The sequence below is a fragment of the Pseudochaenichthys georgianus genome, chromosome 5 (assembly GCF_902827115.2).
Source record: "Pseudochaenichthys georgianus chromosome 5, fPseGeo1.2, whole genome shotgun sequence".
In the NCBI taxonomy this organism is placed as follows: domain Eukaryota; kingdom Metazoa; phylum Chordata; class Actinopteri; order Perciformes; family Channichthyidae; genus Pseudochaenichthys; species Pseudochaenichthys georgianus.
The window spans coordinates 4,204,554-4,276,642 of NC_047507.1; the positions used below are offsets into that span (position 1 = coordinate 4,204,554).

General features: G+C 40.3%; 1 protein-coding gene across 2 annotated transcripts; it reads right to left on the minus strand.

The window, feature by feature from the left end:
* Positions 1 to 5,838: 5,838 nt before the first annotated feature.
* Positions 5,839 to 60,485, minus strand: LOC117447021 (contactin-4). 2 transcript variants are annotated; one of them, XM_034083589.1, is made up of 22 exons: positions 60,425 to 60,485; positions 53,578 to 53,701; positions 53,172 to 53,347; positions 50,595 to 50,690; positions 46,495 to 46,698; positions 45,905 to 46,004; positions 45,032 to 45,216; positions 43,396 to 43,538; positions 42,380 to 42,509; positions 41,930 to 42,080; positions 34,933 to 35,060; positions 34,201 to 34,373; positions 31,898 to 32,015; positions 27,177 to 27,335; positions 24,624 to 24,773; positions 24,046 to 24,116; positions 23,381 to 23,615; positions 23,186 to 23,301; positions 10,970 to 11,150; positions 9,456 to 9,568; positions 7,899 to 8,067; positions 5,839 to 6,006 (listed from the first exon to the last, which is right to left on the minus strand). In XM_034083589.1, the coding sequence occupies exons 1-22, from the start codon at positions 60,483 to 60,485 to the stop codon at positions 5,918 to 5,920; spliced, it is 3,072 nt and encodes a 1,023-aa protein (XP_033939480.1). In that variant the 3' UTR covers positions 5,839 to 5,917. The 2 variants fall into 2 exon arrangements, with proteins under 2 accessions (XP_033939480.1, XP_033939481.1); XM_034083590.1 differs by lacking the exon at positions 5,839 to 6,006 and having other exon boundaries at positions 7,888 to 8,067; positions 60,413 to 60,479.
* Between the last annotated feature and the right edge of the window lie 11,604 nt (positions 60,486 to 72,089).

Here is a 72,089-nt window from a genome sequence, read left to right on the forward strand (position 1 = left end):
ACAGATTTTTTTCAGATTTGTGAACAATATTTGAGAGAAATGGTTATTTGTGTATATAGAAAATGTTTTAGATCTTTGAGTTCATCTCATGAAAAATGGGACCAAAAACAAAAGTGTTGCGTTTATATTTTTTGTTCAGTGTAGAAACGAGTTGAAGGCAAGTATTGATGTATGTTGTTCGTGGAGTTCTTGACGTTTATCACAGTTAATCATGGACCCTGACCTTGTAAATGTGCAAGTGAAAATGTTTAGTTGTAGACTTAAAGAAAGCCAAATATATCCCACCATGTTGTGTGTTCACAGTAAATGAATTTCTTTATGGTACAGAGATGTTGAGCCAAGATCAGGAAGCTTCCGGTGAGCGCCATGGAGAGTCATATCGCTGCTGATTTTATCTCCCAAGACTAATGCCAGGGATAAACTGCCTAATCCATCATACATTTAATTGCCTCAGCTATGATCTCTGCTACTGATATCAACTTTACGAGCGAATGTACATAACGTTGATTAAATACCCTATCCCTCGAAATGCCAGGTGATAATATGAGAATGGAATTCTGAAATAAAGTCGTTAGAAAAAAACAGTTTGATAAGATGATGGTTTTCTTGGAGTTATAAATGTTTTCCATATTACTGGCTGTATAAATAAAGACTATTGGTGCTATTAAAAATGCTCCAACTACTGTCTCTCACGGTGTTTTAACATCTGAATGTCAGAACCATTGTCTGAACAAAGGGTCATGTTTATTTTAACATTTTGTACGTTTGATCCTGTGTGTTTTGGTTCCACATTGCAATGATGTGAGAGCAATAAAGAACTCTACACAATATATCCACGTGATGTTGTCATTACCTACGTCTGTTTGCTATTGGTTGGCTTTGAAACTGGCTTTTCCAAACTCACATATGCACTTATCCATGCGATTACTATTGTATATTAATTGACACAGGAATTTAAATTGGATCTTAAGGAGCTGCAGTGTTAATTCAAGGACAAACTGAAACACAACACTGTTTCTATAGTAACATGTAACAGTAAATTACTCTTTTTCTCCAATCAACACAACTAAAAGTCCAAACCATTCCAACAATGCTTTCATACTTGAGAGCTATGTTCAGTTTCATCAGCACCAAGACTGCCGCTTTTCCTCTGAGTTTTTTTTGGCTGGTAGGTTTCATAGCTTTTTCTGCGTTTGGATAAAACAGCAAAGTCACAAAGCTTGGACAAAACAATGTAGGTGTAAAGAGTTCCAGGTCCTGTCTGAATGAACTTTAAATATCCAATCCAACTTTATTTATATAGCACTTTAAAAACCTTCAGACCAAAGTGCTGTACAGAGAGATAAGCTCACACAACATAATATAAATACAAGATACAAACACAAAACAAACCAGAATAAACGTAATAATTAAAAAATAAATAACAGCCATATAATAAAAACAATAGACCACTGAAAGCAAATAAAAGCAACAATCTACTTGTTTCTGAATGCCAAGGAGAAGAGGTGGGTTTTAAGACGGGATTTAAAAGCAAAATATAAACAATAATAAATTAATAAATTAATAAACAAATATATCAGTGAATTAATTGTAAGGGATAGGTTTAGGGGTGTGACATCTCTAGGCGGTCGACCAACACAATAGAGACCGCAAATCAATCAATCAGAGCAGACTGGGCTCTGGTTTCAGACAGAGGGTGACAAGATGCGCTGCAGCACAGGCAGTATGAGAGAAATATAGCTTTTTGAACATTAAAGCATGGAGACATGTCACAGGAGAGACACTACATACATATATGAACCTGACAAAGTGAATATGTCCTATTTTTAATAAGCTAAAGCAACAAGTGCTGACATATTCCTCTTCTTCTTACAGTTTTACTGTACGTGTGATTGCATTTGTTTGTGACTCATGGACAAGCTTCTGAATCTGTGCATATTCCGTTCTTTTGTCTTCTGTCCTGAGGGAAAACCCCTCCTCTTTTTCTCTCACTCATATAGCCTGTTGCAGTCCCGCAGGACGAAGACCCCTCAGCATACTTACTCACCACATTTGCTGTGATTCCCCACTCCGCTGCACAGCAGTCTCCAGAGACCAATCCCACAAAGAAACCGTCTGCTCGCTCCCAGCAAGGTGTATGGATCACACAAGATAAAACACATCCAGTGATTAAAGAGTTTCAATGTGAAGAATTTATTCAGTCTTTTTGCCATCTCACAGAGATATCTTATTATATTAATACAATGGTATTACATTACTTAAGTAACACATCGCAGTTTATGTTGAAGAAGCAGATTAATAAGAAATGAAAGACAGCATACACACATTTGAGACATCATATTTAGATATTCAGTCAAAATAGAGACACTTTAAATGCTAAAGTTAAACAAAAAAATTGAATATTGATGATAATGAAACAACACAAAGTCAATCCTACAAAGCAACAACATTTCATGAAGATGTGAGGTCGGATGTAGGATCTTCTGAACCATAAAACACACATAAATATAAATGAAATAATTATTATTTATATCGCACATTTGAATATATACTCGTACATTTGCCAATTCAAATCCTATGTTTCCTCTTTGGGACAAAAACTATTATTAATGACATTTTTTGTGATTATCATACTGTTAAAAAAGAAATGCCCAACAACGTCACATCTGATTTGTTTGAAACAGACAAACCTTTGAACATGATACAAACACAACAAAGAAAATTGCACAGAGCAAACAAGTATGAAATAATGAAGTCTTTACATATCTCACAAACAACAGGAAAGACACCTTGTCTATTTCAATTGTAATACATCAGAAATGTAACTGATAACTTGTCTCCCACAAAGTTTGCTCATTAAAACGATGTTGCATCCAGGCAATTAGCCTTTCTTGAATGTAATAATATTGAAATGCAGATTATGTTCATCACATTAGATATTGCTGAATGCCTTCCCTATAAATTATTCAGCGATAAGAAGTGTTATCCTGTTAAGTTATGTTAAATAGCACGACTAAAAGCCTGTTTGTATTTAAAATAATTTGTTCAGAGACAAATGTTGTCTTAGATTAAATTATAGACTGTATCAGCAAAGATGTAAAACTCGATTTTTACTGGGTTATAGTGGATGCTAATAGGCGCGTTCACACCGGAGTACTTTCCCCCGTACTTTCCCCGTTTAGTTCTGTTAGTGCCTGGAATTTTGTGTTCACACCAAAAAGAGAACTTAGTTCAGAGAACTTTTACCCCCATTGTCAGTGCCTGCTGGAGAGGTGGGACTATCCTGGGGAGAAAAAAGTATCAATTCCTATTGGCTGGGCGGATTGCAAACCACGCCCCGTAAAACTCTGAAAGTTTTGTGAAGCCGCCATTGTATTTGCTGGCATTAGCATCATTGGCATTAGCATTAGCATTAGCCCCGCGCACCAACGGAAAGAGAATAATTTATGGCAACACAAAAGAAAACATGGGAGCGGTGGAGATGAGGAGGTGTCGGCGTTCTGGAGATTTACTCGGAAGGCCAGTCCCCAACTCCGGGGACTTCGGGGGGCAGTATACGCCGTGAATTGGTTTGCGGCCTGCCAGTAAACCCAAAGCAGAAGAAGACGAAGTGACGTCAGTGGCTTCATTTGCGTAATCTTCCCTCAGGGAAGTTATTCCGGTGTGAACGCGATCTACTCTTTATTTCCATGGGGGAACTAAGTGCTGGGCACTAAGTACAGCAAAGTACTTGGTGTGAAAGCGGCTATTAATGTTAGCGTTTTATGGTAAGGTCAATGCATAAAGCAATCCTTAAAAAAGGAGGTAGGATACACTCCTAGTTTCTTTTTAGATTTGGGGTTATACTATATAAATAAATACAATGTTTGCCAATATATCACCCAAAATAAAATGTTACAAATAAAGCAATGAAGTAAATAACATATTTCACGTTTGATAAGCTTGCACTTAAGGACACATAATTACAATTTGTATATCTTAAAGAGTGGTAGACAACTTTTTTTTTTTTTTAAATACACTTGATAAGGCAAAACAGCTTTTTTAAACATTTCAAGAATTCACATACATTTGCATCTGCCACCTATTTAAGTATTTAAAACGCTTCCTTGCATAAAATCAACAACACATTCACAGCTGTCTTTAACTCTCAGGATGACGAAGGCATGTATTGAAGTGTTGATTGAGATTGTCTGTTCTAATGGAATCAGTGACACACGGTAATTGGGGTTGAAATCAGAAGAAACTAGAGCACTGAATATATACTGCGCTATAACCCCGAATAAACCAGCAAGTACAGAAATGTTAACTAACAGAAAGCAACACTATGGGATGTTTCAATCCAAGAAGAGACACCCTTCATATTATGTAATACATCTTTTGAGGAAGGATGACGCTGCTTAATCAATATTTGCCAATGTGCATTAATTCAATGTTTTAATGAACATGTCAGGTCATTGTTAACATGTATGTTCCATCCAAAAATAACCTTGCTAGTGTTTTTAGTTTGTTTTCTGTTTTATAAAGAAGTGCTGCTGTGCTGAAAGTAGAATTTGCGATTTTTCGACATTCAACGTTGTTATAAATTGGCATTAATGATTTCACTTGAGTCAGTGTGTGGTGGGGCTGAAGACAGATTAATAAAATACAAATAAAAAAACGAAAATATGGGGTTGGCAAACTTCTGTAGCCTTTTCTAAATCCGCTAAGGCTAGCAGCTTGAAGCTAAAGCAGATGCTACTAGCATACTAGCAGGGTTGGGTTGTAACTTGTAATGGAATACATGTAATGTCGTTACGTAATCAGAATACAAAAATCAAGTAACTGTTTTCAGCTCAATTTAAAAGATAATTTTGCAAGTCAAAACAATTATAATGTGTCGTAAAACTGTGAAGTAACACTTTTTTGTGTGAAACCGCTCAATGAACTACATCTCCTGTCTCGCACCAACACCAAGATGGCCGTCACGTTGAAACATTTCACTAAGTATTAAAAGAGGTGAAAATCACTCCAAGTCTGGGCATGTTGAGAGCTGTACATACACACAAGGGGAGTTAGTCGGTTCCGTGAGAGCCAGCATGCGGGACCGGCTTTACGAGGTGTCAGTGAGTAACACAAGTGTAATGTGTATTGTTAATGACATCACTTACGCGACTCTGGGATTTGTAGTCTTTCTAGTTGCGTATTTTTCATAGTCTTATATTTCAACAGTTTTACGACAAACTGACTTTTTTGACATGGAAATGATTTTTTTAAGATTGACAAACATCATGTGTAATTCGTGGCACAATTTTTCCGAAATAAGGTCCCATGGGGCGGAAGTCGAAGGGCGGGACTTTGCCTCTGTGTATATAGTTTAACTCATTTTCATCTGCATTACTTGCACATTATTCTGCAACATAATCTGCACTGTTCTATTCTACTCTTTTCATCTTGCACTATTTTTATTTTGTAATCAGTTTTATTGTTTTAAGTCTTATATAACTTTTGAGAAATATGCTTAAGCCAATTTGCTCGATTGTACCTTTTGGTCGGTAACATTCAGAGGTCACAGCTAGCCAAGACATAACTTGGGAGTTGAGGCGAAATACGTGGAAACAGACAGTGAGGGGGGGAAACGGAAATAGATAAGAAACTCATATCCCCACGTTTATCAAACCCATACATCCTGAAGGGTTGCAGTGGTCCTGAAAACAGGCAGATGAAATGTTTTGGAACTGTGCTCTTGCCTGTGAGTAACAGTCCAGGAACATTTTGTGGGCATTTGACAACCAAACACACACATCGTCCAGTTTTTATTTACAAACCAGAGGTTGAAAAACTGTCAAGTTACCTTCTTATTCCATACATCTGACGTGTAGAAGAGAACTATACACTATATTCATTCTAGTGCCCAGAGCTGGATATAGAGGCATCGAAGCTACATGATGAACATTACAAATACAGGAAACATCATACAGCTGCAAATCTTCATCGGAACTTGACACACGGACCCTTTTGAGTTCAGACCTATAGGAAGAGAAAAATAAACATTAACGGTAAACCGTCCTTTTTGATTAACACTTAGATTTGCAATCTAAATGTGTATCATACAGATTACAATGTGTGAATGTGTTCTTCCTTTAGAGATGCATTGTACAAGACAGACCAGAGACCACTGAGTAATCCAAGTACTTTGTTAAATTGCTGTAATCAAATATCTGCAACATGTTGGCCTCACCCAGCGACTCAAAGTCATCTAGATTGTGTTGCAATCTTCACTTAATAAGACTTCTGCTTTAATGTTGAAGAGGCCTCGTCTACTTCAGCATGGAACTACAAAAACAATGTCTATTGAGTATTTGATGACATTTGCATTACAGTATACTGTACGGGGTAGAAAACGTTAATTTGTTTAGATGGAAATAGACGTGGGTGTGTTTGTATAGAAATGAGTTAAAATCAAGAAAATCCGGAAAGGAAGTTATCGCCAATTACATGATTAAAATATCATAATGATTTTTAAAAAGTTTAAAGGTCACCTATTATGCAAAATCCACTTTTTCATGTCTCTTCTACATCAACATGTGTCCCCTCTTCTTCATGTCTCCTCTACTCTCTACATCAACATGTGTCCCCTCTTCTTCATGTCTCTTCTACATCAACATGTGTCCCCTCTTCTTCATGTCTCTTCTACATCAACATGTGTCCCCTCTTCTTCATGTCTCTTCTACATCAACATGTGTCCCCTCTTCTTCATGTCTCCTCTACATCAACATGTGTCCCCTCTTCTTCATGTCTCTTCTACATCAACATGTGTCCCCTCTTCTTCATGTCTCTTCTACATCAACATGTGTCCCCTCTTCTTCATGTCTCTTCTACATCAACATGTGTCCCCTCTTCTTCATGTCTCTTCTACATCAACATGTGTCCCCTCTTCTTCATGTCTCTTCTACATCAACATGTGTCCCCTCTTCTTCATGTCTCCTCTACATCAACATGTGTCCCCTCTTCTTCATGTCTCTTCTACATCAACATGTGTCCCCTCTTCTTCATGTCTCTTCTACATCAACATGTGTCCCCTATTCTTCACGTCTCTTCTACATCAACATGTGTCCCCTCTTCTCCATGTCTCTTCTACATCAACATGTGTCCCCTCTGTGGAAAGAGTCTCTGAAAGTTTCAGGAACAAAGATTCTCTCTCTTTTTGATCCATTTCTATAAAAACCTGTCTGAAAATGAGCTGATCAGATTTTGGCCACTTTATGATGTCATGATTTTCTGTCTTGTGTAGCCATTAGCCAATCAGCAACCAAGGTAACCCCCCCCCCCCCCCCCCCCCCCCCCCCCCCCCTTATCACCTGAATCTCCTCTAGAGCACCATTGTGTTCTTTGTAACCAAATGTCTCTCAGAGGGGCGTGGGGAGGGGCTCCTTATTTTCATCTCAAGTAACAGACAGAGAATCAGCACTTTGGAAACAGGGCTGAAACAGAGGGGATTATGGGTAATGCTGCAACGATCTGTTTGGTGTTTGGAGCCAAAACACTTCAGAGACATGTCTGTATATATCTGAGAGTTATAATGTATTGATGACAAACAGTATACAGTAATAGGGGACCTTTAAAAAAACATACTTTTGTTACAATACCTAATTTAGCCTTAATTGATAATAAAAGCTGATTCTGTTTTGACAAAATGTGATTTTATTGTGTGCTCTGGGACAACAAATTGAAAACCTGTCGTGAATGGAGCAGTCTTATTTTCTACGTGTGTATTCTGAAGGTCTTGTTCAAGCTACGCTGAAGCTGATAACAGCATCAGTCACACGGGGGATTAGTTACGCCCAGTGCACCCATCCCTCTGCTTCTCTGCTCAATTCCAACTCCAATCATCTGCATGCTGCCGAGCCTTTACAACTTACTGGACATCTTTGGTATGCGGATGGGCCCGCTGCTGGTGCCATCGCCCCCTTCAGTCAGAGCTTTGATCTCGATGAGGTAGTCCTCTCCGGAGGGGATGTGGAGCTCCACACTGGTCTTATTGGTTTCCAGTACAGAAATCCTGCCGTGCCAGTTCTGACGATACACCACCTGGAGGGGAGTCGGAGCCTTTCAATTAACATTTCATCTTTGATTTCAGTTGGAAAATACAACTTGATGACCCCATCAAGGCCATAAGACTGTTAACACACCTGCACTTTTGAAAGAACTTACACATCCAGCACAAGATGCTTTGTACACTGCTGTGGACAATCTGCAATACATGCACATTTTATGGACAATCTTGCACCAAAGATATTGATATTGAAGTGACTGTTATTTTGTATATATTGATTGTTGTGTTTTTTATCTGACTTTGTGCATATGTGTACATGTGTCTGTTGATTGTGTATTTAGGATATACTGTACATACTTTATACATATTATTATACATATCTGTATACTGTATACTTGTACATTCGGGATGGTTGGAAACGTCATTTCGGTCTCTGTCTGTAAACACAGACAACTCACATATATCATATCAATATTACAATTACTGTATATAGACTATTCTGCACAGTTTCTGTCATATTCTGTTAGTATTATATTCTATGTTATTGTATTTACTTGTACTATTTTATCTGATGTATTGTGTTGCACTGTTGGAGGAGCCTGTGACCTAAGAATGTCATTGCCATAACTACACTGTAGCTATGCACACATGACAATAAAAGCCCTGAACCTTGAACCATAGCAACTGCATGAAGGACTTCATTCGACAGTCCAAATATGAGTGTGGGAAATTAATTAATTTGAAATCAAAAGCAGGAAAAGTGCGTGGGGGAATCTGAGGTGACACAGTCCCTCTCTACAGGAGGTATTTGATTTAAAATGCCTTGTGAGGTGCAGGTTTGATTCAAAGTGCACGAACATATTTCCATAACACAATGTGAGGCATCCTTTCTACACATTTTACTTCATCAAAATCCAGCATGTTTTAATTCATACTTGATGAGAAACACGAGGCAAAACTGTCCATAGATTTTTAAAAACATGAAGAACATGTGATGTATTGTATTACCTTTGACTCACTGCAGTTCCTTTGCACAAGTATGAATCTATTCCTGTCAACAGGCAATACTTATCATTAAATAAGCATGGCTTCATATCTCTAGAGAAATTATACATGTGTATGGAAAGCATTATCAATGCCGTGTCTTTCCTGCACCAAAGTAGGCAAAGGGATGATTCATGATTCATTGTTGTGCGAGTTGGAAGAAGCTCACGCTGTCTGTGGCATGACGCCTTTGGGTTTATCACCTGGAACAGATCTTTTAATTTTGAAAGGCCAGACAGGGCCAATCCATAATGCACACTGGAGTGCTGAGGTCTATCTTTCCACTGCGATGAGAAAACCATTTATTGGCATGACAGCTGCTGACGCTCTATTTGTTTCTCCAGTTCTGGAGTTTCTGCTTTTATTCTGACAAACTCACCTTGTATCCCGTCACCTCAGACTCATTCTCCATCGCTTTGACATGTTCCCAATTCAGAAAGATCTTAGAGTTGCTCAGGTTCCACTCAATATTCCCCGGAGGCTGACTTGGAGCTGCAAGATGTGTAATTAAATAGACACACGGTTCACAAATGAATGCACAAAGCACAGTTGTAATCATCTGGTGGTGGTGCAGCAGCAGAATACACTTCAAACTAAATACTCGTTAACCTCCTGGAGCTCACCTGGGAGAAACAGAGGTCAAGACGAGTAGGAATATGCATGCTCTTATTTATGTGTGCGAAAACACAGCTAATTAGGATCAAATTAATCGTTCAGCCTGAAGCAGCAAAAGTCTTACGGCCCGTCTACACTACAGGCATCAACAAATCATGAAGCTGGGCGTGTCTGAGGCTTGGCGATTTCTTGAGCCCAAGGCGACCAACAACCAATCAGGAATCTCCCGCCCGCCCCCGACATACAAAGCAATGTTAAAACAAAGTAAACTGGATATAAACTCCCCAAACAGGCGAAAACCTACCAGTTTCACCCACTGCCTCTGCCACCTCCCTCCATGCCTCGCTCCTCCGGTTTGTATCCCGGTAAATAGTTCTGGTCGTAAAGAACCGGGTGATTTGCTACCGTAATTTCTCGTTTGGAATATGAGGAAATGAACTGCGGTCTGGCTCTCCCAGCTTGCACGCGGTTTGATTGGCTAGCGCTTCTACTGGCGGGATTTGCATAAACGGGATTTGATTGGCTGATGCCAGCTTCGAAAGCATCGGGAGCATCAAAAGTTGAACATTGCTCAACTTTTGATGCTCACGATGCTTGCAAAGCCATGCCATGCTCCCCACAATGCAGTTCAGCGAATATTCAAAATCTTCTACGTCACCCCATTCAAATGAATGGGTGAAGCGTTGAAAGCATTTTTCGATGCCTGTAATGTAGACGGGGCGTTACTGCGTCATAATCTTAGGAGTTAGAAGCGATCCTGATTTAAGTAGTATTACTGCGGTTATGTTTTCAGTGGAAAAAAGTCAGATAAACAACATCAAAAAGTCACAGAGAACATAGAATGTAGCTTAGAATAAATTGACACTTAAATATTTTACATGTCTAATTTAAAATTATGAATCTACGTAATATGTTTTTCACTGTAATGTTTATACTGTATTAAAAGGGAGGAGCCCCAGTATGTTGGCCAGCAGCCCGAGAAAGAGAGCTATATGGCGCCTAATATTTCTGTACTTCCTATTATAGTACAATTATTTTCACATACCTAAATTGTGAAACAGAAATACTGGAGACGACATTGTTGACAAAGGCAATTGTATCTACCATCTTCTCTATGCCCCAGTATAGACGGAAGTATTGAGTCTAGCAACCAATGAGTCCAAACATCCAGTATGGCATTGGAGTAAATGTATTTAAAAATACCTCTTACTGCGGAAAGGGATTCGACTAAAAGGCTAAGCAAGAATAAAGAAATAAAGCGTTTGTGGTTGGCCTCACGTGGTTTCTTGGTGGTGATGTTGAGAGCGCGGCTGCAGGGTCCGAGGCCGGCGCTGTTCTGGGCTCTGACTGCGATCTGATAGGCTGAGCTGCCCTTCAAGCCGGAGAGCAGAGCCTTGGTGTCGATAACCCTCGCTGTCTCCGCTTCACTCTGCTCAGACCCTTCCTCCCAGAAGAGTACCTTGACCAAAGATAGAAAGGTTACCAACGGACCTTCAGCATCTTTCACCTTTTTCCATTTTCCATTTATAAAACACAAGCCGGGACAAAATGGTTGCATCCGTGTCAAATCTAACCTTATTTATTTAGCCAATCTCCTATTATGAGACACACTATGTGCTTATAATGACAATATTGTAGAATAGAGTATTATTTATAGGTCGTCACAAATCTCGTAATCTATTGGCTGTCAATGATATGTTTTTGGGGGCAATATTTGTGGGGTTCTGGAGTACACTCAGGCCAAGATTCGGCCAATTTGTTTTCAGTCAAATCAGAACAGAGTTGCGATACGACGTCTACAATTGGATTGTTTCACAAGCAGCCGTTTTACAAGCAATTCTTTGGGCGTGAAATCATTGTCTGACGATATAACATTGTTTTCAAGATTGTTCTTCAGACAATGTGTTCCTTCTGAATGTGATTGGTCATTACTGCTCTGACTACAAATGGGAAACTACCGCTACCAACTGACTGTTACATATAGAAGCAGACATTGTTCATAAAGGTGAGATTAGGCTCAGAAACTGTTTTAAGGAATATGACAAGAAGACATTCTCTGCAAAGCTTATACAAGACTAATTTATTCAAACCAAAGACTTCTGGGGTTGTCTCAATTAAGTCTTTTAATATGCTTAGCCAGCGTTTCAAGGACCAACAAACTTCCTTACTATCAGTTCCTCTACTGTAATTCCTGAGGCAGTCAAACCTGCATGTTGAATGATACTGTATCTAACAATACCAAAAGCATGCACTGGGAGCAAGACATGATAAGGAGGCCTTTCAGAATCTGTATTCATAGGGAAATTATGTATGACCCTGACACGAGACTGGAAACCCAGACAGGAAAATGTCAAACAGATGGTCGGAGAGTAGGTACTTATTCAATTGGCTGCACACAGATTTTCAGCGATCTTGCTCGGGAAAGCAGATTAGCGACAGGGCCTGGAGTTGCTGATAACAGATGCATCTCGGGGATTTTTTCTAAAGCCAGCAGTTTAATTAAAGCAGTTACACCATCGCTTGGGAGAATACCTGAGCAGAAGGAGTTTAGTCAACTTTGCTACGAATCTAAAAACACCGATAGAAGGATGAAAGAGAAGGATCTAAGGAGACTTAAGCTGCATCTTAAAGTCTTATAGAGACTGTGGCAGGAAAGTGCAAACGGTACCTCCAGTGTTTCAACAATACCAATGTTTGTGTGTATAGTAGAGATATTTAATTGTTATGTTCTTATACCAAGCTTGAATTTATATACACAATCCAGTGGAGATCATTTAGAGATCGGGTGACTTTGCCTACGGTACAGTGTCAAGTGTACACTTCCAATGTTTTCAGTTGATGGCCTCTTATTATATTTCTCTGCATAGTAGAAAACATCTGAGATGAAGACAACAGAATGTGTTTCGTCTAAAGATTGCTCCCAACTGAACCTCAAATGATCGATAGCAGCTGAAGCTAACAAAGATCATGCATAAAAATCCACCCAATAATTTGGGAATTTCTTCCAGAAAGTAGTCCGATGTATGAAAGCTGTTAGAAATTGGCGTACCTGGCCAACAAATACATCACAGTAGAAACCTAGTGGTACTTTTAACATTACATTACATTACATTGTATTTAGCTGATGCTTTTATCCAAAGCGACTTACAATAAGTACATTCGACCAGGAAGACACAACCTTGAAGAAAACAGAATCATATAAGTACATCAGGTTTCATAGGGCCAAGTATTTCAAGTGCTACTCCTATAATAAGCACCTCATTTGTTAAATAACTACATGTTGTGGTTTAGAGTCATGTAAGCGACTCGCCCTGCTCTGTGGCATCCATTGATATAGGGAAGGTTACTGACTTGTGTATAACATGACACACTTTTAAAGAGTAAGTTGGATAAGTCAAAATGTAATACATCTCTTTTCATTTTAGCCCAAAGTGGTTTGTTGGCTTAGAATCAGTAGTCTACTTTTCTTTTACAGATACAAACGATGACCCTTGGTGTAAAAAGCACCATCCATTAGGAGTAGTAATGAGGAAAGTTGGACATAACTGAGGTTTCAGGGCTTAGTGAAATGTAGGAAGTCATGCCGGGCTGTGCAGTAACATTAAAACCATTACTGTTGCATTTTCAAACAGAGGCAATGCTGGTGGGCAACTTACCAGGGACCCTTTTAGCCTGGCAGGTGGAAATTAGCCAGCTACCTAACATTGGCATGTGTACAGAAATAGTGATAAATGTGTGTTGTCCTTTATGAAAATAAATGACAATTCATGACCAAATGTCATCCAATTAGTCTGGTACCTCTCCAAGGGGCATTACCAACAGTGTGAAATCAAGTACCGTAATTTTCGGACTATAAGCTGGATTTGTACAGCTAACGGCCACTAGGGGACCTCCTAAATCTATGGATTTTACAGGTTACAGTCCACCACCTTTAACGCTATGGGCTCTATGGCCGGTCCGCGCCCCCCACCTTTAAGCGACGGGGCTCCAGCAGGAAAAGCTGGATGCCGGAAAAGAGTGAGACAGGTAGCGCGCCAAAGTAAAAGTGGAACCGAGAGACAGAACGAGAGCAAGGCAGACGGACATTACGAGAGCGAGACAGTTTGTGCAAAGGAAGTTTTCATGCACACAAACCCTTCGTTCCGTGGGAGGCGTGGATGAATAGCGGCGATAAATCATTCACCAAAACTGGTCGCATGCGAAAAGCAACTTTCGCTCAAGTTTGCAAGTGGATCCTGACGGCGTGGAGGAGTGTCAAAACATCCACGATCGCCAACGGGTTCCGAAAGGCTGGACTGCTTACACATGGTAATTAAACATTAAAACACCTGCGGCTTATAGTCCAGTACACACATATGTACACATCATTCAATTTAGCTGCTGCGGCTTATATTCAGGTGCCCCTTATAGTCCGAAAATTACGGTACATTTCAAATGATATAGCACAAGAACGTAACAGAAATAAATTAAAGTCAATTTTCATTACGGGAATAATTACATTGTTGTTTTTGCAGAGATGCAGTGTGAAAGTGTTGCATTAATATGTCCGTCAATGCAAACAAAATAAATTGTTTAATACTGCTATCAATAGAAATGTACACATCAGCTTGGTTGAAAATGTCATCCTTCAAACACGCCGAATAAAAGACAAACTTTTCTAATTAGCTCTTTCAATTGGAACTTGCTTGAAATCTCTCCAAATAGGAGGAGAACAACTCAAACATGACCTTTTGAGTTTATCTGCCAAAAATAATAGGTCGTTTTTTTTAGTTTGATAAATAGTGTTTAGGCAAGGCAAGTTTATTTATATAGCACCTTTCAACACAAGGCAATTCAAGATGCTTTACAAAAATGAAAGACATTCAGACAAAGGCATTTACAATTAAAAAGAAAAGATAATAAAATAAACATTAAAAGAAAAAATACATTAATAAAAAGTACATGAATAAAAAGTTACAGTGCAGTTTAAGATATGAATAGTTCACACAGAAGTTCAATTGTACTGATGCCTTTCTTTAAGGTTTCTCCGAACATGAGCTGTGTACGCTTGTATGGCACATACGACCCGAGCAGCATACACAGAGAAATCAGCCAGGACGAAGTCCCCAGACAGACACTGGTTCCCTGGGGTTACTAGCCCCAAATGTTCATCAACCAAAAACGAAACACAACCTCTCAGTTTCAATTATAAGCAGCAGCAAAAAGAAAAGTCTTCAGCCTAGATTTAAAAGTAGTCAGAGTTACTCTACAGTCCAATTAGTACACAACTTAGTCAAATACTTAATTCTTATTGTTCAATTTGGACATTCCAGAGGTTTTGACCGACTACAGACCGTTGAGAAGGAGGATCAAGGGACTATGTGCAATCATATCAATCCCCAGGAAGAAGTCCGGTCAATTCGACGTCAGATGTGGACAACAAATATGTGTCTTCTCCGTCAGAAACACCATGGAATACTTTTTGTGGGGAGCAGGAAACGGTGGATTCATGATGGCTAATCTCTCCCCGTAAAGAAAAGAAAAAGAGAGCAATTGAAGGAAAGCGGCTAAAAGACAGAGCGATGGACGTCAGAGAAATCTACAGAAGAAGACAGGAAGTCAACAATAACAGGAAAACAGTATGGGCTCTGTCAGTGTTTAAAGCAGTGGTTCTCAAACTTTTTCTGTCATTCCCCACTTTGAACAGGTGGGCCTTTTCAAGCCCCACCTGTTCCTCATCGCTCCAATAAAATGGTAGGCCAAGCTTAAAATTGTCAAATGTATCGTTCTATAACAGGGGTCTCCAACTTTTTTTAGGATGAGGGTTACTTTCAAAAAATAAAACAAGTCGTGAGCTACTTTTACTCCTCTTTTTTGTTTTTTTTCCGTTTTCAGTGTTTACTAACATAAAATGTATGCAATTTAATTATTTTAACCTGCTTTATTTGGTGGTGGACGTCACCTCCTCTAGGGGGGTCCGGGGGCATGCACCCCCAGGAAGATTTTTTTTTTTAAATGTTGAAGTTAAATGCATCAATCTGGTGCACTTTGAGCTAGGGCTGCTCAATTAAATCGTATTTTAATCGCAATTACGATTTTGGCTTGCAACGATTATGAAAACAACATAATCGAAATCAAACAATTTTATTTATTTTTTAAATAGGTTTTTCAGTTGAATTATACTTAAAGTTCAGGGTAATCAACTGTTAAAAACATACTTTTCAAATTATTTTCTTCAATAAATTGATGTTTTTCAAAGTAAATGGTTAATCGTTTTTAATAATCGTGATATCAATTATTGACCCAAATAATCGAGATTATGATTTTTGCCATAATCGAGCAGCCCTACTTTGAGCCCAACATGAATTTATGGAAACAGCTCTCAACACTCAGATGAAAGGGAGCTGTATACTTTTCAATAATCCAAACATCTTTAGAATATGATCACAACCAATCATTTAAACTTGTTTATTCTTATCTTATGTTACCTAGTTAGCATTCTTTCTTTTTATTTATGCATATTTTACTAATCACTCCCCTTTTAAACTTTTTACTGTCCTATAGTACACATTGGAATGATTTCTTACTTTATTTTGTACAACTTTATTAAATAGATAAAGGTGTGCTCTCTCTCTCGCTCTCTCTCTCGCGCTCCACATTGCTTTTCCTCCCGACTGCAACGCTGTTGTGTGTGTCTGTGAGAGCGTTTCACACGTGTGTATGAGAGATGTTTACCAGTGGCGAGGGCCTAAGATATTCCTAAGATATGCCTAAGATATTCTACAAAATAATATTTAAAAACATTAAAACAAATTATATTTTTCTTTATATATTTTTTTTAAATATGTTTTTAGTAATATTTGTCAATAGTTTTACCAAAAATAACTTGATTAAATTGTATTTAAAATAACATTTCCAAAGAAATAAATCCTTTGAATCTGCCTATTCAGTTTCTGTTTGAATGTGAAGGGTTAAATGAAAGAAGCTCGTCTCTGCGAGTCTGTGAAGGGAGGAGCTGATTGGACGTCCAGCTATGAATTCACAGAGGGTCGCTATAGTAACTGAACGAGAGAGTAATGTCAAATGACAGTACAATTGACCAATCATATCTTCCCTCTAAATGGGTGGGCTTTATTATCGCGGACTTTATGACAAGTTCCGCCCGCTGTGAAACGTTTCTTGTTTCCATAGCAACAACAACTGTCAACAGCGTAAACTTGCCTTCAAAATAAAAGCATGCCAAATTACACTTGAGACATACAACTGCAACGAAAGTAACAAACACAATGCAATATCCTTTTCAATTTCAAAGAACACAAATTGGGTTATCTACAGGTGTTTTGTGTGGTAGAGGGTCGCTTTTCATTGATACGTTTTGCACCCCGGGCGGGCCGTTGTTTTGATATTCCACCAGTGTATAAATAATAAATAAATGTGAAAAAAAAATGTAAAAAAAAAAATTGGATTTTTTTTTTTTTTTAAATAATTTTTTTTTTTTCGCGACCCACCTATCACATCTCTGCGCCCCACCAGTGGGGCGCGCCCCACACTTTGAGAAACGCTGGTTTAAAGTCTGGTTAATGGAAATGAAAATGTGAAAAGACTTGGACAGTGCTGCAGTCACTTCTGGTTACGTTGCTATCGTACCAACTTGGAACTTGGACTATTTTTTTTTCTTAGTGGAAGCAATACGATGATTTTTAAATCAATACAAAAATTATGTTTTTTTGTTCTGAGAAAAAAGTCAGAAAACGTTTTTTTTTCAAACCTCCCAAAAAAAAAAAATCATGTGGCCCTAATCCTCTTCCGTAAATTGGTATTCAAAATCAGGTCAATAGTTTATTTGGTAAGTTGCCGAACAAGAGGCGGGATAATTAATGAAATGTTCACGACTTTTGTAGTGGTGTTTAGTTCTCGATGCAAAAGGCCTCAATCACGCGTGCTTCAACGTGTTGAGAGGTTGAGTTTCCTGGAGTATGTTATACTTTCTCAGTCTGTTGGAGCTGCACTTAGGTTCAAAGCGTTCAGTGAGTGAAGGGGTACTCTAAGCCAGGGGTTCCCAACCCCCGGTCCGCGGCCCGGCAGTAACACCGGGCAAATTAGCTGTGAGTTTATCATAATATTTGCAGAATTATAAATATATAAAAATATGTTATCATAATATTTTTCGCACCTATACCAGTCACATTATTTAATCCAGTAGCCTACTGTAGTTAATCTTTCACTAGACAACCGTTGAAAATGAGTTTTATAATGTTCCGAGGGATTCGGCGGCTCAGCCAAAGGTCTCAGCCTCTTGAGCGCACGAGAAAGTTACCGGTGCGCCAAGCAGGAAGAGGAGCGTTTGATTGCAGACTGTTATGTTTATGTGGGGAAATGGCAGTGCACATTATTTGAGATATATTTCAAACTCGGACTTCATTTTAAGGACATGTCGGCCAGGGGTGTAGAGCTATTTGTTTAAGCACCGGATTGGCAAAACAGGAGAGTAAACCAGTCTGCCTTGATCTATGAGTTCATGTCCGGGACTCTCACGGTATCTGCTGCCCGCAGCTGTTTGAAGGAAAACCTCCTTCACTTCATGAAATGGCTGCAGGCAGCATCAGGAGGCAGCGGGACGTGTAACTCCGCCTCTGAGAAGTGCAGCACCAGCGCGCCGAGAGCTGTGCCTTTTTACGCACCGCCTTCACTGTGTTTACCTTCTTCAGAACAGCGAGTGACTGCAGGCTGCTACGTGTTAACCACACACACACCTCTACACACACCTCTACACACATCGAACTGCCCGATTACTGCCCCTTCTATTAGTTTTATGAAGGAGATGTCCAGTCACCAAGGCGCATGATGTGTGTGTGTGTGTGTGTGTGTGTGTGTGTGTGTGTGTGTGTGTGTGTGTGTCCACACGTGACTGTGTAAACAGATTTAGGTCCCCACAAGTATAGTAATGCTAGGCCACACACACACACACACACACACACACACACACACACACACACACACACACACACACACACACACACACACACACACACACACACACACACACACACACACACACACACACACACACACACACACACACACACACACGACCGGACATCTCCCTCATAATGCGCCTTCTCCTCGTTTTCCCAGCATTCACTGGTTTATCTGTAAATCATACAAACAAAACCAAAACATTGATTTATCTGTTTTCCCGTTTTGGTTTAAAAACTGAGGCTGCGGCCCCACGAGGACGAAAACGGCTAAACGCATAGGATTAACGCAAACGCAATCGCAAACGGCTTCCGTCCACACGCAATAATTATCCGGATAGTGTCTGCCCACACGAGACCGCTCCGTTTAGCTCCAACCGCTGGAGAAGCTGCAGTACATATGCAGGAGCCTGTAGGTGGCGCTGTAACTTCCTCCACAAAAGCAGCGAAGAAGAAGGTTGTCATGGTTGCCCTTCTGTTTATTCTCCGCGGTGGGGGCCGAGGGAACCGGGCAGAGTTTTTCGCCAGTCAGCTGTATTAAAGTTGAAATCTTCCGGACAAAATTATAAAAGTGCCGGTCAAAGGTCTTCTTTGTTATTTATTGAGCTTTAAAACAAATGAATAACGACTCTATATAATATAATGATAAAATACACGGAGCCTCTCTTTTTCCTCCCTCTCTTCGGACAGCGTCAGTGTCTGTCTCATGCAGCAGCTCATCCAGTAATCAGTGACCCGGCCGACTATAAAAATAAACATATTTATAACTAGTTTAGGGAGTTTGAGAGGTAATTAAAATAGCTAAGGGTGATGATCTGACTTGAAGTGTGTGTTTTGCTGCAGCGGGAGGAGCTGCAGGTGAGCAGAGCTGCGTGTCTCCGTCCTGTCAGATTAGACTTCACTCGCGAGAGAAAGATAAATAATCTGAATTCAGGGTGCAGTTTACTTTGACGTGGGGGTGAGCAGCAGAGGTGGGGAGAGGCGGGGCTATTGCCTCATCATTATTGCTGTAGATGTTGCACAAACAACTGTAGCATGGTCAATAGCGTCCGGAGCACGATAGCAACTCTGCGATCCGCCATTGTTGTTGTTGTTGGTGGCGAAACACTTCAGCACTGGCGCGGGGTAAGCGGAGGTGAGCAGAAGAGGTGGGGAGAGGCGGGGCTATTGCGCAATCACTATCAGTGATCTGAAAATGTCCGTATAGGGCGCACACACGGAGCTGTTTGACCCCCCAGAGAGTGGCGTATGCATTTCTATCCACCTTGGGACCCGTTGTCGTTTCCTCAGTTGTTTAGTGCCATATTCGGTCGTTCTCGTGTGGCCGAACGGTCTATATGACACTAAACAGTAACGCAAACGACCGAATTCGTCCTCGTGGGGCCGCAGCCTGAATAACATTGTTTTTTTGGTTTTCCGTTTTCCCGAAAAACCAAAAAACGACACCGGTTATTCTTTAAACGTTGTTAATATGTTTTTGATGCATATTGTTCTAGTATTTGTTCAGGCTGTTACATACAATTAGCATCTTGTTACCTGCTGGTGAGTAAATATTAAAATCAGTTAAAATTGGCAAAAGTGTAGTGTGTGGTGTTGAGTCATCATCCTCTCATGCAGTGGAGATGCATCTCTCATAACTTTCAAACAGATGTTCCAATCAAAGCTGTATGTGACGACAATGCCACTGAGGAAATGCTTTACATGCCACTCCGTATACTTGTCTTCAGCAATAGTCAGGTTTGACATCAGGTGGAGTGTTTAATGACTCTTCTCTAATTTCAAAAGGCAATGCAATTATTTGTTTGCCATTATGCATGGAGAGCCCTTTGGGGCTGATGTATCCTGCTGGGACCGGAGTATTCTCCAGGCGCTCGGCTCCACAGGAGAGGATTTTATCAGCTCAGACTGCAGTTCTTATTCTTTTTGTTTAGCTGATTCTTTCTTTGTTGGAAATAAATGCATACAGGTTTTATACAAATATATGACTTAAAAGCTTTTGTTCTGACAAGGACCAAACATTTTGATAAAACGCACAAACACAATAAAACATATTCGCTGTTAGAGATCATGGTTAGGGTTAGCATACAGAGAATCAGTAGTGTTTGCTATATCATTCTCAATAAATAAATCACTTGTACGTGGTTCTAAAAAGAAATCACATCTTTGTTTCCATAACTACAGCTCTCTGACGAAATGTATTTTTGGCGAAGTACTGTGTTCTGGCAGACCATCCAGACAGGACATTATGAATGAGCACTGCTCTCCAGTTTCACCGTCTCTCTCTCAGGAGGTTCTGGACATCCTCGTCTGGGACATCCAGGTAGAACTACAGAAGGAAGTTATTTCAAGATTTCTTTCAGGGGACCATAGATAATACAGTTTTTATTTATTTTGAAACTCAGGAACAGCAGGTATTATTTTCATGTGCTAGCCAACAAGCCACCATTTTACTTACACGTTTTAAATGCAAGTCTTTTGACGTTTTTACTGACGAGCCACTTGAACTAATCCAATCAAGTCGTTGGTACGCCGACTTACTTAAACACATGTATGTCAGGGATAGCTTGTCAAAAGGAGTCTCTTCAATGTATCTTTCTATAGAATAACCTTCATGAACAACACCAATATAACAATAAAGTCACTGCAGTCTACATATACTCTTTCCAATAGCCCAGCACAGCGAGGGGGTTATGCTTATGGTTTTATGTATCTGTTGGATGGGAGAATAACAGCAGCTTAAAACGTGATGACAAGTCACTTTTAACAATGTGGCCATCAGTTATTGTGTGTATAAATGTCAGTGCCCCCTTTAAACCATTCCCGTACATCTAGGCAACTAGGAAACTGCAGGGAGAAAATAATTGGCAAATTGTTTACTTGTACACTCCACACCTTCAGATGTTCTTCTTTCTATCACCACATATTTTCCCTCAGTCTAATTGCAACTGTATTGGCCAAGTTCTCATTCTAGCATTTAAATAAATGAAGCCCTACATGAGACATATCTGGAAAAACACATGGAGCCTGTCTGAGGTAACAATCCAGAGCAGTGTTGGGGCTAAACTAATTTCCTCCTTCTTTCCCAACCTTTCAAACGGAAACTACTGTTCATGTCCCTAATGAAACCAAGTCAATTGACAAGATACAACCGTGACTTTAATAACGTATAAACTGCACTATTTTTACCTATCCAAGTACTTTTGTTGACCAAAAGCAATTCGACTCGTCAACCATGCGTTCAAAACCGTATCTGTAACCTGTAGAATTCTCTGTAAAGCGAATACGTTTTCCTCAAAATCTTATGAAGAATGCTCTGGCGACGTCATACTGGAGGAGGTCTTCTGGGTATCAATGAGAAGTAAACTTTGTTGTTTAGTGTTATGGAAATCTTAGGCCTAGTCAATACTGTGGAGATACACAAGTCAGAAGTCTCAAACAATAAATGGTGAAGCAGACAGAGTCGTCTTGGATCTGGTTATTTATTTGAAGCTTCAAAGACACAGGTCTCACAGAACACACAGTATCCTGAGAGAGTGCGCCCCGAGTGAAAGATGCATACAGGTTATATAGCATTTAGTCAGTTCAACAACATTCAAATCAAGTTTTGGTTGTTCAGTAAAACTTGTGTTTTTACGTGTGATTCAAGTCTTTGTATAAACACTCAATGTTGGAACATTTCTGAAACTAAATACCTTAACATTAAATGACTCACTTTCAACAAATGGACTCCGCATATGTTCATTCAGAATATATACTTGATAACTTGACTAAAATAGGCAACTTAATTGCTGAAAACAATGCACCAGGTGGCGCTGTTTAATGACCATTGAAACATTATTCAATGTATGCTTTAATTAGATACATACACATGTGTCAAAAAGAAAAAACCCAATGGACTTTTTTTAGAGAAGTTTGTTATCACGGAAATTAGAATTAATATCTACCCACAAGACAAGCCTTTCATTATGTCGCATGAATCTGGTTCAATAGTGTTTCCATTTCTCAGCTTGAATATTCAGCTACTGCTCCGTCTAGCGCCAACAAACTGGCATTGTCGTGCGTCAAACCTGTTTTATAACAATAGCAAACACTTGCAATGACCTCACAGCTGCTCAGCGTAGTTCGAGCCACCTGGGCATACCCTACCTTGGAAAGTATCTAGGGTTTTAGTAGAGTGTTATTTTTATCTCGGTTTTCCACAGCAACATCCCTCAGGGGAGTGGTTGTTGTACAGGATAGTGATGTATGATGTTCACACTTTCTTTTATTTATTTATTTGTCTGAATAGAGCTCTCTCTTGGTATCGAGGTGTTTTGGAGACTGGAACGGCTGCCAACAGACTTCTTCATCCCCTAGATTAGCTCACTGCCGCTTCACCACGTGCAGTATGTCAATGTCAGAACATTTCCACGTTGTGGCCACCGGCGGTTCTATCCTAATGAACGCCGGCTTATTGTACTGTCAGTCATTCTGGGATGATTGTCTACTCTTGTTGGGGTTTTCCTTATGGCACTATTGTTTCAACTTGTATTTGACATACCTCATATGCAATGATCTTCTCGCTGCTGGACCCGGGGGCAATCGGCTGCCAGTACACCTCGATCTCAGACGCTGACACAGCGCGGGCCCATACTCCGGATGGCGCCTCGGAGGGCTCTAAAGACATGAATTATGCATGCGTGCAATTAAGAGTCACTGTGATCACCTTCTGTTTGCAGCAGGTTCATTCTCTCACCTTCCTCTGCGGATAAAACGGTCAGGATGCGGCTGAACGGCCCCTCCCCCATGCCGTTGTAGACTCCCACTTTCACTTCAAACTGGGACAGAGGAGCGATGCTTTCGTTTCTGTATATATATCTCGATGCATCAGGCGACGCCAGCACCGTCTGGATCCAGGTGCTGCTGCCAAGTGGGCGGAAAGCCACAACGTAGCCAAAGTCCTCTCCGCTCTGCTGTTCCTCTGAAACCGGCTGAGAGAAGACCGGAAAGTTACGCCTTTGACCCACACAACTGTGAGCAGAAATTGAATTAGGGGAGTCGTAAAAGAAAGTTAAAGAATAGTGTTTTATGTCTGACAAACAATGGAGAAAATGCACCAACTCAGCAACTTTCTACTCTTAGAAACACATCCAAAAAATTGTAAAGTTGTCATCTCATTCTGGATTTACTCGTATGACATTTGCACTAGCTCTGTATCCTTATTCTGATTTACACAACAGGGGGGAGTCAGCAGGCAGGCAGCAAATCAGAAAAGCTCTGCCTTTAATTAAAAGCCATTCCACTGAAGCCAAGCCAATGCAGGAACACAGTGACTCTGCCAAAAGTCTTTTCTCCTCTACAGATTTAAAGAATGCTCTGTCACAATGAATGCCCACTCAGAAATGTTAATAATCCTCTTACCTCCCACGTGATGACAAGTTCTCCTCGAGCTCCTCCGCCACCACTCACACTAACTGGTGCAACCTTGGGAACTAAGCAAAAAACATAATCATCTCCTCGTTTGGGTTGTTAAGTCTCAGGCAGGTGCTGCAGAGCTTTGAATAACAGTTCTTGTTTACAAAAAAAACACGTGTATCCCACGGCGGAGGAATTGCGTTGTTATTGACAGTTGCATTACCGCCCATGTAAGGTGCCGCTATTAGCCGAGTGCCGCATGTCAGCGCCGTGTGTGAGGCACGGCAGGAAACGTGTTCCCTTTTGATTCAACCAGCGGGATATAATTACTCAGCTAACCAGCTCGAAAATTGACGCTTTCATGTGGATGCCTCGTATGCGGTCACACATTTCTGTCGATGAATTAAGCGTATTGGCAGACAAACACAAAGTAGTGTTGATATTAAAAAGTGGGCTGCAATTTCATGAACAACAAGTTGAACAACACAGTTGAACAACACATGGGGCACTAAAGGAAACGGTTGAATCACGTTTTCCAAGGGGGACTGATTGTTATAAATAGGGACAACAAACTGCGAGGGTACCTGCTGCTTTGGTTCGGGTTTGCTTTGAAGGCGTGCTGGGTTCTCCAACACCAACACTGTTGATTGCAACCACCCTGAATTCATAATCCACCCAGGGGTTCAAGTCTCTCACTGTTGCACGCATCATCTGTCCAGGCACAGACTCAGGAACTAGGATTAAAGAATTTAGAGTTTAGATGTGTTTGTTTCACTGAGGCACATTTCACATTTTGTTTCCAACAGATAGAAAACATTTCACCAAACTAAAGTACATCACAAATGAAATGGATACATTTGATTATATATTCCAATAGAGTGGTGCAGCGATGATGCATCTGTGAATGCCATAACCTGAAGTTAGCATAGCAAGGGTTCCCTCAACAAAAAGCAATTGGGTTTCCTCATTGGATTTCGATATATTTAATATAAGTTTAGTGGCCAATACACTTTTTTTTATACTTACCACGTTTTGGGTTAGGGTTAGGGTTAGGGTTACAACCACGAGATTCATGGCAGATTTGTGTCAGCGTGATTAAGTAGTCTCGCTCAGCCACTTGTTAGCAACCATGGTTTAGATTACACTTCTGACTGAACTTCGGACATTCACAAGTGGAGTATTTTCCTATGTATTTTATGTCGTAGAACAAAACGGCCAACTGTTTTCAGGAGGTCTTGTTCACCACACATCATATTTCACCAAAATCATGTTAAAAAACCTTTGACTTCGAGACGAGGGAAGTGGTAAAAGTATTTTCTGCGTTTTAGGACTCATTATTGCACCTCTCCATTAAGCCCCTGTCACACTGTCCCGAAATTGACACCCGATGGACACACGAATATGGAATTGTGAATTTCGCACGAAGATGGCCCCGAACCACACAACAACATTTACATTACATTTCAGACATACAACTGCAACGAAAGTAACACAAACAATTATGTTACAGTACTATGATACTGTACTGATATGTTCAGACTTTGTTCTTTACTTTCTCCGTCTTTATATGTAGAAAATATTACGTTTTCTCCGTAATGTTGTTTCCATAACAACAACAACTTCCTGTCAACTCGCCTTCAAAATAATATATTATATCCTCTTTAGTTTCACAGAACACAAATTGGGTTATTTACATAATATGTTTACATGATTTTGTTGTGCAATAAAACAAGCCGATGGACACACGATAAAGGAAATGTTCAAATTCGGCTGTGATCGTAGCAACATCGGGCCATTCGTGAGGGCATCTTAATCCATCGTGTGACCTCCGGTGGAGTTTCTCAGGCTCCGGCAGCAACTTCGTGAGCGGTGGCAACATCTTTGGCATGCCAAAAAATTGCCGAAGGACCTTGCAAAGGTTCATCTTCGTGTTGAATTCGTGTGTCACAGCCGAATTTGAACATTTCCTTTATCGTGTGTCCATCGGGTGTCAATTTCGGGACAGTGTGACAGGGGCTTTACAAGAAGCGTGGTAATTTTACTTTCATTCGTAGTCTGGTAAATATGGAGCATTAGCAATAGAACAAATGACAGGAAATAAATTATTATAAAGGCAATAATTCTTCCTATTCCATTATCGCCAGAGAATACAGATACATTTTGTTCTAATACTTAGTTCATCTCCTGTATTATTAAAGAACCTTTCATAATCACACTTACAACAGTCCAAGTTGAAAAGCCTCTAGGACATACGGTACTCAATAGAAAAATGAATATCATTAGTTTCACAAAGGTAGGATTTATTATGCAGTTGAATAGTGGAGTGCATTAGTTGATTTGAATTAGTTCATTGTGTCTTTAATGTAATGCAGTCTGTTACCTAACTGTCAGTTGCTGTGTTATTTCTTTGCTTTCCAGCCATCGTTGATCCGACCGGCTGTGATCGGGAATGAGGCTTTTTGAAAAACTTAAAATGTAATTGGTAGAGCAGGCACACAGTGGCTGTTTCAACAAAAGCTTGAGAGATGACAGCTACAGTTTATCTGTATTGATATCTGATAGAAGAATATACAGTGGGAAACTTAAATAAAGACATTTTGTTTGATGAATTGCAGTGTTTTCATAACATACATTTCAATTTGATTTTCAAATGTGCTCAAATCATTGTCAAGTGTATTTTTTTTAAAGTGAATATCAGTTTACTTGTAACACAGATTGCTCCTCTAACTGTAAAAACAGGTGTTAATTGGCCTCTTTAGTGGTGAATGCAACTTTCTGAGAAAAATCATATCAGAAATCTGAGATTTTAAACAGGAAGTGTGTGTTACATAGATGGGTTTTGGAGTCTTGAGGCATTTGCATTTACTGGTCAGGGAAGACTTAATAGAAGTTATGAGTCTGCGTCCACAATTAATAACAGCTGGTAAATTAATATTATTGGATATTTTTTTACTATTCTTTTAAACCCCTAACCCAAACCCCAATATCAGTATCTCCATAACCTTAACTCGAAATGCAATATGATGAAATACAGAGCCTAAAGTGGGCCACTTTAACACTGTGATCATTTGTGTTGTCTATTAACCAAGCAGTAAGTATTTCTCTTATGTATCAAATTAAAAATAATTAGCTGTTACCTGTTCTCACAGTCTGCCAGCCTATGGAGAAGGGGGTCCTGGCCTGCACTATGTACCTGGTGACAGGACTGTGGTTGTCAGGTCCCGAGCCCCAGGACAGCTGCACAGTGGTGTCAGTGATGTCCGTCACCACCAGGCTCTCCGGGGCACCAGGGGGTCCTGCAACATCAAGAAACATCAAGAAACATCCAGAAACATCCTGCAACATCAAGAAACATCCAGAAACATCCAGAAACATCCTGCAACATCAAGAAACATCCAGAAACATCCAGGAACATCAAGAAACATCAAGAAACATCCAGAAACATCCAGAAACATCCAGAAACATCAAGAAACATCCAGAAACATCAAGAAACATCCAGAAACATCAAGAAACATCCAGAAACATCCAGAAACATCCAGAAACATCAAGAAACATCAAGAAACATCCAGAAACATCCAGAAACATCCAGAAACATCCAGAAACATCCAGAAACATCAAGAAACATCCAGAAACATCAAGAAACATCCAGAAACATCCAGAAACATCCAGAAACATCCAGAAACATCAAGAAACATCCAGAAACATCAAGAAACATCCAGCAACATCCAGAAACATCCAGAAACATCCAGAAACATCAAGAAACATCCAGAAACATCCAGAAACATCCAGAAACATCCAGAAACATCAAGAAACATCAAGAAACATCCAGAAACATCCAGAAACATCCAGAAACATCCAGAAACATCAAGAAACATCCAGAAACATCAAGAAACATCCAGAAACATCCAGAAACATCCAGAAACATCCAGAAACATCAAGAAACATCCAGAAACATCAAGAAACATCCAGCAACATGGGCAGACACCTGCGTCAGTTGCATCGCAGCTGAATAAAATGAAATCACTTCAGGGTGGCACGGCAGACTCAAGGGTGATTCATAACTCAGATAACAACCTCCATTCAGGGCTAGTGAAGATATAATGGGTTCTATTCAGAGTATCAGTCAAATCAATACGCTGATTAGTGCAGATCACTGAAGTTAGAACATCTACTGTTCGAGTGTTCTTATTTCAGAGGGTTGAGAAAGGTAAGAGGTTTTTTCCCTGTATCTGTGAGTTATACCAACAGTAAGCACATTAAGGGAATCTATTTGCTCCAATGGGAGAAATGAACTTAAGCAAAGAGTTGTACTGATTATGCTGACCCATTGTGCCAAATTGAATATTACACATAGCATATATCAGAGTGCAGGTATAAACCGAAGAGATGGAGGGGAGGTTGGTTTAGATTTATGTAGAAAATTAAATATAAGTCATGTCTCCCCCGTCTCATCATGAGCAACATAAGATTATTGGCTAATGACAATGGATGAGCTGAGTTAGCTAGGAGTCACACAAACAAGCTAACAGTGTTAGCTAGGAGTCACACAGGATATCTTGACCGATTGAATGAAGGTTACTTTGGATTAAAGTGTCAGCTATATAACATGTGATGTAATTATTCAGATGGACAAACCACAAGAAAAATGTAGTTTGTGTTCGACTCAGCGACAGCTTATCACGAGATTTGTCAATTCAGAGATAGCCAAGGTTCGCAATCACGTTAACTTGTATTTTTTAATGCTAACCATGTTGTTATTTTGTAACCATATGATGTTGGCTAAAAAAAATATATATACATTAGACTGTACCACGACAGAAAGAGTATATTATATAATACCAGTGGCATAGCTCGCAAATGGTCATCTTTTGTTGGACTACTGGTGGTCCGTGAGCGCCCCCTAGTGGTCCGCGAGTATATTGGTAACATTTCACATTTGAAATAAATAAATAAATTTAAGTTTTCCGCACTCTCGCGGGAATATCTCCGCAATGGAGCGAGCTAAAGTTTCATGATATGTTTTCGATTGCATGATATGGCCCAGCACATAACCTTCATCACACATGTTGCCACTTGTTTGTACCATTTTCAGGCGATTTGTAATCTGTTCTAGAAAAACAATGCGATTTTGGATATTTGTGGAGTTAGGTGTTTTTTTATTGGTTAAGTGGTCCTTGGTATGAACACGTTTGAGAAACACTGATTAAGAGCCTATTTGGCTTCAGTTGAAACGCAGAATGATTTGTCAATTACAAAGTTGGTTATTCTCCACAACTCAAAGAAACCACAGATGCACACTTCATGACCGAGTTTAGTGTTAGAGTGCTTTGCAACATGTGAAAATCAACCTCGTAATTTTGAACGAGTTACACTGTTTGACTTTTCACCATGCTATATTCCTCTTGGACTTTTTGGCACATAGTTGTTCAAAAAGGTTTGCCCAAATCTCCTGGCAGAGAACAGCAGGGCATGAGTTTAAACCATTTTTAAAAGGAACATCTTACTCATTCTTACTTTGATTTCAACTGAATTCTAATTCAAGCTGCAAATACTTCACTCACACAGCAGTCTTTATAGAGCCATGGTTGACCAAACAAACCAACCAAGAGGAGAGAATTACACTTTGAATGTTATTCAACAATAACACAAGAGGTAATTAATGACCAGGGATTTAGCCAGGATTTTCAATTGGGATCTTATTGGAATTAGGGAAAGCAGCAACATGAGACCAAACAAACAGAAGGGACTTTGGTAACTGACATGAGACTTCCTGCTAAGCCCACAAATCTGCAGAAGTCGCTCTGAGCCCTCAGCGGGACTACCTGCAGCTGGAAGGAGATCACTGGGTATCAACAATGCTTGGTTGTAGATTATGCACACAGTAACATCCAATCCGTACGTAAAAGCTGCAAAGTCTGACTTTGGCTGCCAACGCCTGCCGTCATGCTTTGCCTTTCGGAACATTCCAGACACATTACAACAACTTGAAATCTTGCCAAGGACTTTGTCTAATATCTAGTCAGAATGTGTCTTTGCACTTGCTATAAGACACAATAACTTCAGAAGTAACAATGCAGTGAGATATAGGCTCTTGTTGAGTCAACAAATCTTATTTTCAGTTGTATCTCGGGTGAAACTTATATTTATTAGAAAATCACCAACTAACATCAGAAAACAGAACACTTTTGCGGCTTATATTGTAACACAGCATTTCCTGATTCTGCTCAAATATAGTTCAATATGTGTTCTCCCGGCTAATTACAAGATCTGATTCATCTAAATATCTTGTTTCAATAAATCTTACCAAGCTAATTTGCACTTGTTCTATTGGCAGATGTTGGTACATATTTCAAGTGAAAACAACTTGTTTTTGGAGCAGCATTTTTTCCAGTGCAACAGTATTATTTTCCTCTCCATGTGGTTATCAATTTAAATCGTGGATGACTGGCTGTGATTTGTTGTTTACAGTTTGAAGGATCAGGCCAAAAGTGTGACTGGATGAGAACATAAGCAGACATCACCACTCCCCTCCAATTTATATTCCATGACCTTTTTTGGAGCACTCTGTAGAGCCTGGCGCCTCGTGAATGAAAACAGCAGTTGTCCTTGGCACTCACAACCTCCCTCTTTCATGACTATCAACATATAGTGTTTTATCCATCAAAGTCCTACCATGTGATTTATTTTCTATCCATTTTTTGCATTTTTGAGATGTATTCAGGCCACCAGTACCTTTATGTAAGTGACAATGTTGAGAGGGCGATGACAGGCTGCAATCAATGGCATCAATGGCTGTTTTGTAAAACAATGGCTGTGACAAAAGTAACCATTTAAATGTAAGCAACATTTAAAGAAGCACTATTAGGCTTTTCGTGGTTTTCCCTTTCCTGTGGTGTGTAGCCGGCCAGCTGACCAATCAGAGCAGACTGGGCTCTGGTTTCAGACAGAGGGTGAAACTCAGTATGAGAAAAATAAAGAGCTTTTTGAACATTAAAGTAAGGAAAACATGTCACAGAAGAGGCACAAAATAAAATATGAACCTGAACATGAGCGTTATACTGTACATGTCGTCTTTAACATTCTATCCTTAATGATACATGTTTTAATGATATTGCAAACTTCCTTTTCCTAAAAAATATGCAAAGGAATTGTGATTTAAAGTGAATTTCCATGCATTGCTGATATTCAAACCGAACCTTGCAGATAAGACTTGAATAAAATATTGCATTTCTTCTTATTTCACATGGATTTGAAGAAGGTCTGCTTATCGTTCCCATACAGATATGATCTGATGTCTCATCTGTGGAGGGAAAGTTTCAGTTGAAGTTTCTTTCACATTTGAGATGAATCGATCCACCAACTCTTGTATTTCAGCCTTACTTCGTAATATGTCACCTATTTTAATAATTCCTTAAATTTTGAGCACTTTCACACTTCGTTATGCTCAAGTTGCAAAAGTGCATAAAAACAGTAACTGCTAACCACAGTGGATTGAGGGAACCCAGTTTAACAAGTACTAGGTACATTAGGATAGTTTTGAGTATTATACCTATTGGGGACTGTCAACATAGAAAGAATATTGCATATCCAAAACGATGCAGTCAAGATATTAATATATTTTAAGTTAGAACCCATGCGTTTAACAGAATAATTCATTTCAAAATGTTCATGTTGTCAACCGGAAAGTGTGTTTAAGCAGTTTTCCTCCAAATCTCTGACATCTTGATGATACAGCTCTAACCTGGCAGCAGTGCCATATGTCTGTTAAAAAAAAAACACACTCCACAAAAAAAGGAATATAAAACCTCCAGAGTCCTAAAAAATGACAAGCACTGTGAGAAAGGAGGAAGAGGCATACCTCTGACAATTAAGTCTGCTGCTGCTGAGACAGTGTCAACTTCAGTGTGCACCATACACACGTACTTCCCAGAATGCTTTAGCTGAATGTTCCTCACCATCAGGTCACCTGCAAATCCCTAAAGGCAAAGAAAACATTCGTATTAGAGTCTGGCAGAGGAAGAAAAACAGTCACACAAATCCTTGCTTAGTCATACGCAGTAAATCCTCCACATGAGGAATTCAACACCAGCAGAAAAAAAGATGATGTGACAATCTAGCACAATTAATTCAGCTTCTTAATGTAACGAAGGCGACATAAAAATGTTTCTTCTAAGGATCAGTGTTTGTTTTTACCCGTACAGCTCAGATAAATGTCTCTAGCCTCAATTGTTAGTGTTTCTTTTTAGCAGTGCGTGTGCACCCACACACAGCTGTTTTGATTTGTTCCCAGCAAAATGCAGTAATTCAGAAATCACTCCCTTTGTGTTCAAAGCAAAGGCAAGTTAAACAGCTGTTGTGATAATGTTCACGGTGGAAATGTCAGTGCTGTGCTGCGACTTCAGAGGGCCTGGTGTGCAGAATCACAGGAAGCATACATCTTGTTATTACAAACATTTAGGCTCCTTTGTTCGGGGAGAAATTGATTGATTTGCTCTTAGAGAGAAATCACCTCGGGGAAGGAGAAATGTCATCCCTGTGTGGTTTCCCCCTCAGACACAACATACAGTGACATCAGCTGACATCTGTGAATTAAGTGTAGCCAGTTTCTGACACATGGGCTTAAAGGTAAAATCCGACCTTAAACAACACATTCCCTCGGTACCTTTATGTTGTCATTCAACCAGTCTGACCTATACTTACAGGTGGAGTTTGACATTGTGAGAAATACACATATTACTACGTTGCCAAGAAAAACAAGAAACGATTGATAACCTTCTGGAGCGAGTGCTAGGAGGCAGTTAGCCTAGCTTAGCATAAAGAATGGAGGCAATTTGATAATGTTCCTGCAGCACATGATAGCTCACTTATTAAATTATGTTTCCGTCTGTCCACTAAATGTTCAGCTACAGCCAACAGCAACTTATCTTGGAATAGCATACTTATTAAAGAAAACGTTTTACATGTACAGTAGCCTATAGCTGTCCAACGTAAAGGTTACAATGAGTCAAACAGCTGGATCTTTTTTAAAGTGATATAATAGGGTAATAAGTGACCTTACATTAGCCTGGCAGGTGGATTTTGTCACTTCAGGACAGAGTCAAGCTAGCTGTTTTAAGATGCTTCAAATATACACAACAACAGAGAAATGTGAGTGTGTCGATCCAATTAAGCCACTAACTGCCTTTTTGTTCTGATCAAGTAAAAAGTGTTAAAACCTGTGTTTTACATGTATTGCAAGGCATTATTTTGAACTACAGAGAAAGCTAAGTTAGCCATTTCTGCCTGGTTTCAGTCTTTATCCAATTCCACTGGCTCCCTGTTCATTCCCGTATCAACTTCAAAAACCTACTGCTCACTTACAAACCCTACATAACCTGCCCCCCCCCCCCTATCTTTCTGACCTTCTTCAGGGGTACACCCCCTCTCGCTCCCTCCGTTCCTCCTCTGCTGGCCTGCTTACCGTCCCCACCCCACGCCTCGTCACCGTGGGTGCACGGGCTTTTAGCTGCACTGCTCCCAGACTCTGGAACTCCTTCCCCCCGCACATCCGACAGTCAGACACAATCACCATATTCAAATCCCAATTAAAAACCCACCTGTTCAAATCTGCCTACTCACTGTAGTGCTCCCCATTATATGTTTCATTAGTGTCCATTTGACTGTCTTCTCCATTATTTCCTGTTTGTGTTTTTATCATGTTCTGTTGCCTATTAGCGTTTTCTTTTTTTTAAACAAATTGTACGGTGTCCTTGGGTGTCATGAAAAGCGCCTAAACATAAAATGTATTATTATTATGCTAGGCTAGGCTAACTAGTGTTTGGCCCAAACCCAATACTTAAAGCACAGGCATGAAAGAGGAATTAATCTTCTCAAGGAAGCAAATCTCCAAAGCTATTCCTTCAAGATCTTTCCCAATGTCTGAAACTGTCAGTTTTGTTTTATTGTGAACTTATTACAGTGCCAGGTTTTGTTGAGGAAATAGCTAATTTAGAAGAACACAGAATTGTTTTTTAAATGAATAACATATACTATCATAGACAGGCACAAAAGCACAGTTCTCAAAACCTTCAATATCAGCTTAACAAAACCCGATGTAGGTCAACTCGTTGGCGCTGATTTAATTTTTACAAAAATCAAAAATAGCACTGATATAATACATACCCCTCCTATCATCTCAAAGTGCTCCTGCCTGCTGAAATCTATTGCTTTCCCGTTGAAGAACCACTTGAAGATGGGACTCAGGGACGAGTCACTGGACACCTCGCATGGCAGCACGAGGCTCTGTCCAACGCTGGCATCCAAACTCAAGGGTGGGACTATAATCTTTGTTGGATCTGCAGCATAGTGGAAGATAAAAAGAGTAATATTTGTAACTGTATCTCTATACAATCCATTAAAATGAAAGAGGTAATACAGCTTCATTTGCCCAGATTAGCCAGACAGATTCTGCTCTAGCGATGTAATTAAGTGACCTTAAATAACTTCACTTAGCCAGCCAATCCCTCCCATAACTCAGTGATGAATAATTAAACACACTGCAATCACAATGTTGAGGAATCCCGCTCTATAATCATCATTATTTAAAAACACAAAATCTGAAAATGCGACAGCTCTCTTTTTCAAATTAAATGTTAGTGACAAAATAGTCCTCACTCCCAGCTACAGACGGCGGTGGTTTGCCTCACTCAGCTACATGAACAATAACTCACAGCTGACAAAACCACGGATGACTTATACGTCTGTCAAACCCGCAGGAACATAAAACGGTTATATATTTCATTATCAATTTCATGCTTGAGTTAGAATTTATTTTCCCTTAACAAAAGTTTAAACCCTAGGCTTTAAAAAGGCACAGCAGTAAAAACCTGTGAAGGAAAGAAAAAAAAAAAATACCTTTTACCACCAGCGTTCCTGTGCTGCTGGATGTTCCAAAGTGGTTTTTGGCCAAGCATGTGTACCTGCCTCCGTCAGATTTGGAGATGTTGGTGATACGTAGAGTCCCATCCTCCGTGATAGTCTGTCTGAGGAGAGGGACAAAACTGAAACAGCCTGTCTTGCGTTTCCATTGGCATAATTAAGTAAATGTTTATTGTACAATGTAATGACTGTAGAATAGCCGCCATTTAGAATGGTTCCCTATAAGCCTCGTGTTATCCCGCCGGTCACTATTGTTGCCGTCGACATGTTTACTCTTTCTGTTTCCACATTGAAAAAAGTTATTGCAAATACATTTATCAATACTAGATACCTTAAAGATTATGTTCACCAAAAATCATTGTACTATCTTTACGTTAACATTCTTAACCCTTTATCTGGGAGCTTTGAGGCAGCCATTCTCTTGGTGCAACCAGGAAGTGAACAGCTCCAGTCATGTGACAATTTACACTGAACATGTGACATTGCACATATTTCATTACGACCCTTTATTTATCCAATATTTTCTGGAATTACATTGATATTCACTGAACAAAAATATAAATGCAACACTTTTGTTTTTGCTCCCATTTTTCATGAGATGAACTCAAAGATCTAAAACATGTTCTATATACAGAAAATAACCATTTCTCTCAAATATTGTTCACAAATCTGAAAAAATCTGTGATAGTGAGCACTTCTCCTTTGCCGAGATAATCCATCCCACCTCACAGGTGTGGCATATCAAGATGCTGATTAGACAGCATGATTATTGCACAGGTGTGCCTTAGGCTGGCCACAATAAAAGGCCACTTGAATCTACTTGAAAATGCTGAGAGTTTCCCCTTTCATTTGAAATGAAAAGTGATACAAGATATATGTATCTATCCAGCTCAATATAAAGAAACTACTTCATGTCTGTAATATTATGTATTTCTTTAAGCCGTTCAAACCTTTTATCTTATTTATTTCATTTCGAATGAGGGCTTCAGAATCTATTCCAAAAGTATATTTTCACGCCTCAAAAGATTACAATGATCTTATGTGAAGCAGAACAGATGTGCTGTAGGGTCAGCATCAGTATTGACAGCACAATAGCTTAAATGCACATATTAATTGGATACACAACAGGCCACCACTGGGCACGGATAGGAAAAAGATAGCAGCATAAGAGAGGCAATTTTACCAGGGTCCTTACCTGCAGCGTTATTGCTCTACAACACGTGGAGATGCTATCAACATGCTAAAAGACTTTTCTTAATAGTCATAACATGGAGACATACCGTATTATATCAGGCTCTTAAGCTCAAGGAATCATATGTGAGTGTGATGAGCGCTTGAAAGAGACGTGACGAAAGTAACAATGACTCAAAGGAAGGTTGACCCTATTGTTGTCCGGTTGAAACAGCTTGTGACTTCCTTTCATGAACTATATGTCCCATTCGCTAGCTATTGTGGCCATTTATGATTGATTCAAAAGATACAATATACAGAAGCAGCTTTTGTTTTGCTTTATCTTGTTGTTTAAGTGGATGCTAGTTTGCAACTAAGTTTTCTAACAGTCCCGACACCCTTCACCAATAAGTAGGGCAGCCTGTATGTCGCCTGAGAGGCCAAACTGAGGGCAAAATAGATTGGGATGTACTTGTCGGAGCACTAGCTATCGCTCATTAATCTCATATCTTTCAGTGGTCAGTGAAAATAAGTTTGTATCAACAACTGTTATATTTTCTCATCTGAACTGTAGCGTGACGATGAGACACTATTCAGAGAGACTTTCTTGAGAAATGGAATCTTAAAGACTAAAATTGAGGCAACAAAAACAGGATTTTAATATTGTGTATATATTTATAATACATAAAAGTTGATCCTAGAGCACTTATTGTTCATGCCACGGAAAGCATGTAAACATTTGCATTAATGAGGGGGCTAATGCGCTCCTGACCTTTGGCTTGAGTAAATCAAACCGAAATGTTGCGAGCAGCCGGCACACAAATCTAACAATTCCACATTGGCTCTACATTGGAATAAATATGTATTCACTGGGGCCAATCTGAGACGCTGTGAGCATGTCTGACACAGGGTGCTTTGTGCTGATTTATTGACGAAAATATCAAACACTGAGGGATGGAGGCGCACTGAGAACATGACCTGAGGGGCAATGAGCTGCAGAACAAATAGAAACGTAAAGCACTATCTGCTTCGTCGACAAACTCTCGTAATGCGGTGAATTTGTATTCTTGTCCATGTGTGCTGCCTGGGTAATTCTCCCTTTCCTCATGACTGATCCATGGAGCAGTTGATAACAAATCAATCCCATTGGTCACATGTTGCAAAAGGTCACGTGGCTTACATAGTCTATGGAAATATGGCTGTACATATTGATCTGAGCGAGAGCCCAAAAGAAAATTAATTATCATATGCCACTGTTATAAATAAGTAAACTTACTGATCAGAATGTCATTATTTTGTATCTCTTTTATGCATTTTCTTTTACCATCTAGAGTTGGATCCTGAATACATAGATAATATTTGACAAATATACCACTCGACTAATATACAGTAGGTGCACTAATAGTCAAGTGTGATGATCGTAATTAACTAGGACAGCATATTGTTTTTCCAATTCAAGCAATAACTTAATAAATGGTATTCCTATGCATGTATTCATTCATGAACTGTATTAACCAAATATATGATTATTGTACACTTTGCTCTGAGGTAATAAGTTTCATTTTCCATTTTACACATAGGGTACTTAAGTTGATGAATTCCTCTCAACCTTGAAAGACTTATCAAAAGTATTTGCACTCAAAAAAGAAATGTTGTGACCGTGTACAGGGCTGTTTAAGGTAAGACTGTTTCAATTAGAAACACAATTTAGAACGTCAGGTAAAACCCTCTAAAACAAATCTCGATACTCATCTCAATTTTGAGACATTTGAAACTTTGACATGGGTTTCCAAAAGACTATCTTTGTCATTTGGTTCAACAAAGTATCGCTGTGTTTTAAGTTTGTAATAGAACATACATTCCCCACAGGAGCAGTTTGGGGTGAAGTGTCTTGCCCAGGGACACAACGCCATGCTGACTGCAGTGGGGTTTGAACCTGTGACCCCCTGATCCAAACACCATCGCACAACCCACTGCGCCACACGCCTCCCATACCTTTATGTGTATGGGTTCAGCTCAAAAAGACCAAGACCAGGCTCAAAACCCGAGGGCACCGAGCCTTCGCAGCAGCTGGCCCCGGGCTCTGGAACACTCTGCCCCTCCATGTGAGGTCGGCCCAGACCCTAGGGGTTTTTAAATCTACTCTAAAGACTCACTTCTTCTCCCTGGCCTTCGAGTCAGAGTGGAGCACAACTCCTGACTTTCCCCTGTGATTTTTATATATCTGTTGTAATTTATTGTCTTTTATTGTGATTGTAGTAATGTGTTTTATAAAATGTACAGCACTTTGGCTCGACCAAAAATCGCTTTTAAATGTGTTTTATAAATAAAACTTGATTTGATTTGAAAGCTTTCATCCCAGATGGAGGCTGCAAGTTAATCTCGCCCTATAACTAAATGTCACAAGGCTGATGACTTTTCACATAGCATCACTGGTTCTGTATTGACATTTACAACCTGGCCTTAACTGTGTGTTAATAAACCATCTAACTCAGGGGTGTCAAACTAAATGTAATCGCGGGCCACATCAGCATTATAGCTGCACTCAAAGAGCCGGTTGTAACTTTAAGACTATATAAAAATACATATATAAATATATATCTAAAATAATGTATTATATTACATTATTGCCTCTGCATTGGATTATTATCAGATAGGGTAATAACTTCATAATTAACTACGTCTGAAAGCAGAAGTCTGGGGCAAATAATTGCAAGTCTCTTCAGTGAGAATGTCACAAAATCATTTAAAAAGAAAAGCCAAATTCTGGAAAACAATCAAAAAACAGAAGTGTCGTTTAAAAAAAAAGAAACGTTAAAAAAAAAAGACTGAGAAAAAGTCTAATTTGAGATGCATTGTGGGACATGTAGTTTATGGGCAACATGCTTCTGTAAATCATCATTTAACTGTATAATAAACGTATTATATTATTTGCAAGCTCTTGTGGGGCCACAGAAAATGAAGTCACGGGCCAGATTTGGCCCCCGGGCCTTGAGTTTGACACCCCTGATCTAACTGCTGATGATCCACATGCTAATCATATTACTTACATGTGATTCCTTTCACAGGAAGCTGTTTTAATGTTATGGTTAAAATACCTGTTATTTAAACAACAATCTTCTTAGAGTAGCAAGCTCAAGACGTGTTCATTCGAGTAAAAAGAAGAGATCTCAGACATCGGACTAATTTACCGTTTCCAAAGTCTCCTGTCTGAGGAAGTTGTTGTAACTTAAATAAAACGAAGTAACAAGGCTCTCAGAGAAAATTGATGCTGTTAAAGTAATTATACGGCTGGAGCCTGACAATGCTTCACGATGGTTCGTTACATAAAAGGCTTTCATTAGTCTGATGATTTGCAGCACTATGGTCTAGAAGGGAAACACCAGGATTCCTTGCAGGACAAAAAGTACCAAAAAGCTCCCATTTGATTTCATTCGGCTGAATATTATCCACATTGGGGGTTGATATCAGCGTCTTGAGCGTCTATAAGAGGGTCGGATCTGCCTTCAGCCCCACAGTGCTGCAAGTGGATTCCTGCTGGTTCTGATTTTCACTGATTTTTGACATTGATTGTTGTTTTTGTGTTTCCAGGTAAAGGATATCATATACCTCATGCACACCAACGGTGTTTCAGGGCCGGTTCGGAGCTGGAGCTTGAAAAGCACCGGGTTTTCCTGTTCACACCGCAGCGGAGCAGCCTCTTAGCTCCGGAATCCGGTTCGTTTCAAACACCAAAAAATTGTCCGGCCAGAGCAAAAACACCGCATACGTCACGCTTACGTTGAGGCGGGGGCAGGGGGAATCGGAATCGTCGATTGTAAAGCAGTTTTGAATGTAGCATGTAACGACTGTAAAGTTGGTAGTAAAGTCGTCCCATTTCTTCCATTTCGTTTCGACAGAGCAAAACCAAAACGTGTCGCGCTTCAACACAATCGGCCATTGTTGTTGTTGTGGGTGTGAGCTGTGAGGGGTTTCCGCGCAGTTTGGATTTATGAAGCAGGCACGCAAACGGTTACGTCATGGCGCAAACGATGACGCAATGACACAGCACCAGTCGGACTCTGGGCGGTGTGAAAAGAGCCGGAGCTAAACCGAAGAACCGGCTCTGAACCTGAAAAGCTCTAGCACAGAGCTTGAACCGGAGTTGCGTTGGTGTGAATGAGGTAAGAGCCAAGACTTCTTGTTCAGTGCGTAGGGCGATGTTATCAGTCCTATTCGCTTTTTGACAATGGATTTGGATGCAGATGCAGTATCTTCATACGAATGCCTATATAAAAAAAGAGCTAATAAAAGCTAAATCGTCATAAGACGCTAACCAATGGGTTCCAATATTTTGTCCAATGAGCTCCATCTAACAAATACAAATATAAGCCTGGAGCCACCTTTTAAATTAACTTGAATAATATTGTCTGTAGACTTTGAGACATTTTTCTCATAATTGTGTCGTTGTAACAGCTGTCAGGTTATGTTGCTTATTTTGTTGACGTCTTGGCGAACAAAGATAGTGAAGATAGAATTGAAAAGCAGCAAAACTGGTTTTTTTAACCACCAAAATGTATTTCGGGGTCGAAGCGACTGGTTTTGATCGAGAAAGTCCAAATTGGTCAAAACTACTCGGACTACAGACGGTAACCAAATCCAACATCTTGTTTCATTCTCACAGTTTCTACTTCCAGATTCAGATATGTGTTTTGAACTTAGCATTTACCGAGACAAAACCCTGTTTCTCTTAACCGACCTGAACATTTACAAACAAACTCTTTCACCAAACATTTAAGAAAGCAGCACTTGTGCCTGAACTCGGTTGGTTCCTTTTGTGTATAAGTCCCTGCTAAGGCCAAGTGCAACTACAAACTGTTTCTTTTAGCTCCTTTGAGTTTCCTCAGAGCTTAAATCATGACATGGTCTGGCCTGTCATGAAGACTGAGGTAGAGTTTCGCTCTAGGATGTCGTGTGATAGCTTTTCTCTGTGGTGTTCACACAGAGACTGTGCCTACGCGTTCTCTGTTCCATATCCAGCACTTTGACTGTCTTGCAGAGCCGTGAAACTGTGAGACACTTTGAAGTTTCAAGCAGCTAAAACATATTGCACTCTCTATCTTGCGCTTTGAAAAACTGATTGAGTAGGGGCCATGGCCTCGTTCTTCCATCCAGTGAAACAGGCTTAGGACAAACTGTGTGTCAACAGAAAACCAACATATTACTCTATGAAAGAACAACGTGTCTATCTGACAAAAAAAAAGTCTTTCTTGAACCAAACAAAGCTCTGTTACTCACTTGAAAAGTCCCCTTGATCAGGGGCATACATAACAAGGAGTCCTAGTAATGAAAATGACCACAAGAGAAAGCTCTTTACCAAAAGTATTGGGAAAATACTGAATGTCCTCTTCCAATATCAGAGTAACATGATAACAAAGGTATCCCAACTGTAGCTGTGTACGTGACAGGATGTCTGATTACCTAGGAGAGCATCAGGACTGCTTGAGGCAGATGATAGCTATGTGATGAACATGATGATTCAGCCTCTATGGAGAGAGACATCAAGCATGCTCATTTCTGACGTGGAGCTAATCTGAAGTAAACATTGAAGACTGCTTTCTATTCCTCCATCTTGTGACTGTGTGACTCCCTCTCTTGGATACCAGCATGTGAAGGACACTGCTCAGAAACTAGTTGATGCTCTGTATGTGATGACTCCTTCCCTTCTGGAGAGGATCACAGACACATGGATCCTGAGGTTGAAGCTCAAGCCGGTGACGATATGCCATCTATTGAATAAACAGCGTTGCATGCAGTACCCTACCTCTTGCCCCCCTGGAGGAGTTCCCCCCCTCTCCACCAGGAGATTGCGGCCCTGGGGGAAGCGTGGGGGCGACACTCCAGCACCACCTCGCCCCCCCGCTGCATCACTGTTGACTTCTTCACGGGCCGTCGGGTGAAGTCCGGTGGGGAGGCTGAGGAACAGATCCGTGTTTTAAGGCCATTTGTCTCGCTTCGTGGAGGGGGAAACAGCCGTGCATCAGCACAAATGTCAAGTGCATCACCAGCAATTACGGAAATGTTATTTCGCCACCAGTGTGCCTTATTGTATGAAGGAATTATGGAAATGAAGAAGAGAGGCCATGGCTCAGTGAAAAGCCAGAGCAGCCTCTTATTATTTATTTACACAGGAAGCACTTTGGTTCCACTAACACAATATGTGTACAGTATATCTCTACCTCTGGTTCAAATGGTTGTAAAACAAACTGCTTACCAACAACCTTGAGCTCAGCGCTGGCGTAGGCAGCTCCGTGCTCAGTTTCTGCCACACACTGAAACATCCCCGAGTCCAACAGAGTGATGCTGGATATGGTCAGCCTGCCATCTTCCACATGGATCCTCCCCTGTGAATAAGGTCATCAGGTCATCATTCAAAGGTTTTTTATATTTGATTTGATTTATTTCGAATGTGTAAAACAATAATACAAACATTTAACATGATACTTATTATACAATACACAATTAAAGGTGGGGTAGGTATGTTTGAGAAACCTGCTCGAGACACACTTTTTGTTATATTCCATGGAATGCTCTTAACATCCCGATAGCAATGAATATCTGATAAAAATCCATAAAAACATGTCATCTGTGGAAGCCGTGGCGCTGTAAAAAGCACGACCAATCATCTGAGCCGGCTAAAGTAACTGGATGGCCTACCTGCCTGTCAGCCTTCCATCGGGGCACAAACTTACCTCGTGCCCTCATAGGTCATGTGCGCGTTCGTGTGTGTTGGAGGAGGGGCTCTGTGAGGAAGGGGGAGATTTTTTCCGGCTGTGTATTTTCAAATTCTAGCGCACTCAAGCTGGTTTCTCCAAAATTACCTACCCCACCTTTAAGCAGTGTCAAATTGATATACAAAAATATTACCGATTCTAAATTATGTATAAACAAATAATCTACTTTATTACACATCCGAAAAGGGTTGGGAAGAAGTGTACACTGATTTAATCCCACCCCTTCTCCCAACAACTACATTATTAACACATATAATAATTTTTTTTTTTCTTAAAGAAATACATTTGTTATTGAAAAACAAACAAACAAAATAAAAACAACAAATAAATAAACAGATAAATGAAAAAAACAAATACATATATAATCCTTTGGTATATAGGTTGTCAGTGTAGCTTTAACAACACTAGTAAGATGTATTACTGATTTACTGCTGAAGGAGAGCTTTGTTTGCGGAAAAAGGTGTGTGTAAAATCAAAGTAACTTGTGCAGTGTTACCTCTGGTGTCAGCGGCTGACCGTTCTTCAGCCATCTGTACGCCGGCTTCGGCTTCCCACTGGCTTTACATTCCCACAGCAGATTAGCATCTATTGCCATATGAGCATCTCTCAGTGTCTGGACCCAGTGCAGATGCTCAACATCTGTGAAAAATACCAACACGTAAATATTAATCGAAAAAGATTTCAACAGCTCGATTTAGTTTTACCAATATAATGCAATAAGAGGTCAACTTCATTATTTGGTCAAATAAACCCAACTGTTTTTAAACAATAGGGACTTTGCTGTTTCCTCTTATTTTTCTGTCCTATTTTCCCTGCTTTAATGTTTAGGGCAAGGCAAGGCGAGGCGAGGCTAGGCGAGGCGAGCCAAGGCGAGGCGAGCCAAGGCGAGGCGAGCCAAGGCGAGGGTAAGATGTACACAATTGTAAGGCCAAGGATGATTTGAATTTGTTTCATACAATTGTATACGCATTGCACAGTAGGTGCAGTTCAAGGATTTGAGAGCAGCAAGTTTGAAGCAGAAATTGAAATGCTGCAAAATACTACCATAAACTATAGCATCAAGATTGCAAAAGTCTGTGTATTTATGCTGCAGTTGAACTCCTTGGGAGAAAGAAGTAATTGTACTCATTAAAGGATTTATTTCATTTGGATTTGTTAGTAAAGGTTTATATAACTTATCTGCTTTGAATTGAGGACCTTGAATGGCTTTGTGTCAACAACCTCTTACGCCTTCATGTTTTGCACATCTGACATGAGATGCTATAGAATCAGAGGCAGGTAAGTTATTCAACGTAAATCCAAAACTCATCTTTTCAATGTCGATATCAACAAGTTCAGCAAACAGAGGACTTTCTCTCGTCCCTCTGTCTACAGAACACCTAATTATTACCTCAATGCAGCGGTTAAAATAAATGATCAAATATTGACATCACAGTAAGGAGGACAGACGAACTGAATACAAAATAACTATGTTGTTTGGCTAAAACTCATAATCAAGCATTTAAAATTACCGTCCAAAAAAACACAAAACCCACATTTCTGGATTAACCCTTTAAGTTATTTATTAAACCGGATACAATCATTTGACAGATGTTGTCAATGTGTAATATTGATGTAAAATCGGTGCAATAACAGTGTATTGTGGTACAGAAAAAGTGTAATATACTGTAGGTGTGTTTATGAGTTATGTAGGTGTACTTATGAGTGTTATGTAGGTGTACTTACAGTATGGTGTTATGTAGGTGTAATATTGGTACTATTTGCGTCTTATTTGGGTGAAAGAATGCGGTAATAATGGTGTAATAATATGTGTGTAAAAAAAGGTGTAATATGGGTGTCATAATGGTGTAATATGGAATAATATTGGCTTTATTTGTGTCATTTGCATTTTAACATTGTTTAATAACAGTATAATACGGGTTAATGATATATACATGTAAACCCAAATGGTGCAAGATGAAAAATAAAAGTCATTTTTTGAAGAAAAATCTTGAAATATGTCATTTAAGCTTAGAAAGTAGCTTTCAATTCATTTCAAAATTATTCAAAAGTCCTTGTCCATCTATGGATTACAAAGAAGTTGTGCAGGCATCTCTGTGAAAACAGAAAACAAAAGTTTACAAGGCTCTTACTCTGGAATAGAAGCTGCCCTCTGGCTACATTTCGTCCTCTGCTGTTTTCGGCAACACACTCGTACACGCCGGCATCCTCTGGGCGAAAATATGGGATTTCCAGAACCCCACTGGAGTGGTTGATTTTAATCTTTCCAGGGAGTGGATTTCCATCAGCTTTTCTCCAGGAGATGGAAGGCACCGGGCTGCAGAGGTCACACACAAAAGGTCACGATGGCCACATGCTCCTGCTCACACTGACCGAAAGGACTGCCATGACAATTGTTTCCAGTCCGTTTGTTGTAAAACAGTATGTCTGGCAACGTCATAAAAAGTTGTAAGAAATACATCAATATATATGTGTCGGAACTTTAAAGTACATTATTTACTGAAGCAGTGCTTCTCCCCGGGAAGCGTGGAGTTACACACTGAACACATCGTCTTTAACTCTCACTTGTTGACGCTATTATTATGTGTGTATGACCTATACACATAAGAAGAATAGTATGAGATATATCGCGAGAGACGAGCCGAGACTACGTCATCGCAAGACTACAGAAGAAGACCCGCCCCGTCGACGCCAAGCAATCTATGAAGACTACAAAATGATATAAATGACAATGTACGGGGGAAATAGTTTCTCTCTCATTCTTCGCACCACAGATAGTTAACTGCTCTGAGTGGTCTGTGGACTGGTGCTTTTCATTTCAGAACCAGCTGTGAACTTTTGTAAAACCTACCACATCATTGTTTTAATCAATACCCTTACATTTTCCGAGGAGTTTCCCTGTCTACTTTTAACTAACTCCTGGACTTTGAACGAAAGAACACTTCAACGTGTCAATGCCGTGTGAGGGGGGAGAGATGCAGTGTGCTAATGTTCCTGATACTTACTTTCCTAAGGCGAAGCATTCCAGTTTCACTGATGATCCTTTCGAGATGTGAAGGGTGTCGGGAAACTGCACCTCAATTTTTGGCTCGTATTCGCCCATCACTAAGAGGAAGGATAAATGCAAATCACATCAGTCGGAATACAGGACACGGACATGCAGTTTCCTGTAATTCATATTGGATGTGGCACGAGTTACACTGGCAAAGAGCGCGTTGGCATCGTGAACAGCAGCGTTTGGCTCGGCGGATGGATGAGTTCGGATTACATATCTCCCTCAGCTCAAATCTGCAGTGGTTCACATAAACGGTCCTGATGGGGGTTAGTCTGTGAGGCGGGCTGCTTGCTGTGTGTGCCTACATGCATTTATGTCAGAATGGACTACATGTCCTGCTATGTAAATATGTGCCTTCATGCTGATAGAGAGAGGGTTCTCGAAGACATAACCCCGTATAGTTCCAAGGATTCAAGAGCTGCAAAAAAACATAGCTCGTAAACAAAAAGCAAAAACATTGTCACGCTCGAGACAAGCGATTTATCTCCCGGGCTCACGTGTCAGTTCAAGAGGCAGCGGAGAAGAACCGAGGGGGCTTACCGTCTCTCCGCACCACCACAGGGGTTGGAGAGCTGAGCACTGTGGCGTTGGTCATCATGTTTCTCACCGCACACGTGTAGTTCCCCGCGTCGGAGGCTTCAACTTTGGCCACGTACAAGTTGCCTGTCCTCTGAGAGATAAAGCGACGGGCGTCCTGTTGCAGGAAGCTCCGCTGACCGTTGAAAACCCAGGAATATTTTATCTCTGAAAAAAAAAAAAGGGAACAGGGTGTAAAAACAGAATCCAGTGACCTTCCCAAAATGACCTGCAATACAGGGAGGGATAGTTTTACAAATAAATGGTATGATATTATATTCCTCGGCTTAAAATATAAATATTAGGTGACTCCAAAGAATAAGGTTTGTGACATTTAATATTATTATTTAAGAAAAAATACCAAAAACATCAATGAATGGATTGTAACATGTATTTCTAGGGTAGCCAAAGCCTGACCAGCAAGATGATGTTGGCTTAAATAAGCAAGTGTGCTACTTACTGTAGGTACGATAAGAATGTTATGTATGAACTTACTAAAGTTAGCGTATGTATGGTCAAATATGTCGACATTGACTTTTGGTTTAACAAGGTCAAACATTAGTCTCCTGGGTAAAAGTCCTGTTTGTTTGACCCATTTATTTTAACATCCTCTCAACACAGACTGTGTTGCTCTCTATAATACATCACCTGGAGTCCTTGTTGTTAGGGAAATAATTGACCTAGACTCCTAGATATGACGTACAGCACCAACCCTGACGTCTGTTTATCTCCTTTAAGGACATAGGCTGCTTCAGCCATAATGTTATTGTTCCCATTCTGTGACCGGTCAACACCTGGTCACAGATGGTCTTTGTTGTGGGTGCACTGGGACACTTCCTTCTTTGTTGTTCGTGGACTCCAGGGTATGACATCTTCGAGGCCATAAGTGACGGACACAAGTGACTCAGTGTGCCCAACTGGTTAAGCTATCTTATCAAGACATGTTGATGACTCTGTGAAACCAGTTCAATGGGCTAACGAGAGAGAGGCGCTCCAGAGTTGACGTGGCAACCACCCGTGCAGTCAGACCGTGACTGTGTGACTTGTGATGTGAATTCTCCGGCCGTAACTCCAAATAAACCTCCAGTGTTTGACATCGAAGCTCCTGCTCTACCCTGTCTCCTTCCTGAGTCGGTGACACAGAAGTTTCCCTTACACTTGTTTGCTACCGTCATATTAACGGCACCTAAAATCCACAGCTCATCTGTAAGGAAAACATGCTATGCAATAAACTGCTTACACAACTGATGTTAACAGCTGGAAGAAATTCAAGATATACTAACAAGTAAACAAAGTGAGAATTTATCCACTTATATTTATGTATCAAAACCTCCTTTCGATTTCATTCCATTTTTCAAACCGAAAGTCTTCAGTAGGTACGAACTGGCTCGGAAACGAGTCAGGAAGTCAGAGATGGACTAAAGTAGAGTTCAGACAGACCGTGTGAAATAATGGCACTCCCTTATTCCTCTGAATTGCACCGCTGTGTTGCTCAGCGGGGGGTGACCACACAAAGGTCTCCGTCAAGATCAGGTTCATGCTGAAAAGAAGTACCTGAACTTCCTCCTGCAATGGACGTGTGTAAAGGTACATTTATAGTGGACTATTCTTCAATGTGGGCGAAGCATTTCTACTGTTTATTTCCCAATTGTCGAAGCAGAGAATTAAATGATTGCACTGTAATGTTGAAACACAGAGTGTACAGCAAATGGCCGTGTGTTGGCACCTTACCAGCCTTAAACTCATGGATCTATTACTCAAACCTGCTCTCCTGGATTTTATTGCATTGTCTCACTGGTCCCTGAAACAGCAAGCCTCCACCAAATCAGCCCCTAGCGCCTTTTAACACAGCGCTGTTTTCCATCTGAATGCCGAGGTTTAACAGTTTGTGTAATGGTGTTTTGTTTTTATGTGAAGTGTACACAATGAGAAAAACAGAATAACTCTCACCTTATCTTTGACTAAGAAGCATCAAACAACAATGGTATCTAAAAAGCAGGTGAAAAGGTCAAACACGGTGCCAACTGTGTTTAAGATAGTGCAGGCATTATCTGTCCTAGTTGACCCTTAACTCGTGTCACACACACACACACACACACACACACACACACACACACAGTAACGAGGAGGATTCGTGTCAGAGTAAAGAAAAGAAGGGAAACAGACACAGCGGGAGACAGCGAGGCAGAGATGTCTGCTGGGAGATCAGAGGCTATTAGTGTTTTCAAGACACATGGCATTCTGCAGTCAGCCCTTTTCACTGGGCCGACGGTAACGATGTCCTGCGCGCTTCCTTCAGGGAAAACAGTGACTTAGAATCATTACAGGGGAAAAGTCAGGGCAGAAAGTGACAGAGCTATTATGATTAGAAACTGTCGGAGACCGGGTCTGTTTAAGAGCTGCAGTCTCTCAGCAACAGAGGACTCGCAGGCAAATAATCTAACGTCCTCTGACAAGAGTTTAACTCTCAGCGCGGCTCCTTTTAGACCACTAACGTATTGATTGCACCAAAAAGCTTCAGATGATTCCCCTTTTGACTCAGGTGCTCCTCGAGTGGTGCATCAACAAGGCATTAAAGGTCCTCTATTATACTGTTTTTCATCAATATATTATAGCTCTCATGCAAAACATGTCTCCAAACACCAAACAGATCATTGCAGCATTACCCATAATCCCCTCTGTTTCAGCCCTGTTTCCAAAGTGCTGATTATCTGTCTGTTACTTGAGATGAAAATAAGGAGCCACTCCCCACGCCCCTCTGAGATATCAGGTGATACGGTGGGGGGGGGGGGGGGGGGGGATAAGGTTACAAAACCCCAAAAAACGTTATGACATCGTAAAGTGGCCAGAATCTGATCAGCTAACTTTCAGACTAGGGCTGCTCAATTAATCGTATTTTAATCGTGATTACGATTATGGCTTGCAACGATTACGAAAACAACGTAATCGAAATAAAACGATTATTTTTTTATTATTATTACTTTTATTTATTTATTTAAATTTTTTTGGGGTTTTCAGTTGAATTATATTTAACGTTCAGGGTAATCAACTGTTAAAAACATACTGTTCACATTGTTTTTCTCCAATAAATAGATGTTTTCAAAGTCAATGAATAATCGCATTTAATAATCGCAATTACAATTATTGACCCAAATAATCGAGATTATGATTTTTGCCATAATCGAGCAGCCCTATTTCAGACAGGTTTTTATATAAATGGATCAGGACAAAAAGAGAGGAGACCCATATATATATAAAATACATGGAAAAGTGGATTTTGCATAATAGGTGACCTTTAAAGGCACCCTTTTTCAATTTCACCTCAAGCTAGCTTTATCGTGTGGTGTTTAATCCCATCATATGTGCGGTAATGCTGTGTTTAAAGAGGAGACATATAAAGAGGGAGGGCTTTTTTAAAAGGATGGGGAGGCTGGAGGGAAACATTGCTCAAGAGTGGATTCCCCTGTGGCCGTGGGGATTCGGCTGGCAACAGGGAGCTGAGAATGGCTGGTGCTCCAGCGTGAAATTGCGCTGGTGGGCACCGAATGGCTGCAGGAGTGCGGACCACTTTGAGGGTCTGCTAATCAGCAACACACAGACACATGAGCCGACTCGCAGCTGTGCCACGGGATAAACGCTCCCCCGGCCACAGCCACAAGCTGACTTTATTACCCACGGATAACCTGCCCACAGCCATGGAGGAAAAATGGCAGTTCCAGGAAGTGGAGCACCGGAGACCTTAGAGATGACAGCACGGTCACAGATCACATGGGCGAAGAAGAAGTGAGCTCAAGGTTAAGAAGTGCGAGGCTATGAACTATAGATGTGAAGGCGTGAGTCTGGGCTGGTAGAGAGGTGGCTGATCATAAAAAGTCTGGCAGATAAGGCGGAGTGAGTATAAAAGCAGCGTGGAAGAGAGGAAGGTGGCAAGGTATAAAAACAAAAGAGACACAGCGCGGTGTTACAGGGAGATAATAGGCAGCAGAGTGAAGAACAATAAAGACTGCTGACGCAAGCAGGAGTGTGTGACTCCAGCAGATAATGAAGAAGAGTTAGGAGTGTACCTCCGTAATGGGGTGGAGGCCCGCACAGAAGAACCACGGCTTGACCCTCTCTCACCGACACCGTGTTCCTGGACTTCATGCTAAAGTTGTGCAGAACTGTTGGATAGAAAACAAACACAACTTTTCATTGTTTTGCAGCTGAAATAACTCAAAGGTGACATCCAGGGAGGGCATTTCATTCTGCAGAATACACTTCCTCTGTCTGATTATATCACAGTGAAAGCAGGTGATTTGGCAAAGGGTGCACCAAAGCGCCCGAGAGATTTCTTTCACCTTTAATGAAATGCTGCTGTGCGGCGTGAGAGAATAAACAGTGGGAAGACATATCCATCCCCGAGTCTTAGAAAGACCAACTAAATCCCAGGAGGGACCGAGCAAATATCAGCTGTGGTCAAATCAAAACTGGTCGGATAATAAATCCTACAAATTACAGAATATGGCTTCATTAAGTCTGTATTAACCAGGAAATTAGCTCGTAAATCAATCTGAGGAGTACTTAAGGTTTCTATTGGACAGCTGTTGACATTACATTTAAACTACATATGGTGCAGTAGATGGAGAACAATAACTAGCTTGCCTGGACACAGTGTTATTCGAAAATAAAATATGTGCTCCATATGGTAATGATTATGGTAAACTGGGATGATTTATTGTTTTTGTGGTTTCATTATCTGGGTCTCCTCTATTAGGCGCTTTCACACCGGAGTACTATTCCCACTTTAGTTCCGATATAGTTCCGAAAATGTGCGTTCACACCAAAACAATCCGGAACTAAAATGCGTTCATGAGAACCTTTCCACCCCCTTTTCAGCCCCTGCTAGAGAGCAGGGGCTTTCGTGGGAGAATAAGGTTCCTATGTCTGATTGGCTGGGCGGATTGCAAACCACGCCCTGTAAAACTCCCAAAAAGTTTTGTGAAGCCGCCATTTTATTTTCCTCGCATTAGCATTATTAGCATTAGCATTAGCCCAGCGCAGAAACGCAGAGAGACTAACTTATGGCAACACAACAGAAACCATGGGAGCGGTGGAGATGAGGAGGTGTCGGCGTTCTGGCGATTTACTCGGAAGGCTTCAGTAGAAGCTGCTGGGACTCCCAGCAGCTTCTACTGAAGCCAGTCCCCAACTCCGGGGACTTCCGGCCGGGGACTTTGGGCGGCAGTATACGCCGTGAAGTGGTTTGCGGCCTGAAAGTAAACCCAAAGCAGAAGAAGAAGAAGTGACGTCAGCGGCTTCATTTGCCTAATCCACCCCCAGGGAGTTATTCCGGTGTGAACGCGATCTGTACTTAGTTCATGAGAACTAAAGAGTTCGCATGAACCTTTGTGGGAAAAGTACTGCGGTGTGAAAGCGCCTATTCAGTCCTCATATCCTCATATAAGCCACTGCGCTAGTAAAAGAGGTAACACTGTCAATTCAGACATGCAGATTGACATACAATCAGAGATGGCACACTTTGATACAAGGTGTGTTCAGAAAGAATACATTATGACTATTATGACATGCGACAATCACATTTCCATGCCCGACCCAGAGCTCTCAGCCTCATAATGCAGTGGAGGCTTTGCCTGAGACGAAGCTTATTGTTGTTTGGATTGTTGAAAGCTATAAATATGAATACAGCAGCCCAAAAAAAACTGGCGAGAGCAGATGACGGTGTCCTAAAAATAATGTTCCCATACAACAAACCTGCATGGCCAATTTGGTTTGAGTTATCAAAAGAAAGAAGACGTTTGGGGTGGATGGATGGGTCAATTGTTTGCCACTTGTTAATTAGTAAAATGTACTTCGTCAATAATAAAACAGACATAACCATTTAAAGCAAAAACCATATTTTACTAAACATAACCAAGTAGTCATGTTGCAACATGTTTAACATTGACCATGGGATACAACGTACAGCTCTATGTACTATAACTGGATTGAGAAAGCAGTTTAGTGGTTTAGGAATGCAATGTTGTAGACTGCAGGGTTGAACCAGTCGTAACCAGTTGAACAAAAAAAGGAGCGTGTTACCAATATTGGATTTTAAAAAATTATAATAAATAAACGTGAAAATTAGAAGATAGATCTATAACCCAACTAGCACCCATTGAGCATAATGTCTGGCATACATAGTTTTGCAAATGAGATTACCATGAGCTATAAGATTAAGAAAATGGCAAAATAAATAAAAAAAAATGTATTATTAATTACGTTGTTTATAAATTAATCTGAGGGCCGCAAAAAGAGGAAAAAAGAGGAGCCATTTGCCCATCCCTGGTGTAGAAGTCCGTTTAATTGAAAAAGTGGATATATATTAAAACGTTTTTTTTAAAGCATGTATTCTCAAAATGCTCTGGGTTCACTGGTTTGGCTACTCTGTTATGCCACTTCATATCATTGGTTTTTAGGTTGTTGATCTGATGGTCTATGATTAATTAACCACCAACAAATGAAATGTAGCAGCCCTAGAAAGAATATTTCATTATACTATTTAGTTGTGCAAACTTTCTGAACAAGTCAAAGAGGAAAAAGTTGATGAAATGCGTCATAAGTTCATGTCAGTAACAGCATTCTCAGAACGGAACTCCACTCACATGCAAACTGGACCTTTGCCTCCCTGCTGACGACAGTCCCGAATGTGTTGGTGGCGATGCACTGATACACTCCTGCATGGTCCATGACACGGGGGTCACTGATCAGCAGGCTCCCCTCCACCAGGCTGAAGTTCGGATCCGACTCCGTGTTTAGCTCTCTCCCATCCATTTTCCACCTGTAGGAACATCAACATATATTAATCTTTCCACTGAATCCCCTGAGTAGTACCCATGGGTAAAAACATAATTACTCTCCGACTACGGCTGCATGACTACATTGAAATGCAAATGAAGCTAATTCAGCAACACGGCCTGGTATCATTCACAGCTCAGAAGAGTGCTTCGTACCATCATCCTCACATACACCGCACCTTATATACGGTCAAAGGGCAGGCAAAACACGTACCTATAATGAGGAGTTGGGTTTCCTCTTGCGTTACAATTAATGAACACCTGCTTATCGTCAATGCTCAGGGGGAAAATGCTGTCACTCGGCTCCTGGGTGAAGACAGGACCATGGCGTGTATTCTCTGTGTGGGGGGAAAAAGAATTAGCTGCACAATGATGTGCACGTGACATTGAATTAATGTAAAAATAAATCACTCCGTGCTCAGAAAGCTGTATGTTACTCCAGACCCATATAATTAGCTGCCAGTGCAGCACTTTGAGTGGATTCTGCATTTAATAAACCGTCTTGTTCACATGTCAAGAGGCAGATGCGATGAGAGAGCAATTACCAAAGATAACACTGAGCTTTAAACACGAGTCATGAAGTTATCTTATATACATTTAGGATGATCTTTCACAGAAATAACGTGTGAATACGGAAATAAATGTTTTTTTTCTAGTCGGAATAAAAAGACAGCAATAAGAAGTGGGAAATAAGTTTTGTTTTACAAATGTTTGTTGCACTTATGGATTGTCTAAATCCCTTCCCCATTCATCATGATTGCAACGGCTGTGTTACATTTGTCGCTTTTGGTAAAAAAAATTATTTTGTTCCTTCCAGACAATTTAAAGGTGGGGTAGGTAAGTTTGAGAAACCGGCTCGAGATCGCTAGAATTTGAAAATACACAACCGGAGAAAATCTGCCACTTCCTCACAGAGCCCCTCCTCCAACACACACGAACGCGCACATGACCAATGAGGGCACGAGATAAGTTTGTGCCCCGATGGAAGGCTGACAGGCAGGTAGGCCATCCAGTTACTTTAGCCGGGCCGGCTAAACGGACTGGTTGTACTTTTACACTATTACGGCTTCTACAGATGACATTTTTGTATGGATTTGTTGTCAAAGCACTTCAGATATTCATTGCTATCGGGATGTTAAGAGCATTCCATGGAATATAACAAAAAGTGTATCTCGAGCCGGTTTCTGAAACTTACCTACCCCACCTTTAAATGTAACGTATACAAATGCAAACACCGAACATTACAAAATATCACGACATTACTAAAAAGACAGTTGTGTTTGGCTTTGGTGAAAAACACAACACTTTTATAATTTGTGGTTTTGGTGCTTTTTTGTGAATGGTGTCATCTGTTTGCGTCCTCTACTAGAGACTGCTTTTCTAGATAGGTATTTGAAGGGTTCCTGGCTAACGTCAACATAAGCATATTTTACAATACATCAAGTTCATAATATTACAATATATTTAATCAATCAACAACTTTATTAATCCCGCAAGGGGCAATTGGTTATGAGCAGCAGCTTATGTCATGAACACAGGCAGGAACATACAAGAAGAAAACACACAGACACACCCGGAGCACAGATGTGGATAATTCCAATTGACACTATAAATAGTTCAAAGCATCACAATAATAAATAAATAATCAAGTTAAAAGCCTTTTCAAGAATTTAAAAGTTTGAGTGCAGAAGGGATGAATGATTTAGAAAAGCGATTAGTCCTTTGAGCAGGTAGAGCATATCTACGCCCTGATGGCAACAGACGAAGTTCATGTGAGAGAACACGACCTGGAGAGTTCAGAACGCTCTCGGCTTTCCGCAGAATCTGTCGGTTACAGAAGGAATTTAAGTCTCTCTGTTTCACGCCGATGATCTTGGAGCAGGTTTTAACAATGCTGTTCAGGCTGTTCCTGTCTTTCAGTGTGAGGCTATGGAACCAGCAGATAAAAGAAAAACAAATAAGGCTCTCAATGAATACTTGGTAAAAACGACAGACTGAAAGGCCTGACAGAGAAAGAGTTCAGTTTGTGAAGAAAGTGCATTCTCTGTCGACCCCGCTTCACAACACACTCAGTATTCACATCAAATCTGAGGTGGTCATCGAAAATGGTGCCCAAGTATTTGTATGATGTGACCATTTCTACCTTGTCATTGTGTATGATGCACTCCTTAGGAACATCCTCGTCTAAAATCAATGATCAATTCTTGGGTTTTAGAGACATTTAAATCCGTCGTCGCACCAGGAAATAAAATCGGCAAGAGCACACTCTGATTCTGGGCCGCTGAGGAGGGACAAGAGGGCGGGATCATCAGAGCATTTAACCAGGTAGCTGTTGTCTTGCATTTATCAGTGTACATTATAAAAAGTAGGGGCGAAAGAACGCATCTTTGAGGCGAGCCCGTGGAAGTGACGACAGAGTCAGAGAGGCGTCCATTGACAGACACCTTCTCTCTATTAGTTAGACAGTTTAAAATCCATAAAACAAGTTGATCAGCAGTTTAAAATGACATGATAGGCTGTCCACCAGGAGATGCGGCTGCATTGTGTTCAATGCTGAAGAAAAGTCAGCGTGGGCTTGTGGCTTTTCAAGGTGTTTGTGGAGGGTGTGCAGTATAAAAAGCTTTGCATCCTCTACGCCAAGGGTGTCAAACTCAAGGCCCGGGGGCCGAATCCAGCCCACCACTTCATGTGATGTGGCCCACAAGAGCTTGCAAAGAATAGAATACGTTTATTATAAGGTCACGTGCCGCTGAGGAGCACCATAAACTACATGTCCCACAATGCATCTCATTTTGTGAGATGCGCACAGAAGAGACTTGTAATTACTAGACTTATGCTTGCAGGCGTAGTTAATTATGAAGTTATTACCATATCCGATAATAATCCAATGCAGAGGAAATATTGTAAAATAATACATTATTTTATATAATATATATATTTATCTATGTATATAGTCTTAAAGTTACCACCGGCCCTTTGAGTGCAACCATAATTCTAATGTGCCCATGATGAAATTGAGTTTGACACCCCAGTCTCCGCCTCTCCCTGCCTGATACGCAAACTGTAGTGGATCAAGTTCACCACCTACTGACATGACAAGGCCTTTAACACTTTTTTCCAACATTTTCATTACCCATGACGTTAAAGCCACCGGTCTGAAGTCGTTTAGGACTTTAGGATGAGGCTTCTTAGGGATGGGAATTACAGTTGAGGATTTCCACATATCAGGAATTTGGCTATTCTCAAGTGACAATTGGAATATATGCTGGAAAACACCACAGAGTTCGCTAGCACAATACTGGAGTGTACGCCCACAAATATGGTCAGGACCTGGGGCCTTCCGAATATTGACTCGTTTGAAGAGATTCCTAACATCATCCTGTTCAATGACTATGTCTGAGATAGGGGAGAGAGACTCTCTAAGGGTTTCCAAAGGTGTTTATGGAGAAATCATTTTTCTCGAATCGAGAATAAAAAATGTTAACAGCATTGGGGAGGTCTGCCTCATGTGTTCCCTCAATGTTAATGGTATTCCTAGCCCTGTCATTGTTACCGTGGGAGATGGAGGACATTGATTTGATTCCCCTCCAGGCTTCCCGAAGATCTCCACTGCTGTATTTGAGTTCCACCTTATCCCTATAAGCTATTTTAGCTTTTCTTATCTCATTTCTTAATTCTCTGTTAATTTCTTTGTTGTCCTGACTGTTTCCAGTATAAGATATACGTTTCTTTCAATTTATAACACTCTTTATTCCTTCGTGACCCACGGCTTATTATTAGGGAAGACGGTAATGTCTCTAAGGAATGTTAGACTCCACACAAAATAATATGTAGAATGAGACAGTTGACGTCAGTTCATTGAGATCCGAGCATGAGCTATAAAACACATCCCAATCCGTGCAGTCCAAACATGCCTGTGAGGTGGCAATGCTTTCCTCTGTCCAACATTTCACAGTTTCTTTTGTGCACACTTGTTTCCTGCAGATGGGTTTGTAGATCGGCACGGGAAGAACGGTCGTGTGGTATGAAGCTCCAACAGGGGGCATGGTCAGGGACTTGAACGCACCAGGCACCGTGCCGTAACACAAGTCAATAGTGGATTTATTTAAAGTTGTAGGACATGTGACATACGAGCAGTATGTCACATGTCCTACTGTATGTCAGTATGTTTTTAAGGTCTTATGCACCTGACAGTGATTAAAATCTCCTAAAATAAATGTAGGAGCATCGGGGGAGAGGGAGTCCAGTCTGTTAGTAACTTCCTCAATCAGCTGGGTGGCTGCTGAGGCGTTTGCCCGCGGGTGAATGTAAACACTAGTGAAAACAGCTGTTAAATGTAGGAAGTAAATGAAATGTTTCCTCCTTGCCTTTGAGGTAACCGTGTGTTCGGTTCATTTGGTAAGCTAGTTACCGAACATGCTAACCGTTGCTTATGTTAGGGAAGATTGAATCCATTCTGTACACTATTGCTCTTGTGTTTTTTCGTGTTGTAGACTTTATCAAAAAGAACATTATCCAAACTCTGTCATAGTTTGCCATCAAAAAAAGTGCCATGTACAAGAATAACATCTGGACAGGTCTGCTGTACTTGGTATGGTTGCTAAGCTAAGATTGGACTATTTTAACTCGAGTGCTGGGCTTTACAATCCATTTTACACTGTAAGCTTTTCTGTACATGCACAGAATCAAAATACAAACAGACATTGGTCTAAGCTTTATTACATGCCAGCATGAATTACAAAGAGTGTCAAGTAACCCAGCTGGCTAATTGAGTTACGCTTTATTTCATTATGATCTAGATGCAAGTAGCATAACATGGTTAAGGTATTTCCATGAGTTGCAATATCAGTGTATTGCCCTACTATGGATATAATCTAATCATCAGAGAGCCTGCAAAGCTGTGTCTGCATGTTTGTGTGTGTGTGTGTGTGTGTGTGTGTGTGTGTGTGTGTGTGTGTGTGTGTGTGTGTGTGTGTGTGTGTGTGTGTGTGTGTGTGTGTGTGTGTGTGTGTGTGTGTGTGTGTGTGTGTGTGTGTGTGTGTGTGTGTGTGTGTGTGTGTGTGTGTGTGTGTGTGTGTGTGTGTGTGTGTGTGTGTGTGTGTGTGTGTGTGTGTGTGTGTGTGTGTGTGTGTGATCAGTGTGTGTGTGTGTGTGTGTGTGATCAGTCGAGCTTGACTTGGTTAGCTCCAGCAGAACGATCAATACACAGGAGTAATTAACCGATGTTGCACTAATTACCCCCGTGGAATCCAACATTTCTTCAATGGACGCACATACTGCCGTTATTATAACATCATGTGTCATACGCCGAGCCTTACGCCCGTGTTTTCCTCTTGAAGAACCTGCTTGCTTTTTTAATTCTGGCTGCTAACCTTGAATAGGACAAAGAGTGCTCCCTCCCTCCCGTATCATCATCATCATCATCATCACGGGCACTGCCATTATAATCCTAATGAGAGTGGGAGTTTTTGCTTCAGGTAAGGGCCCTGTCTCTGAGGGAGGTGCCTCATTTTTACCCTGCGCGTGATGTCCTTTAAATTTAACAAATTAATGAGCCTTTAATAGTCGGGCTATTTCACCTGGGAAATGATCGGGTGGATGGTGTGTGTGCTGCCCTGTAAACACGCCGACTGCACTGACCGCTAGCACACCGACACACACACACATGCAAAAGACTCTCAAGTAGTTTCCATGGGAATGCATGACCATGTGAGCTCAATAGCAGCTATATGTATGTATAATACAGCACGCGCTGATATTTGCATAGCACCGCATTCTCGTGTGGTTTGTTTCCATTCTGCACAGATGCACCCGCAGTGAAAGTGCTGACTCGGGAGGAGATGCTAAATCAATGGGAATAGAAGCACAACGCAACAGACCCCACTCCATTTGCTGTATGAATTTAAATGCATTTATTTTGATGACCTGTAAAATGCTGGCTTAGGTTCAGTATACAGTTTATCCGTTAAATGTGACTGTTGAAAATAAATCTCTAACTCTCACTTTGTGGAGGTTTTTAGTATTCAGACATAAAGTGAGAGCTCTTGGAGAGATGTGGACTCCGTGGCTGTAGTTCGTCTATGTGTTAGGGAGCTGGAAGATAGTGTTACTCGGCTGCTGAGAGAAAGTGCAGAATACATTAGCGTTAGGAAAAGAGTTGTTGATGTTTATAGTGCTTACCACATGTGATGGTAGTGGCAGCAGTTGGACAGAAAGCAGGGACATTGCATAGTAAAACAGGAAGGTGTGGAAAGTGGAGAGATGGTGAATGCCTCTTCTTTCTTCCTTCAAATGTAGATCCAACAGTGAGTCAAGTTTATCAGCGCTGATCTGAAGAACACGTTTAAAGTCTGGCTGCAGAGTTGAAGTTAACTAATCTTTAGAATGAAACCAGGCGGTTTCACTTCAACGTCATCTTGTTAAATAACAGAAACTACTCCAATTAATTTAAAAGTCTGCCTTTGTGGCTTTTGTTTACCCTGAAAATATCCCCTATCCTTTAAGAATAGATTAAAATCAAAAGATTTGCAAGGTTTTGAAATAAAAACGACATGTTCACCAAATAACAAAGCTCTAAAATGTATTATCACTTTTGAGACGGCAATAATTAAATATTCCAATCCAATTTTATTTATATAGCACTTTAAAACCTCCAAATATTCAATTCTAAGTGTATTATTATTATTATTGTATAAAAAATGCTCACAGATTTATAAAAATGTACAGAATTGTTTTAACAGGTTTTAAGAGTAAAATATATTGGTTTTGAAGTTAGAAACATTATTGCATGATGAAAATTAACCTTAGATTTTAATTGAATACAATGTAATAATGGTAGTGGCATCTTACGCCATGAATTCTTCCATTCACATGTATGCTGGATGTATGGATGGATGTTTGTTGCATGGAGAACAACAAAGCCACCAAACGGTATTGGTATTGGTATTGCCATCACGTTAAGGTTACCCATATCGGTGCTGGTATCGTCAATCTTGAAATGACACCCAGCCTTATATGTATGTATATCAGGTGTATAATAACGTCTTGACTTGGCGTCTTACCAGCCAGGCACTCTTTGAGTAACAGAAGGATTAACAGTTCCCATGGCAACAACATCTTCATTTTCCAAGGTCAAAGATTCTCCTTCTTCCCATCCAGTCCAGAGAGCGTAGAATATCTCCCCGGCAGACGCTTCTTTCCGTTTGGCTCTGGAAGAAAAAGCAGGGCGAATGAGTTATGTGGAGATGAGGAGATGCCATCGACAACAAGTCTTCTGGAAAGAAAAAGGAAACATGCTGGAATGTGTGGACAATCTGTGAGCCATTAATAATTCATCCAACCAAATAAGCCGAGCCAAGATCCCATGCCGAAGGGCCGGCTAGCAGCTGATACCGGGGAGCTGATGCTTAGTGTACACATATCGCTGCTACACTATCTCCCAGGAGCAAGTCAAGCATAGAAAAAAAAAAAAGAAAAAAAAAGGGTGCTCGCAGCCGCCTGCCAACAGTAACGCTAAACTCTCTGAAAAACTGTTAGATCAACATATTTACTCTAGCAAAATGTGTGATGTATTAATATACAGTCTACTGTACAGTATATCACAGGGAATGAGAAAACTACACTTAAGTCGGAAAATCCTTCAAACCACTTCACAACGACACCATGGACCATGATGCCAAGAGCTATTGCCATTGATTTAGAAAAGACAACTTAGCCAACACTGTCAAATAATATTACATGAAACTTAATGCAGTCTATGGGTTAGGTTGGGGAAGAGCGCAGGGCTCCTCCGGAGTGGTGCACTGGCTCTTGGTAGATAGGTGTTTAAAAAAACATTAAAAACCTCCGTAAGCATAAACCTTATAAAAACCCTTTTAAAAGCATCATAAAAGCTCCGTGAGGACACGACCGTTTCAAAGAATGGTTACAAAGTGCAGAGCGGAGCCGGACCACGGAACGGCGGCAGAGTATGTTAAAAAGCAGATCTCCCCGTCCCAGGTGTGTGTGTGTGTGTGTGTGTGTGTGTGTGTGTGTGTGTGTGTGTGTGTATGTGCATGTGTGTGTGTGCATGTGTGTGTGTGTGTGTGTGTGTGTGTGTGTGTGTGTGTGTGTGTGTGTGTGTGGTGTGTGTGTGTGTGTGTGTGTGTGTGTGTGTGTGTGTGTGTGTGTGTGTGTGTGTGTGTGCCGATGTATTTACGTGTGTGTGTGTGTGTGTGTGCGGAGCTTGTCCCAATGGAATCTATAAAATACCCTAAATGATAGGGGGATCTAAAATGGCCAATTTAAAAGTGATTCCAGTTCTATTAGTATAAGCCGTGCATAGTAGTGTAAGTACAGTTAAAACACAAGTGCAATGATAAAGATACAAATAATTAAAACAATCTCCCCAGTAATATTAATTTAAAAAGTAAAGGGAGTGTTAAAATTAACTAATAATAATAAAATAAAGGAAGGCACACCGGGTTAGTAAAATCGTACAAAATGAACTGGATGTCACTGAAAAACAAAAACCACTCAAATCAAGGTCGGGTAAGTCTAAAAGATTCCAAAGGGTAGGTGGTTATTTGGCTCCGTTTATTTAAAAGGGTGGCAGGTAGGTGAAGAGTTCCGGTGCAGTCTGTACTCCAATACATCTAGGTGTTGGGTGCCCATTGTTAATAGCTTTTATAATCAGAATGTCAAGCAGAGAACTATCATCTGAATCTGCATTTTCCCTTATGAAAGAGAGGGGAGGCCATAACATGACTTCCAATGAGGGCTTAAACAAATCAAACCATCATGTTACGGGTTGTGACAATAAGGACATGTTGGCTAATCAAAGTTAAAACTATATCAGTGTTCTGTTTGCGCTGGCTGGCTATCATATTAACACCATAACATCATTTTGCGATTAAGCGTATATGATTACAGAAGTATAAAGCTATTGTTTGGCTGCCCATCACCACCGCTAGGCGAAAGGCGGACTGGCAGGTTTGCCATGACAACGCGTAGTCGTCTTTTTCAGTCACTTGTTAGCAACCAACACTTTTATGAAACATAGAAGGTTCATGCGTCAGGTATTTACTGACGCATGTTATGTCATAGAACCAAACGTGAACACCTCTAAAGCTTGTGTTAACCACAGATCTTATTTCAGAGAATCTAACCACACACACATTACAAAAAAACGTTGACTTTGAGACAAGGAAACCAGAGTGCTGAATATATGTTGAATTCATGGACCAAACTGTGTTGTTTCCCTTCTGTCTATAGATTGCTAAATTGACAGGAATGCAATTAGGGTAAAAGATGCCATAACAAAACACGAATAATATGCAGGCTACAGAAAACTGTTCCGTCTCTTTGTTCATTTAAAAATTACTTCAGTAAGAAAAGCATGATTTGATGAGTTGATGATGGACTACACTTCACCAATGAGATTCGACTACATCATTTTTTAGTCAGGGACACTTATTAGGTTTCCGCCGTTGCAGAACTTAAATTCCAAAGCACATTTCCACTGAAAAATGTTTGGAAGTAGATGAAGTTGTTTGATGTTTGCGACACCAGCAGTTCTTCAACTCTGACACTCCCTCAGACAACATGTTGACTAATGCCACACCATGTAAAGTTCTTAGACGAGCATACTTTACTAACTTTCATTCAAACACAAAATGCTCAATTCTCAACATTTCTTTTCCTGCGTTTTTTCTTTGTCTTTTGTTTCAGTGCATGTAATAAATAGTTTATCAGACAGATGGATCCAACAGAACAACATCGTGAAGAGAAGAAGGGAGAAAAACGCATTAGCGGTGTCGGGAGTGAAGTAGATTTATCCCGCTGTCCATTATTTATTCTGAGGAGGTTGCAATACGGATCATTCACGCTTCATGTTGTCAGTCATCATTATTGATTTGGTTTCGGCCTTTTTTAACCTTTTGGCCTTGTGTTTGTCCTCCTGCCCACGGTCTTGACATTAGTCTCAATCAAATATGGAGAGATGGATCGATGGAACAAGAGACTTGGTTGATGTCTCTCCTTATGAGATGCACCGGGTTGATATATTCGCCCTGTTCCGGAGAAAGCCAGTGAAGAAACTTTATCCATGTAACACGAAGACAAAGCTGCATTTTTCATTTCTCCTTTGACCTACTTGAGACTCGGAGCTTTCAAGATATTCTTCGATATTCTTTCAATTCACCGTTCTTTTGTACTGTTCTCAGTAGAGTCAAAGATAACCCTACTGTATGTTGATTACAGTGGTGGATGAATATGTGCTAAGTGAAGGACTCAAAGCTTCACATGGCAATTACAGTTAGAAGCAGACCTTTTATATTGGTCTCTGAGAAACTTTTAAATCGATGTGAAATGTGTTCCAGACATTTTGTCAAAACGCCTATCCACGATCAATACTGTAAGTAATTCCAAATCAATATGTTTTTAAATGCAGATGCGCTTGCCAAGCTCCGCAGAAACTCAGAGCAGTTCGAATTAGACTCGGATAGACATTTTAGAAATCCCACTTCTTGAAAGTGTTCTCATTTTGACTGATAGATACAATTAGCTACTTTATAAACTCATACATATCTTATTTGTATTGATCAGACTTATTTGGTAGTCATGTTCTGTTCCTGAATTTGAGTTTAAACTACGTAGAAGCTTACAGTATAATTAGAGTCATCCACTCCTCATGAGATAGATCTAATTGAGCTATTTACTCTAGAAAACATCTACATTAACATCCAAAACCATGCATGAGAATCCAAGACAGATAATTTGCCAATATGAGGATGCTTAATGAGGAATTTTGGCCATTGGTATTTAGTGGATTGCAAGTATATGGGAGCCATTACAGTCCTTTGCAGAGGTTGTCTAACAAGCCCCTGCAGCCTTGAGTCATTAGCGTACGTGCGCGGCCCAGTGATCGATGTTAATTTATGTTCGCTGTAGTCAGCTGTCCGCTTTCACTTTCAAGCTGATCAACTTTATTCCGTCTTCCCGCAAACTCGTGTCCCATGTTCATTTAGCATTCAAAGTCAGGCTCAAGGACCCTAATTGCATTTAGCCTTAGACAGTACCCATTATGCATATTGTGGGAATGCAGAGGCCAGAATCCCGTGAGGTATACAAGTGAGGGAGCTGGCACTGTCCTCCTGTCGGATAGCACAACTCCATTTTAATGATGTGCAGGCCCTTGGCATCCTTGGGGAGGATGTGTTACTTGGTCACAGTCCAGAAATGTAAAGTAGTTGCTTGTGATCTCCATGATTAATTTATATATCCTAAAATACAATGGTAATAATTATTGTGCCCGGCGGATGGTGTTTCGCAGGTGTTGGAAATACCAAATGGGATGAGGCGAATGGTGCCTGGAAGGGAAACTATCTGTCAGGGATAATCCCCAATACTGTAACACCCCGATATAGATAATGCGCTTCCCCCGCCTCTCTCACTAGCCCGTGATATTGAGATAGCTGTGGAGACATTATTAAAGGAGGAATGGATATTGACACGGATAAATGTATGCATCCAGAGTGAAGTATTGCCTGGTTTAATGTTGTGATGATTCCTCTAGAATAGCCAAACTAGGCTAGGAAAAAGGGATGCAGAGGGAGTCCTGTGAACTGTAGTGAGCCAAGTTCCACTTCATTACACTCTGAGTAATTGCTTGAACATGTGACTACAGAAATTAACTTCAGCGGCCTTGTGAGAGGTAATTAAGGCTTTTGGTTTTCCTTTTTTAGGAGGGCGAGCATAACATGGTTCAGCGTCATGCAGGGCCCCATAAAAACATCACCCTCCCTGACACCACATTATCAGAGTCACAACAGCCTCAAAACATATAGCCTTCCTCATTGTAGTAAGTGTTCAATAAACCACAGCTTATATCAAAGAATGTCTTATCTTTATAGGCTTCAGATTTCCTCATGGAAGGCCGTACATATCCAGAAAAACCTCCAGATCTCAGATTACAGTGCCTCTTAAATCCAGTCAGGCGCAAGGGAGCATGAGCAGAGCTGCAAGCTGGGGTAGGAAACCGTCACTCAGTGTGTAAGTACATATTACTCAGTCACGAACAGAAGGTGGAGAATATTGAAAGCTAACATCCTGTCGATTCAATAAAGACTCAGCAAATAGAACCATACATGACATGTGGGCAAGGAAAGTATGGAGTAGACTTCAGATGTGAGATGAATAAATATGAATATTCAAAGTAAGCAGATGCACAGAACCTCATCTGTCTTTTGTCAGCTTTTGATTTTGTTGAAAGTGTGTTAGGTCTGCAACCAAGTTATAACCAGCTTTGGATTCTTGACCTTTGCATACTTGAGTAATTGTTAGGGGTGTAACGGTTCGGTTCATACCTCGGTTTGGGGGTCACGGTTCGGTACAACAAGGAAAAGCAAAAAAAAGTATTACACAGTTAAAAACAAACCACAAACAGTAACACTCAGATGGCCATATTATTTATAATGGCTGATGTCAAACAAAACGGTTAAGTTACATTGCATTTAGCTTTTATCCAAAGCGACTTACAATAAGTACATTCGACCAGGAAGACACAACCTTGAAGAAAACAGAATCATATAAGAACATCAGGTTTCAAAGAGCCAATCGTTTCAAGTGCTACTCAACTGGCTTTAGATAAGCCAATCCTTTATTAGTATATAAGTGCTCTGTTAGCAGTTCTTTGTTAGTCATTCTATCGCTCGAAGTGGAGTCCAAAGAGATGAGTTTTCAGTCTGCGCCGGAAGGTGTGTAAGCTTTCTGCGGTCCTAAGTAAGCTGTACAACTAAAAAGAATGTCTTGAAAATATTAAAATAAATAATAAGAAAGTGTTTCCATCACAATCAATAAAAGGCAATACAGAACTGTATAACATCCCCTGATGTCAAAATATAAAATAAATACAATGATAAATATAAAACAAAATAAAATCTGTACCTTTAGGAGCAATGTCTAACATGTGTAATTAACTTGTGAGTGTGTGAGGCCATTATGCCTAAATAAAGGCACTCAAGCTTTACTCTATTTTCAAGTTGTTCTTCAGAAAGAAGAGTTTGTCTACGTTGTCAGCAGTGAGGGCAGATCTGTTGGCGGTAACTATGTCACCTGCCGTCGAGGAAACCCTCTCGCTGGGGACTGAGACTGACTCGGATGTGATTGAGCATGTTTGACGTGTTACCACTAGCATACCGCACCGCTGTCGAACAACGCCGACACACCGTCCTCGTCCGATCCACAACTCGCACCCCATCGTTGTTGTAGTCCACAGGGAACCCGAAATGCTCCCACACACCTGATTTAAAAGAAGCAGGTGGGTCTTCTAGCTCCTGTGCATGGCCGTATCCACCATTGAGGTCACCGAGGTCCGGACCTCGGTAATTTTTTTCGAGCTGTGTTTATAACTAAACTTATGAAATAATTGCACTAAACGGGGTTCTTTGTAGTACTTCCATTTACTGACGATGGGGGCGCTGCATAAGTACATAGCCTCGGTTAAAGCAAACAGAAGAAGACGACATGTATCAACAAACCACCGCAGCTCGGACTTGTACCGGATCAGCGGAGGAGTGATGAGGTATCTAGAGATCTGAGTCCAGAGGAAGAGTGATGAGGTATCTAGAGATCTGAATCCAGAGGAGGAGTGATGAGGTATCTAGAGATCTGAGTCCAGAGGAGGAGTGATGAGGTATCTAGAGATCTGAGTCCAGAGGAGGAGTGATGAGGTATCTAGAGATCTGAGTCCAGAGGAGGAGTGATGAGGTATCTAGAGATCTAAGTCCAGAGGAGGAGTGATGAGGTATCTAGAGATCTAAGTCCAGAGGAGGAGTGATGAGGTATCTAGAGATCTGAGTCCAGCGAGCTGCTTGTGTTTCTGCTCATCAGGACATCATATGACGAGCAGATCCAGTGTGAACGCTCTACGTTAGTCAGTGGACGTCCGACAACATGCACACTAACTGATATTGCAGCTATAGGCTATACTTTGGTTTAATTAGCGTGAATAAACTAGCTAGAGAGCTAAAGTTAATTACGTTCATCCAATGTCAGAAGGATTACCTTTTAAAACATGTTGTAATGCTTTTCTTTCATTTCAATTTGAGTAAAACATTGAAGATATAACATTGTATTGTTTTCTTTTTACACTGACTCAGATATAATGAAAAGACTACGTCAGTCGAAGCTCAGCTTTGGTAAGAGAGAGACAGGACAGGCAGAGAGAAAGAGAGAGAAAAAGTGATGGAAGTCAGGGAGGAACTGGAGTCACACAACATAATGTAGGCTTAATAACCCCATCCATCCATCTATCTGTCTATACATCTATCTGTCTATCCATCTATCCATCTATAACAATAGTCTTAATTAATAATAGGCATAATTGTAAAACAACATACATCTATTGCAGTTATGATGTCATAATAACATACAATGTGCTTACATCTTTGTTCTCTTTTGAGAATCAAACAAAACTGATTTAAAGTAAAAAAAAGAATGCAAACAAACAAGTGAAATGAACTAAATGGCTGAATTGCTTTTAATTCACTGGCAGGAGCGACAAGTGAGGAGGAGCAAAAAGTGAACAACGAGGGAGAGATTGAACAAACAGAAAGGGTAGAGGACAGAGAGAGTAATGAACAGGAAGAAGACAGAGAGACTAAAGAAGATGGAAGAGAGGCTGCAGGTTATGGAAAGGAGAGAGACATGGAAAATGAATGTTGACAATGTTTTGTGATCATTTTAGCCTCTGCATTTCCAGATCATTAATAGTAACAATCAACTGATTCTTATGTATTACAGTTTCAAAAATAATTGATGCTGACATTGTCAGCCCACTGACATGGTTTGAAATCAACCTGATCTCACCAGAATGCGTGACTCCACCACGACTCCTTAACACCACAATGCGTGGTGGAGTCACGAACTTTGTTACATTTGCGTGTCGGCACCACGCAAACAACCCCAATGTAAAGTGAATGAGGCTCCTTTGTCGTGGTGCACACACGCATTTCTACAACGTGCATTGTGTGTAATGCAACTGTTATTTTTATTAAATTAGTTAGTTTTTAAGGAAGGCCAGAGCTTCAGCTGTGTCAAATAGATTGTTCCCTTTAGTTAACGTTATTTAAAAGATAATGATCATGTCCCCTGTATTGTATTGCGAGCGTCCATTCCCATTGGATAACGGAGAATTTTACACCCGGAAGTAAGTAGCCTATTCTCCTTACTGTCGATTGATTTTACAGTGATATCTGCACTACTCATCGACTAAAAAACACCAAATTGTCCTTGTTAATTACACAACATTGATTGGTTTGAATTGTGTGCAATGCTTTTGTATTTTCACCCTTCGATTCGGAGAAACAAATATTTTTTCGGAGTTTTTGGACGGCAGAAGACACTACACTACCCAGAATCCTCAGCTATCGTTTGGGACTACACCATGAACCCCGTGATCAGTCCTCAAGTTCTTTGATTGGTTGACCTCCAACTGCATTCCATATGAAAAAAAACGTTTCGTAAAAGAGAAAATCATACTTTATTCAGCAGTGCTTGCTTTACTCTTTGATAGTCATCACATGAATGCATTGTAATAAATGGTTTGGCTGCATTAAATATTACACATCTGTCTTAGTTCTTTATTTATCTACAGAGATCGGGCATCAGAATACACCGGAAACTATTCTTTTACCGTTCTGTTTTAATTTCACAATAAAGTTAGTAGTAATATTTTGTTTTGATATTATTGTTTTTTATTAACTACTAGACGACTGGGTCATGTTAAGACCATCTTTTTTTGGTTGCTATGGGTTTTTCCCATCGCTTTTGTGTTACAAATATCAAAACAATAACAAAATAATATTCGTCGTAAACTAAACCGGAAACAGCAGTATATTTTATTTTGTTAACACTGTAAACTTGACAGCCTTTTAACCCAAACCACCTACTGGTTAAAGCACGTTATTACACGTTTAGAGTAATTGCAATGCAGGAAGATTGTGTTGCTTTTTAATGACTGTTTAAAATGCCTTTTTCTTAATGTCTTTCATTTTTGTAACGCACTTTTGAATGTGTTATATTTTATGAAAACATTCAAATATTTAGAGTACATACAAAATAGTGGGAAAGTAGAAGGTCAATTATATAAATATAGAATAGAAAATATCAAGAAGATACTCAAATGATATCTAGAGTAAAACAGTTTAGTGCCTGATAGGAGGATGTGCTAACTAATAAGGCTTTAATTAAAGAAATGTGCAGAATACGACAGTGTAATGGTGGAAGTATACACACATTGATAGATGTCTTGTAATGCACTGTTGATGAACCTGTGACCCAAGTTGTTCATTCATTGCATAACTACACTGTTGTGTATATGATATGTCAATAAACCTTAGAAAATCTTGAAATCTTGAAAGGGATGTGCAAAATAGCAATTATATACAGTCTTTAATGAACTATTAGAGAATAACGAGTAATGAATATGCTTTAAACGGATCTGCAGATAAATATGAAGTCTTCTCAAGCAACCAACTATCAAATATGTCGTCTGATTGTTGGCACTTGACAATCACCTTCACTGAATTTCATTCAGGTGTAACTAAAGTCTGATTTAAGGGTTGTTTATATTTCACATCATTAATCCAAATCTGTAAAGTAACTAAAATAAATGTAGTGGATTAAAAATACCAGGTTAACCTTAAAGAAAGCCCTCAGAATTATAAAAGACCACCATCACCCCAGCCACAAACTGTTCTGTCTGCTGCAGTCTGGCAGGCGGTACCACAGCATTCGGACTAAAACCACCAGACACAGAGACAGCTTCATCCCACAGGCCAGAAGACTATTAAACACCTGAACTTAGAAATAACATTCATCTGGCTGCTACTTAGAAATTATTTATCTAATATATCATATTCCAATCACTTGTATATAGACTCTTATTGCACTATTTCACTATTTTTTCTGTGCATCTGTTTTATTGCGTAGCACTGTTGGAGGAGCCTGTGACCTAAGGGGGGGAGGGGGGTAGGACACGTTCGATTCCTGTTTTGAATAGTGTGCCGTCGATGGGTTTCATTCCATTTCAAAGTCCTTTTGGACGCTCTGTGTAAACGTCGCGCATCCAATCACAGAGGTTGAGGACTGATCACGGGGTTTGTCAAGCTAAGCACATGGTGTAGTCCCAAACGATAGCTGAGGATTCTGGGTAGTGTAGTGTCTTCTGCCGTCCAAAAACTCCGAAAATATATTTGTTTCTCCGAATCGAAGGGGGGAAATACAAAAGCATTGTACACAATTCAAACCAATCAATGTTGTGTAATTAACAAGGACACTTTGGTGTTTTTTAGTCGATGAGTAGTGCAGATATCACTGTAAAATCAATCGACAGTAAGGAGAATAGGCTACTTACTTCCGGGTGTAAAATTCTCCGTTATCCAATGGGAATGGATGCTCGTAATACAATACAGGGGACATGATCATTATCTTTTAAATAACGTTAACTGAAGGGAACATTCTATTTGACACAGCTGAAGCTCTGGCCTTCCTTAAAAACTAACTAATTTAATAAAAATAACAGTTGCATTACACACAATGCACGTTGTAGAAATGCGTGTGTGCACCACGACAAAGGAGCCTCATTCACTTTACATTGGGGTTGTTTGCGTCGTGCCGACACGCAAATGTAACAAAGTTCGTGACTCCACCACGCATTGTGGTGTTAAGGAGTCGTGGTGGAGTCACGCATTCTGGTGAGATCAGGTTGTTTGAAATCAATATATTATCCAATTTGTGACCCCCCCCACAGGACTTAAAAAGCACCTAACTAGATCATGAAAATCCCAAAAACCTCGGGGGATATACCCCAAACCCCCCTAACATATTTGGACCTCGGTATTCAGGAAATTCTGGATACGGCCCTGTTCTTGTGTGTTGTGTGAACTCGCCATAGCTACTAACTTTTCTTCTTCATGTATTGTGTTCGTTTTGTTGTGTTTTGTTCTTGTTCTTCATTTGTTATTTACGGGCGGCTGGCTTTTAGGCGCAATACCGACCCCTGGATTAAGTGTAATACTGCCCTGAGTGAGAGACTTTTTTCCCACTCGTAAAAAAAGGAGTATTCACCGTGTGACTGCATGTGCCGAACAGTGACGGTACAGGACGAATACAGTTACACCCCTAGTAATTGTACATTTTCCATTTTGTTTCTTTTTCTAAAGAAGGTGAAAAGACCTTGCCAGTGCTCTCCGGTGCTCTCCGAACAGTGCCGTTTGTTGTCAATTTCATGTGCATACGGTGAAGAATGATGACAATTGGGTTCTGTGTTTATATATCTCTGTAGGTTGATGAGGGAGTTTAAGGGTGTCGTGTACCAGGTAAAAACTATAGAAATAACAATAAAATAATTTTGAGGACATTTCATCAAATTAACTGGGGTTCAAATCAAATTGGAGAGAGAAATTTAAACAAATCTGAAGTGCCTTCCTCCCTGATCCAATTTTCATATGATACAAAAGTGAGGTCACGATGACCTTGACCTTTGTCCACCAATCAAATTCAATGATACCTGCTTCTATAAAAAAACACTGTTTTTCAGCATAGAAACAGCATTTAATTAAAAAACCTTTCTTTCAAAAATGCTTGGTTTCATTTCATAATATCGTATTTATTAATTATTCGACAAATGGACAAATAGCTTTGGAGAAAACACACACCATGTATACATCACTTCAGGGGACATTA

Bases quoted from the DNA above. Each gene is read 5' to 3' on its own strand.
- LOC117447021 (XM_034083589.1), bottom strand. From the start codon at position 60,485: ATGAAGATGTTGTTGCCATGGGAACTGTTAATCCTTCTGTTACTCAAA. The intron at 46,005-46,494 runs GTAAGCCCCCTC...CCTTCCTCTTAG, and splicing joins TGTGGTGGTGCGGAGAGACG to TGATGGGCGAATACGAGCCA. The intron at 32,016-34,200 runs GTATGTATTATA...CTTTGCCTTTAG, and splicing joins ACTTTGAGATGATAGGAGGG to GGATTTGCAGGTGACCTGAT.